The 62,830-nt window shown below is 44.9% G+C and overlaps 3 protein-coding genes and 3 long non-coding RNA genes across 33 annotated transcripts; 3 read left to right on the plus strand and 3 right to left on the minus strand.

Annotated features, from left to right (window-relative positions):
* Positions 1-854: 854 nt before the first annotated feature.
* LOC144981379 (uncharacterized) lies at positions 855-1,848 on the minus strand. Its single transcript, XR_013647047.1, has 2 exons — positions 1,731-1,848; positions 855-1,031 (listed from the first exon to the last, which is right to left on the minus strand). It is a non-coding gene; the product is annotated as an uncharacterized LOC144981379 (long non-coding RNA).
* LOC144981378 (uncharacterized) lies at positions 1,415-2,784 on the plus strand. Its single transcript, XR_013647046.1, has 3 exons — positions 1,415-1,508; positions 1,886-1,947; positions 2,589-2,784. It is a non-coding gene; the product is annotated as an uncharacterized LOC144981378 (long non-coding RNA).
* A 3,645-nt stretch (positions 2,785-6,429) lies between these two features.
* Positions 6,430-23,362, plus strand: sidt2 (SID1 transmembrane family, member 2). Of its 11 annotated transcripts, none has more exons than XM_078929343.1 (27): positions 6,430-6,689; positions 6,973-7,227; positions 7,301-7,422; positions 8,710-8,874; positions 8,993-9,038; positions 12,257-12,358; positions 13,962-14,045; positions 14,141-14,306; positions 16,403-16,496; positions 17,055-17,113; positions 17,284-17,310; positions 18,194-18,232; positions 18,398-18,625; positions 18,887-19,002; positions 19,309-19,382; positions 19,551-19,617; positions 19,709-19,782; positions 19,863-19,986; positions 20,052-20,169; positions 21,058-21,194; positions 21,264-21,372; positions 21,853-21,929; positions 22,011-22,057; positions 22,130-22,235; positions 22,301-22,411; positions 22,485-22,598; positions 22,678-23,362. In XM_078929343.1, the coding sequence occupies exons 2-27, from the start codon at positions 6,988-6,990 to the stop codon at positions 22,738-22,740; spliced, it is 2,709 nt and encodes a 902-aa protein (XP_078785469.1). In that variant the 5' UTR covers positions 6,430-6,689; positions 6,973-6,987; the 3' UTR covers positions 22,741-23,362. The 11 variants fall into 11 exon arrangements, 9 of the variants coding, with proteins under 9 accessions (XP_078785469.1, XP_078785470.1, XP_023817214.1 ...); XM_023961446.2 differs by having other exon boundaries at positions 6,442-7,227; positions 18,398-18,475; positions 18,563-18,625; XM_078929344.1 differs by lacking the exon at positions 17,284-17,310 and having other exon boundaries at positions 18,398-18,475.
* On the minus strand, positions 14,399-16,403 carry LOC110016274 (uncharacterized). The gene is made up of 2 exons (XR_002291599.3): positions 16,223-16,403; positions 14,399-14,920 (listed from the first exon to the last, which is right to left on the minus strand). It is a non-coding gene; the product is annotated as an uncharacterized LOC110016274 (long non-coding RNA).
* Positions 23,363-25,440: 2,078 nt separating the features above from the next.
* On the minus strand, positions 25,441-46,801 carry cep164 (centrosomal protein 164). 11 transcript variants are annotated; one of them, XM_078929334.1, is made up of 28 exons: positions 46,637-46,801; positions 45,468-45,569; positions 45,011-45,122; positions 41,385-41,610; positions 41,111-41,275; positions 40,905-41,024; positions 40,746-40,826; positions 40,527-40,631; positions 38,093-38,929; positions 37,597-37,650; positions 37,356-37,498; positions 33,699-34,160; positions 33,487-33,606; positions 32,041-32,236; positions 31,701-31,778; positions 31,482-31,604; positions 31,208-31,351; positions 31,026-31,109; positions 30,894-30,962; positions 30,564-30,823; positions 30,145-30,312; positions 28,832-29,009; positions 28,651-28,758; positions 27,951-28,053; positions 27,130-27,489; positions 26,993-27,059; positions 26,834-26,920; positions 25,441-25,920 (listed from the first exon to the last, which is right to left on the minus strand). In XM_078929334.1, the coding sequence occupies exons 2-28, from the start codon at positions 45,538-45,540 to the stop codon at positions 25,824-25,826; spliced, it is 4,620 nt and encodes a 1,539-aa protein (XP_078785460.1). In that variant the 5' UTR covers positions 45,541-45,569; positions 46,637-46,801; the 3' UTR covers positions 25,441-25,823. The 11 variants fall into 11 exon arrangements, with proteins under 11 accessions (XP_078785460.1, XP_078785463.1, XP_020564212.1 ...); XM_078929337.1 differs by having other exon boundaries at positions 37,374-37,489; positions 45,468-45,545; positions 46,637-46,787; XM_020708553.3 differs by having other exon boundaries at positions 37,356-37,489; positions 45,468-45,545; positions 46,637-46,787.
* Positions 46,008-60,274, plus strand: LOC101169721 (uncharacterized). 8 transcript variants are annotated; one of them, XM_023961456.2, is made up of 6 exons: positions 46,008-46,105; positions 57,923-58,058; positions 58,131-58,331; positions 58,918-58,963; positions 59,047-59,191; positions 59,323-60,274. In XM_023961456.2, exons 3-6 carry the CDS (start codon positions 58,161-58,163, stop codon positions 59,930-59,932), a joined length of 972 nt encoding a protein of 323 aa, XP_023817224.1. In that variant the 5' UTR covers positions 46,008-46,105; positions 57,923-58,058; positions 58,131-58,160; the 3' UTR covers positions 59,933-60,274. The 8 variants fall into 8 exon arrangements, with proteins under 8 accessions (XP_023817224.1, XP_078785476.1, XP_078785474.1 ...); XM_078929350.1 differs by having other exon boundaries at positions 46,047-46,105; positions 57,883-58,058; XM_078929348.1 differs by having other exon boundaries at positions 46,054-46,105; positions 58,128-58,331.
* The last annotated feature ends 2,556 nt before the right edge of the window (positions 60,275-62,830 follow it).

Raw genomic sequence — 62,830 nt, forward strand, 5'->3', positions numbered from 1 at the left:
TATAGTGTAACTACTGGGTACTTTCAGGGTACTTACATGGTACTTTTTATGGAATTTACTGGGTACTTACAGTGTGTTTACATGGTACTTTACTGGGTACTTACATGGTACTTTTTGTGTCTACTCTGTACTTACATTGTACTTACTGTGTATTTATATGGTACTATTTGGTTCATACCTATGTGGTACATACTGGGTATTTATAATATTCTTACTGGGTATTTACATGTTGTGCAAAGGTGTCTTTTATGGTACTTACCACATGTAAGAACAAGGTAAGTACAAATAAAGTACCTTGACCTTTAGGTCTGCACTCGCTGCACGTTTCATGGTATTTACCATCAATTTACCACAGAAACTACCCCTTAAGTACAGTGAAACTGTAACTGTAAAAGAAAGTCAGCCCTATTTCCACTCAACTACATGGTACTTTCATTACTAAATACTGGGTATGTTCACTTGAATAGTACTTGGTACTTACCCCTTAAGTACACTGAAACTGTAACTGTAAAAGAAAGTCAGCCCTATTTCCACTCAACTACATGGTACTTTCATTACTAAATACCGGGTATGTTCACTTGAATAGTACTTGGTACTTACCCCTTAAGTACAATGAAACTGTACTGTAAAAGAAAGTCAGACCTATTTCCACTCTATTACATGGTACTTTCAGTAGTAAATGCCACTTATTACCTTCCCGTACAGTGTACATGAACACACTTGGTCTTCTGACCTCACCACATGAGACAATGCTAACCTGTTGGTAAGGGTAAAGTAACTACATTGTAAAAACATATTCTGGCCTGATTACTTCTTGTAACATGAGGCAAGTTTAAAGAGAAACAAGACAGCAGTGAAAACAACAATCTTTAATATGATACATGTCTGCAGCATACAAAGTGTCATCACAATGAAATAGGTTTTAAGTACAAAACAGTACAAAGGAGAATTCTAAAAAACACATTATTGGCCTGAGGGTCGTGCTTTTTGTCCAGTTTGGTAAAGGTGCAGGACTTCTTCAGGGTTTGTAACTGCAAGAAAATTCACAATATGAGCTCAAGTGAACATAAAAAGCATAACGACTTTGATGAAATACAAAATAAATTTTACTTATTTAATCATTTCTGTAATGAGTTTGATAAATCTCTATGAATTTTTTTATCGCTTTGACTGTAATGCTTGAAATTAATCAAGTACTATCCTCATTTAAAAACATGATAATAAATTATTCAAAACTTAACTTTTTTTAAATATTGTTCTAAAAATGAACTTTTTAAAATATATATTATATAATGTCAGGAAAATATGTAAAACAACAAGGCTAAATAATTAGTTTTAATACTAAAAACACCCCGAGTGTGTGTTTTTGTTAAGTATGGCAGGGGAAGTAAAGTTGCAAATTCCCAGCGCACTTGAATGCAGCACAACTACCCCCAAAGTGAACGTGCAGATTAATCCGGAGAACCTCGAGGCGCGCGCAACAGTTTGAATTTCTCTTCATCTGGCAGGTAAACCAGTGGTTTTTTTTTTTTAAATATTGGATAAATTACATGTAAATATTTAAACTGATCAAACTTTATAAAGAAGCTAACCTCGTGATTTCAAGCCGCTATCTCTGTGTTTGAAACGTGACTTAAGAGCCTGTCTACCTTGCTGCAATAATTTCAGTTATTTCATGTATACATTTTCAAAGTTTCTAATGAAAATCTACAAACATTTTTGTTACTTACCAGGAGAGAGGCAACTGTAAAACAAGCACGTAGCCTAAATGATAAAGTCTGTTGTTCTGTGGTCGTTTGACTGAGCGCACGTCTTTCTGGGAAAATCAAAGAAAGGCGTTTATTTAAAATAATGATGACGTACTTCCGTCTTTTTACCGCTTTAGATCAGCTGTGGTGAAGAAGACATCCCAGACGAATCCGTGAAGCCACAGGAGAGTAAGCTAAAGTAAGCTAAATCCACCAAGTGGACATATTATTTACATTAATGAAGTTTAAATGCCGTTTCCCCATTTTCTTTTCTTTCGCCGTTTTTATTTTATTTTTATTTATTTATTTATTTTCAAATATGATAGAGACAACAATACCACCCAACAGTGAATGTAAATGTTTGAAAATTAAAACATATTTTTGTGAATAACTGTGTTGAATTTGAAATTGCCTATTTATTTATTTTTTCCTTTTCTTTTACACTGCAATGTTTTTCATGCTAATGCAAATTGTAGGTGCGAATAATATTTATAAAGAATAAATACACACAGCAATTGCCAATTAAAACATTGCTTTTGTCATTCTTTGTCTAAACAAATTTGATTTTTTTATGGCAATTTTGATTTTTTTTCTTTGATTTCTTTTTTGTTGTTCTTGTTTATGTAACTAAAATATAAAGTTGTGAATAATTTATTGTCATGTTCATAAATGAGGATAATTGATTAATTTCAAGCATTACAGTCAAAGCTATAAAGAATTCACAGAAATTTATCAAACTCATTACAGAAATGATTGAATAAGTACAATTTATTTTGTATTTTATCAAAGTCGTTATGTTTTTTATGTTCACTTGAGCTCATATTGTGAATTTTCTTGCAGTTACAAACCCTGAAGAAGTCCTGCACCGTTACCAAACTCTGCTGAAAGAATTTTGATGGACAAAAAGCAGGACCCTCAGGCCAATAATGTGTTTTTTGGAATTCTCCTTTGTACTGTTTTGTACTTAAAACATATTTCATTGTGATGACACTTTGTATGCTGCAGACATGTATCATATTAAAGATTGTTGTTTTCACTGCTGTCTTGTTTCTCTTTAAACTTGCCTCATGTTACAAGAAGTAATCAGGCCAGAATATGTTTTTACAATGTAGTTACTTTACCCTTACCAACAGGTTAGCATTGTCTCATGTGGTGAGGACAGAAGACCAAGTGTGTATGTACACTGTACGGGATGGTAATACGTGTACATACCCAGCATTTACTACTGAAAGTACCATGTAATAGAGTAGAAATAGGTCTGACTTTCTTTTACAGTTACAGTTTCAGTGTACTTAAGGGGTAAGTACCAAGTACTATTCAAGTGAACATACCCAGTATTTAGTAATGAAAGTACCATGTAGTTGAGTGGAAATAGGGCTGACTTTCTTTTACAGTTACAGTTTCACTGTACTTAAGGGGTAGTTTCTGTGGTAAATTCATGGTAAATACCATGAAACGTGCAGCGAGTGCAGACCTAAAGGTCAAGGTACTTTATTTGTACTTACCTTGTTCTTACATGTGGTAAGTACCATAAAAGACACCTTTGCACAACATGTAAATACCCAGTAAGAATATTATAAATACCCAGTATGTACCACATAGGTATGAACCAAATAGTACCATATAAATACACAGTAAGTACCATGTAAGTACAGAGTAGACACAAAAAGTACCATGTAAGTACCCAGTAAAGTCCCATAGAAAGTACCATGTAAACACACTGTAAGTACCCAGTAAATTCCATAAAAAAGTACCATGTAAGTACCCTGAAAGTACCCAGTAGTTACACTATAAGTACCATGTAAATACCACTTAAGTACACTGTAAGTACTTTACTGTAAAAGAAAGCGTTACCGTTAGATCAAAGTAAAAGGTTTATCTTTCCAACATCCATATGGGGTCTTATCACCCTCTCACTGTAGAAAAAGTATTATCTGAGCTTCTTCATCCACTAAATCATCTTCAAATGGACACGCCATGCTGCTTCACCTCTCTGAAAACAAACTAACCTTCAACTAAACCTGCTCCAGACCAGGTTATGTTCAGAGCATGAGTTGCTATAGCAACCTGACATACCCTGAAACATACCTCCATTTCTGGATCCGAAAGCTGAGGTTATCAACTTCCTTAGCCTCAAACTTACCGTGGGAGCTAGTGTAACCAACTTCCTGGATCTTTTATTTTGGGAGAGGTGTGTCCCTCCCGGGTTACCCTAGAGATCAGGGGGAGTGGCAAGTTCAGAGAGTTTTTGTAAATAGGGGGAGAAGAAGAAGAATAAAGGGGTGGTGAGCGCATCCACTAAATGGCGGACCTGTTGTCCCGTGTCGTTTATGACCACAGAGTGAATGATTATTGAACCTCCCCCATCGCTCGGTTACACTGGTGGCAGCGGCTGGAGATTGCTTTCAGTGCAGCGAGGGTTAATGCAGCAGAGGCGCAGGAGAAACAGAAACTGTATCATGATGAAGACTCTCACCACAAGGGCTTTACAGAGGGTGCTCTGGTCTGGCTTAATAACCCAACAGAGGGCCGCACAAAACCCAGCACCGCACTGGAAAGGTCCCTATCGTGTGGATCAGGTTCTGGCTTCAGGTGCAGAGGCCGCTTTGACATATCGCATTGTCAACCCCCTGGATCTGTCGGAGCGGGCCCAGGTTGTTCATCATGACAGGTTAAAACGTTACACTCTTCCCCTGCCTGCTGGTTCCCCAAACGACAGTATGTCCACCCCGCCATCATCCTCTCCTTCGGCGGGTACTTCATTGGACCCCCCAGATAATGGTGATCCACCCCAACAGGGTCAGAGGGACGCGTTTGGGACAGCCCCTGCACACTCCCGCAGTGGTGCGTGCTCCAACACGTTATCAGGACTTTATTAGGATGTAACAATACAGGGTTATGTCACAGTGAAATTTTTGTTGGTGTTGTGAGGAGACTGTCAAATGTTGTTGTTGTGTTTTCCTTCCTTGAAAGATTCTGTTGAATAATATGCTGTTGGTTGGCAGGCAATGTTGTATTATTATTCAGACTTTTTTATTTTTTCCCTCTCCCTCCTGTGGTGGGAAATTTGCCTGTGGGTTCTGTAAACTCATGTTGTTCCTGTTTGGATGACTTTTGTTGGCGCCATATAGGGTCTCAAATGTTTATTTCTTAATTCATTTATTTTATTTTATTTTTTTTGCAATCCCCGGCCTGTTGCATTTCCTGTAGAAATTGTAGAAATGAGGACATTTCTTTTGAAAGGGTGGACGTATGTAACCAACTTCCTGGATCTTTTATTTTGGGAGAGGTGTGTCCCTCCCGGGTTACCCTAGAGATCAGGGGGAGTGGCAAGTTCAGAGAGTTTTTGTAAATAGGGGGAGAAGAAGAAGAATAAAGGGGTGGTGAGCGCATCCACTAAATGGCGGACCTGTTGTCCCGTGTCGTTTATGACCACAGAGTGAATGATTATTGAACCTCCCCCATCGCTCGGTTACACTAGCACAGGGGTCGGGAACCTTTTTGGCCAAGAGAGCCATAAATGCCACATATTTTGAAATGTAATTTCGAAAGAGCCATACAATAATGTAGTGTCCCTTCCCCACACTGAGGCACGGAGACTTAACCTCTTTTAAAGTTCTTTATTCTGGTTACTGCAGACCGCAGCAAACGCCGTACAATTAATTCAGCAACTCCTGAATCTATCCCGCTGAGACGAGAGCGCTTCTCCCAACTTTATAGTCCCTCACTGCCGCGTCAGCCCTCCCATTTCCCTTATTCGGCCCATAGCTGAACCCCATTGGTCCAAACTACCTAACAACAGGCTGAGCGACAGAACTGAGAGCCAATCAGATCTCTGCTTGACGCGTTCAATGAACTCCAGAACTTTTAACGCGGCTCAACAGCCATCCAACTCAGTCCGCGACAATTTGTTTAAAACTAAATATACAAGTGAATGTGTGCATTTGATTTAATTTCAACATTTTTAAAGTACAATAAGTCTGTGGATTCTTTTTAATAACATTGTTATGCTTTTGCTAATAAATGATGAGTATTTCTCGTAGTAGTTTTGCTGATGGTCTAGTCTGGTTGATACGTGGTGAGTTTCTGCTTCGTTCAGGCGTTGAGACTTTAAACGTGATCTTAGGTCTGAATGTTCTGTAGATGTGAGACAGACTGCTCACATGCAGACATGGAGCCAAACGCACACTCACAATGCAGTGAGTTTGGACAGTGGGTTTTACGTTTTTACAATCCCTGCGCGATTCACCTGCTGCCTGTCCCCACAACCCCTCACCCCCACCCTCTGCTTTCTCCCTCACACATCCCCGTCTCCGCATCTGCGCGCTCTTTCTCAGAGACGGGAGCGCGCAGTTTTAGGCACGTCAATTCACAGGTTTCCAGCTGGTACAAACTCTGTGAAATAATAGATAATAGTAAACTGATAATGCTGGCGCAGATTTCTCTCTCTAAGCACCGCTACTACTGCGCGCCTCTGGCATCGCATCGCACCCGAGAAGGACTGGTCTAATGAAAAAAAAAGTATAAGTAAAGATTTGTCTGCGAGCCACATGTGACCATCAAAAGAGCCATATATGGCTCGTGAGCCATAGGTTCCCGACCCCTGCACTAGCATAACCTGCTTTCTGGAATACCCCCCTGTTTAGAACCCCCCCCCCCCCCCTGCAGCAGTCATGCGTGCGGAGATGACGTCATGACGCTGTCCGGACGTTTTGTTTACTGTCTGGATGTGGAGGAGGGGGCGCTAACACCACGGATTTTCAATCAGTACACGTCTTTGGGGGAAAGAAACACTTCCGTAGTTGAGTGCTATCTTCACCTTTGACGTTTCTTTTTGTCATTTTGACTGCGTTTGTGACGGTGGGCCAGTTAGCACGTGCGCGCGAGGTACGCGCTGACCTGTATGCTAATGTTGACATCGCTAGAACAACAAGCTAGGAGGTAGGTTTCCTCACTTTCACATCAGGGAGTTTAGTGGTGTTTTTCCCTGTTTCCTCCGAGAGTTGAAGGCGGTAGGTGTGCGGTTAGAACGAATAAGAATGTAAACACTGCGCTGCCTCAGCTCTCGTCAATCAGCGTCCAGCTGCTGTTTAGTTAGTGTCGAGGCTCGTTTGATTTAACCACCTGACTGTCCGGCTAACTGTTGCTTCATGGGGTGGAGTCCTTTATTGGGATCGCCATGCTGGCTAGATTAACGTCAGGTATCGGTTCTCGGTGGAAACAGACGGCGGCAGACAAAATGGTGCTCAGGAGTTGCTGGAAGTCTCGCCACAAAAGCAGTCGGAGGACCGTAAACCCGGGACTGGCCGCGCTGCTCTGCTTCTGCGCGACCCAGTTCGTCTGCGCCGCGGGTCAGGTGGATGAAGCCAAGAAGTACGTGATCCAAAAAGACGCCGAGTTCGATGTGACCTACAATGGCACGGTGACCCACGACAACCAGACCATCTACGCCTTCAACCACACCATCTCGAGAAACAAGGTGAGTGCGGGGCTTCGGGGCGGGGGTCCACGCGTCGCCCCGCGCGGTGTCACCGTCTCTCCTCGTTTGACAGACGGAGGGGGTGCGCGTGACCGTGGACGTGCTGCAGCAGAGCCTGGAGAGTCCCATTCTGTTTGTGGTGCGGCAGAAGCAGGCTGTCATGTCCTTCCAGGTCCCTCTCAACCTCCGAGGACTGTGAGTTTGGCCTCTTTAAGCACATCTCATCCTCACACAGACCCTGACCTCAGTTCAACCCCACCGGGTTGAATATCCAGACATTTTCCTTTAAAAAAAATCTATTGTTAGGCTATCAACAAATGAAGTCGGTTTAGCTCGTGCTGGTTTGCGGCGCCTTCCGTCCGTGAAACTAGGGTTCAACTCTGGGCTGCTCCCTGTTCCCTTCTCTACCCCTGTGCCGGTTCCAAGCCTGGTTTGAGAAGGTTGCATCAGGAAGGGCATCCGGCGTAAAACATTGCCAAGTTTACCATGCGACTTGTTCGCTGTGGCGACCCCTGATGGGAGAAGCCGAAAGAGGAAGAAGTTAGGCTATCAACAAATATTTCACACAACAATTTCACTTGAGCAGAAATATAACTTCCAATAATCAATATGATAAATTCTTAAAATATAAAATAATTTATTAAAGACTTCTTATGGTTCAAAGAAGAGAATAAATTCATCTTGATAAAACGCTATTGTATTTTTAAAGTAGATATTGAGAAGAGGAATTTTGATTAACAATTTTATAAAAACTATGTCCAAAATGGCAAGTTTGTATTATTTATTTCCCCCCCAAAATGGCGTGATTCTAATGACTTTTGTTGTGATTTTCCACCTTCATTAAGTGCTTTTACAGTAACTAGTTAGTTTTGGTCATATTCTGCCGTTATTCCACATGCTCAGTGTGTTCAGGGCTTTGCTCAAGGACACTTTGACACTATGGCAGGCAAAATGGGAACAGACCCTTCAACCCTCCAATCAGAGGTTGGCCGCTGTACCTCAGCACCACAGCCAGCCCTTACCTAACATCTACTGCAGTAGATGTTGTGTAAACGCTGCTTGTGTCTGTCATAAACCTGCATGGAAGGTGATGACCAACCTCTGCCTTTTTAATCAGCATTTTCAATTTCTCTGTCCTGAAATCCTCCTGAGTGCTTAGTGGTTAAACAATTCTACGTTTTTGTGATGAGGTGAAGTGAAACATGACTTTACTTATTATTTGGACTTTTCAGCAGGTTCTCAGTAGTCTGATCTCTGTTTCATGTACTCGTGGCTGCGGTTGCGCAATAACAGGCACTTTGTGAGCCGGATCACTGATGAACTTTGGGCTTTCGTTTCCTCTTCTGAAATCTTCTGGATTAAAGCAAACAGTCTTACTGGAATAGTGCTGCCTCAAAACTTCCCATCTTCCACTGAAACCTTAAAATACTGTTTCCACAAAAGTACTAGAACAGTGGGACGTTTTGCTGTGTGTTTGTCCAGATATCAGAGGCAGTACCCGTACAAACATGTGGGCCGAACACTGTGCCAGCCTCCGACCCGAGCTGCTTCAGAAACCCAGTACTTCTTTGTGGACGTGTCCACCTTGTCCAGCCAGGGTACAAACTACCAGCTGCGAGTCAGCCGTGTGGAGAGCTTCACCCTGCAGTGAGTGACCAAGCAGCGGCAGACTGCTGCTTTTATGGCCAGCGTGATGCGGGGAACGTCTGTTGGAGTCAGCAGAACTCCTGCTACACTTTGACACCACCTTTCCTCCTCGTTACAGAACAGACAAGAGGTTCACCTTCAGTGCATCACCATCACAACCTCAGGTAAACATTCCCACCTGGTTTGAAATGTGTCCACTGTCAAAGAAAAGGCAAACACTTCCTGACAAGTCTGGATTTCTTTATTTAACCGTAAAATGAGTCCAGATCCGTTTGTCACTGTTTATTGGTTTTCATTCACAACACATTTTAGGAGCAAACCCTTTTTTTCTTCTTCAATAAAATCAATCTTTGCATCCAAAATGTTGGCCCCCTGTGTTTTGTGGGGGTGTCAGGTTCTTCTTGGAGGTTTATAGCGTTTGCTCTTTTAAAGCTTTGAAGACCCACTCCAATGAAAATGGAGGTTCTGCTGTTTTTAGCATCTTTTTGTGTCATTTGTCTGACAATGGAGGATATAGATAAAGACGTTTAAGCTTAAAATTGTCTTTCTGACTATTTCATTATTCAAATCATAGCGGATTAGCAGCAGACTGAAAAATGCTTTATCTGAGATGTAGAAAAAGTGCTGGAGGGGCCACAAGTTTCCTGCTCCACTCTGTTCTGATTCAATCATCAGTAGACGTCTAGATCCATGAACGGCTTTGTTTTCCGGGTCTCTGGAGTTTTAGCGCCAGTTTACAAAGAATTGTTTTTCTTGAATTACAATAAAAAACATAAAAGTTGTCTGTTTATCGGAGCCTAGCTTAAAGATGACGGATGTGGAGCGTTTGGTGAAGCTTTATTTCCAGGTAGGTTTTAAAACCAAAGGAATTCTGAACCTTTTGGTGAATTAAAAGTCTGATCATTAGGTGTCGGTCAAACGGAGTTTAAAATGTGAAATAAGGAGCTCAGAGACGCGTTTGGGGGAAGACGAGCGCTGCTTTATCCTCCTTTTTTACTCACAAACCCAGAAGTCCATCCTGACGTCATGAACCTGTCTCGCACAGAAGAAACACCAAAGCGGAAGGAAAAGTGTTCCATACGCCCCCTCCTCCAGGCGAAATGTCCTGTTTCAACACAAAGCAACAACGATGAGAATAATCTGTTAAACCGGCATATGAACCTTGAAAATGCCAAAAAGGGCTCCGCCGCAGACAGAAGCGTCTCACAGACGTAAGGATCTGGTCTCTGGTGGAGGAAGAAAGGAAACCGATGTCTTCAACGGCTGCAGAGATCCTGCAAGCCCCCCATCAATGAAGAAAACATTAACAGACCCAAATCAAACAGGAGCATCCAAATAATTTACCAATAAACATTCAGCTCACCCGTCACTCGCTGCTCACTTTGACTTCAACCTCGTAAAGTTGTGACTTTAAATCTTGTCATTTGACTTTTTTATTGATGTTTTTGGTGACCCTGAATTTCTGTGGGAGGATCTAAACTGCTATTTGTGTTGCAGCGCTGGTGTTCTGTTGGGGGTTCTGTCCTCTAAGCTTCCTGACACTGACAGCAGAGTTGATGCAGTGGCTGCATCGTCCCACATCCTGTGGCTGGAAACCAGCAGCACTTTTCTCAGCCAGAATGCAGTTTATCAGACTCATATTTACTTTAGGTCACCGTCACAAAGATCGTTGTTGGAGTAGTTTGTTGTTAAAGGACGACTAGCTACATTTTCCAAATATATTGTTTGAGCTCTACATTTAACAGGTGTGGAGAGAATTGTTGGGTCTGATGTAATTCTATGATTTTCCTAAAGTATTCTATAATTATTTAGACTGTTAAAAAATCTTTTTTATTTTTTTCCCTTTTAAAAGTTTTTCACTATTTGCTTTCACCCTGGTGAAAACTTTAGACTAATCCGTTTGCATTAATAGCTATAGAACCAAATCACAATACGGGTTTGTCTTGAGGGAAAAAAACACTGACAAATGCTAAACTAAGCTAAATTGTGATTTTTACTATCCAGTTGTGAAGAAATCAAGATTCCTTTGTTTAAATTCAGTCCAGACCATTTCAAAAAAGCAGGAATGTCTGAAGTCCTTTTGACATGAGCAGCAGATTAAATGGAAGATTTCTTTCCTTTTGATCACAGTAAAGGTTGACTGGAGAAAGGCTTCCTCTCAAAGAAGAGGAAGACACTTCAGCAGAACCAATCAGTGTTGGTTCTGCAATGACCCGTTGGGTTCTGAGTTTATGGACCGTTTTTTGACTCATCGTTCAAACTAATGAGCTTCTGAGTGGTGGGCAGGCTGTGGGCCTGGGACAACCCCCGTCACCCAGAACTGAGAGCTGTTTTCATGCTCCCCACTAGCCTACAGCCCCTTTGCACCCCAGAAATGGCGAGCAATATTGGAGCCGTCCATCCATCCAGTTCTGATCCAGATTCCAGCTCAGACCAGGAAAACAGAGACGTTCATGGATGTGTTTGTCTGACAGATGATCAGAATGGAGTGGAGCGGGAAGCTTTAAGCCCCGCCCAGAGTAATTTCTAAGCAACAAATAGAATCTTTTTCAAACTGCATTTTTTCATCTGCTCCTGATTCACATCAATCAGAATGCAAGTTTTGGCTCATTTTGTTTATCCTGAATGCCACCAAACATGTTAACAACAGCAAAAACACTATTTTTATCGACGACACACAAACAGGAGCCTGATGGCTGGAAGCTCCCTTTCTCGTCACATTTCAGTCAAGTAAGAAAATGTTTTGATGTTTTACAGGTGGTTAAACTTTGTGTTAAGGTTTTTTTATTTAATTTTGTAGAGCCTGGCTGCTTCTCACCTTCTGAACCCTCACAGTAGCAGGAAGTGTGCACTTAGTTCCTGCTTGGCTGCCTTTGTTTAGTGTTTGCCTAAGATGTCATGAGGTTGTGTCACAGCCTTTTTCATCTGACACTGTGTGTACAGTAAGAACAGAAGCAGAACAGGATTTTCACAATAACCTGCTGAGTAAACCTTACATGGTTTCTCACTGCTGGGTTCTGTTTTTCAGCAGTCTGTTAGTTTCACTGCTGGATATGTTCTCTCAGAAAACAAGACAATCCAACATGGAAAACAGAACCAGAGAGCTTAACAGATTAATTAGATGTCAGAGTGTAGAGTTAGTTTGTTTTATGTTGCAGAGGCGGGTGGGAACGTAGTATTAGAGAGGAATATGTCAAACTTTGTGTTGTCCATCCAAATGGAAATGACATGTTTTCAGGATGTTCATGATGTCAACACAGATATCAATTTAGATGCTTCAAATTCGGCGTCTTGACAAACTGGATCTAGCATTTTTTTGTTCAAACCAACCTCCTAAAGATGTTTTCAGGAAACTCTGGTCTCCCTTTGTTCTCTCTTCCAGTACTTTAAGTATGTCTTCCCAGACGGAGTGGACACCGTCATCGTCAAAGTCGACTCCGACATGAACTTCCCCTGCTCCGTTATGTCCATTCAGGATATTCAGGTACGGCAAAGACCGAGGTGGAGGGCTGCATAGAGGATGTAGGAAAGAACCTCAAGCATTCAGTCGCTCAGTCCAGTTCCATTTACAGTCGTTTGTTTTGTGAAATGAAACCCCTGGACTAAGTAGTGCAAACCCTTTCTGAGTATTTATTTCTCTTGATACGGGTCTGCTATGAATACATGAGGGGGGGTCTGGAACAGCTGTGAACATTCATGGACGGCTGACTGCAGGTCTGCCGATCGTGTGACTTATGTCAAGTTTTCTACTGACCTTTCCACAATCTGCTCATGTTGTTTTCATAGAACAGCAGATCCTGTTTTTGTTCATGCTCATGTTATGTCCTCTTTACCTTCTTTAAATGATTCAGAGAATTGGAAATCACTTAAATGTTGGCTTTGTTCCCCAACATTTGTTTCTTGGTACTGACAGCTGACTCTCCTCTTTTTCATAAATGTGATCTTGGTTTGATGAAAGCTTTTGGCTCATAAATATCAATGGTGGTTTTTTCAATGGTTTTAACTTTGAATCAGTCTTACCTTTTTAGCATTATTTCATTCTTTTTTTGTCTGTAATTCTTTAACTTTTTTAAAGCTAATTTAGCCTTTAACACGTGTATTATCTGTTTCCATATTAATTGGCTTTTCTTAATATTTTTGGTGTGTTGGATATTTATTAGCATCTAGCTTGGATTTTTAAATTAATTCCAAGTGACTAAAAATTACATTTTTCAGCAAATATTGCATCTACAGGTCCACGCGTTTTTCAATGAACATGTCTTTTTTGTGTGTTGAACACTGTTCCCCCGTGGATTTGCGTTTCATTAATCGCAGTTTCACGTAGTCGCTGATTTTTGACTCCTCCAGATCATCACAAAACTTCAGACAACGAACGCATGACGCTTGTATGAGACTTTCATGAATTCAGTTCCACTGAACAGCCGGTTCCAGTGGTTCCTGAATCGCTGGGACCCAAGTTTGTGCCCCTGAACGGAGAAATGACATCAGCTGACTCAGAAGCTGCCTTAAATGATCCTGATACGCTGAGGAAGACGATCACAAAGAAGAATGATCATGAATGAATCAATGAATGATTGAATGGATGGATGATTGGATGGATGGATGGATGGATGGATGGATGGATGGATGGATGGATGGATGACTGAATGAATCAGGCTGTTCTGGAAGAAGTGACGCTCAAATGGTACTTCAGGACCTCTGACACTTAACTGAAGGAGGAATCACGGACCCCTGGTTTTAAGGCACAGCGACGCTCCTATTGTGTGTTATAAAGTATGCTACAGCCTATTGATCTGAATAAAAACAATTCTATGTAAATGTTTTACAAAGCATCAGAAATGTTTCAGAAGGGTTTTGATGAGGAATGATCGGTGACGGACATTCTTCAGGCGCTGGGGTGGGTGGGTTGGTGGGGTTATTCTTCATATTGGTGGATTTGGCCTATTTGCGGGTGTCTCTGGTCCCTGACCCTCGTGAATATGGGGGGGGGGGTACTGTATTTGTTTTGTAGCTAACCTCAGCCTGATTGACAGGGATAACCTCTTTCAGCTCTGGAGTTGTCATCTTTGTCTTTCTTGTCTGCGTAGTGTCCTGTCTATGATCTGGACAACAACGTGGCCTTCATTGGAATGTACCAGACCATGACTAAAAAAGGTGCCATCACCGTGCAGGTACTCTTCACACCAGGCCAAAGCAGATGTTTTCTAAAAGGAATTAGAAGTTGTGTGAAACAAACCTTCTGCTTTTGTTTCACGCTGTAATCCAGAGAAAAGATTTTCCCAGCAACAGCTTCTATGTGGTGGTGGTGGTGAAGACGGAGGATGAGGCGTGCGGCGGTCCGTTGCGGCTGTACCCTCTACGACCCGATGAGCTGATCGATGCTGGGAATCGCAGCAAAGTGCTGGATGTGTTGGTCTCCAGAGCCATCAGCTGTGAGTCGCTTTTCTGTAAACGTTTCAGCAGACGCTAAACCTTAAACCTCAAACTTTGGTGGGAAAGAAATGGATCTAAACATGAGAGCCAATCAGTTTGACACAGCAGAGCTGACTACTGAACACCTTTATGTTTCTACAAATCTGCTCTGCATCTTTATTATGCATCATTTTTATTTCACCTTTATTTATTCAGATTAAGAAAAACAGGTATTTTCAACTGTGGCCTGGCAAAAGGAGCTACAGGAGACAGAAAGAACCAGGATAAAACAGCAATTATCAAAATAATTAAACTCATTAAATCATTAGAATCTTAAAAGCAACATTTTCTTTAAAATGATCATTAAGATTCTTTTTGGAAATAATTGTTTTGTGAATGACTCCAGTCTCTGGGTGCTGCAGACTGAAAGGATAAAGAATCCAACGAGGAGTTTGGTTGGATGGATGGATGGATGGATGGATGGATGAATCCATCATGAACCGCTGAATGTCACATCCAGTGTAGTTCAGTTCAGTGCAGAGCAGAGGCTGCAGTGGGGGGGTTGCAGGGAGCATTTGTTCAGCTCAAATGGGAAAGCAGGTTCTGTTTTTCCAGCAAATGTTCTTTAGCTGATCTGTGAAGGACATCACCGTGATCAAACAAAGGAGCGGCTGGGTATGGGTCATTATTTAGAAAAATACTAACTTTACCCAATAAAAGGCAAAACCAAACTAATCTCAACACTAACAGTCTTAAGATTATGTTAGGAAAAACCCTTCAGATTTGCTCTGAAGGTGACTGAATCTTTCTTTAAAAATGTGTTTGTGGCCTGAAGAGATGAACTTCAGCTTCTGTCAAATAAGGGTCAACTCAGCATTTTAAGAGAGTTTCAGTTTAAAACCTGACAGTTAAAGACAACACAGGATGTTGACAGTTGTGTAGGTGTTGTGTAAAGACAGCTAAACCAGTTCACTTCCATCCCAGGAAGAAAAAACCACAACCTTTTATCATTTATGGATGGTTGTAAATATGAAATAACCGTTTTGGGCACGGTGCCTTTTTTTAACCGTCTTTGTGCTCCTGAGGTTTTGTTCCGTTGTTCTGTTTGCCCTCAGAGTTTTTCTGGTTTTGTTGGTCATATTTCTGTAAAGTTACTCCTCGCTGCTGTACAACAGTAGACGTCCCAAACACAAAACCTGACTGTAGCTCTCCTGATTTCTTCAGGATCTACAGGATATCTAAAGGAAAAACGCTGGGATTGTCGCCTCCATCAAACTGTCCCCCTCCCATCATCTTCTGATCCATTTCCTGATTGTGGTCTTTAGAATATGATGCTGCTGTTTGAGCCTAAAGCAAAACCTGTGGTTTTCTAGGACACAGTTTCTGCAGAGCAGCAGGAGTTCATCAGAAATACCCTATGGCTTGTTGGCGGGGCAGTTGGCACAGAGTTTCCTTGGCCCTCTTCCCCTCTCTGTTGCTGAGAGCTGTCTGTTTACATGCTGTCCCGCTAGCGGGGAGCGTGTGGTCCGCCCAGCGCATTTTCTACGTCACAAATACGATCTTCTTCAAACTGCAAGGCCAAATGTCAGAAAAAATCTACTAGAACTTCTTATAAACACCATTTTTGTTCATCCCAGCGGATCTTTAAGTAGAAGTACGGAAACTAGGCAGACCTTCCAAGGTCACGTGTTTATTGGTATGTGACCCAGTGATGTATAAAAGACCAGACTGATGGGAAAATGCGTTCTGACCATTACCCCATTTGCCCCTCCATCAGACTATGATGCTGGTGGGGTAAAAAGCCCAAAAGGATCATCTGTGATCCGGTTATGGTATTTATATGGTTTTGAGGAATCTGAGTAACACACTGCATTTATCAGAGTCATTCCTCATTATTTTATCAGTCTTTGTAAATAAAACACCTGGAAATACTCACAGCAAATGGGCGTGGCGGTCACAGTGGGAGTGGCAGAAAGCACGGACCAGGAGAGCCGACTGTCCTGTTTAGAGCCCTGAGCTCCTCCTCCTTCCTGACATGTGATGATTGCAGGAGTCTGAAGGCTTCCAGCTATCAGACGCTGGATCACTGCGCTCATGCGTGCACGTTTCTCCACAGCTGACACCTATGTGATGGGCGTGCTGTTCTGCCTGGGCATCTTCCTCTCCCTCTACCTGCTGACCCTGCTGGTGGCCTGTGTGGAAAACAAGCGGTAAGTGTCAAACGCCTTCTCCTTCGTTCTGTGGGCTGTGGACACATTCATTATCACCTCCTTCTTATCTGTGCGAGATGGCGAGTCACTCCATGTAACTGAAACCCTGCGAGTGCAGATGAAGGCCAAGCCTGTGGGGATTGTGTTGTGAAGCACTTGGAGGTGACAGATCTGCAAGTTGGCGTTTGAGCCGAGAAAGCAAAATCCACTTTAACCTCACATAACGGGGGGGGGGGGGTTATCCCTCCAGCAGACAATGCTTCATCGCTGCATGTTTTTGGTTTTGTCTCCTATGGGGCTAAAAAGGTGTTTTAATGTTTAAACGAAGGTTTAACAAAAGTTTGGGGGCCCAAATATCCTGTTTGTAAAAAAAAAATACAGCTTCGGTTTTATTTTACCTGAGACCACATGTCCAAATGCACAAGTAGAGGCTGGAATGGTAATGAAGCCCACTGAGACGACTATTGTGGTAAATATTGGGCTTTATAAATCCAAATGAATAGAATATGAATTAGCTTCATCTGCTGGAGTTCATGCTCATCCCTCTGTTTGGTGCAGAATGAACCGGAGGAGGGAACTGTTGCAGATTCCTGCGGATCTGTCGCCTGCAGAGAAAGGTAACCCAGCAACCCATGATGATGATGATGGTGGTGATGATGATGAACATGTTCCAGAGAGAGAACCTGCAGGCTGCGGAGATGACATCTGCACATGTTCCTGTTGATCTCTGTAATGTAGATTTATGTGTTGATGTCCCCCCCCCCCCCCATGCTGATGCATGGTTCAGCCTCTCTTCTTGGAAAGAGCGGAGACGGTACAGCAACACTTTTTCTTCTCTCGTGCATTTTTAGGCCGTCCTTCACCCCTTTGGTTGCCTGCTTAGACTTAGATTACCCATAATTCCCTGTTTTTAGAGGCTTTAAAGTCCCACTCTGATCATCGTTTGAAGAGTACTCAGAGGTCTCTGAAGTGTAACGATGATGCCGTTTTTGACCCCAATAAAATAAGGACATAGTTTCTGCAGAGCGGCAGGAGTTCCTTAGATATCCACGTCTGAGATGTGGGCGGGACTGTTGTCATGGAGCAAACCCCCCCATTTCTCCCCATTGCTTGCAGCCCGCCAGGTGTATTTCCTACGCAACATATTGAATCTGTTGAATCTGTTTCAAACGTGGTTTTTTCATCTGCTCCTGATGTACAACGATTTGAAAAAAGACATTATCAGAAATGTGATTGAAGCTTAATTTCCTTCAGATATGTCCTCACCATCTTCATCAGAGAGGGGCTTTAAAAACTCTAAAGAACCATTAGGAGGAGAACGCTTTTCGTTTCCTGCTCTGCTTTGTGGTTGTTTTTTTGATGACCCTGACTCATCGGCTGCCTTTGATGCACAGCCAGTGGCGGCTTTTAAACGCAACGATGTGTAATTCTACTGCACAACATAACAGCTCAGCAGAATTCATTTAGACAGCTCTGCCTGCTGCTGCTGTGCCTCCTCGGCTCGATGCTGCCCCCTGGTGTGCGGTAGCTGCCACGGCTTGTCTGGCGGCCGCAGGGCTCGCCGTGTTTCCTCTGTCACTGTTTCTGTGAGCCATTGATTCTCTCAGATGTGTTTTAGTGTCGTGAAGACACAAAAAAGCTTTCAGACACCAGCTGTGCAGATGTGGTTTGTTTAACGGATGTGTTTTTGTCTTCAGGGAAGACTCCAGCCTCGCCGTATGAGTATGGCTCCTTTGGTGGGTTTTGCGCCGATTCTTTCATGTTTTTTTGAGTGAAGACAGAACAAACTGACCGGTTTAATGTGAAACACAACCGTGTCCGATAACAGAAGAACCTAACAAGTCAGTCATTAAGACAGACACCATGAACTTTATTGAACCGACCGGTTTAATGTTTTGCAGCCGACACCGGGAGCACGCTGGGTTCAGAGCCGGTCACGGACAGCGTCGCCTCCACCGACAACAACTACGGATACATGGGTATGCGGGTGAACCCCCCGGTCTCCCCGGCCTGCGGTTCTCCGCGAGCGCCGGCCGTCCCTCACTGCTTCTCTGTTTGTTCACTAGGACAGGAACCCTTCAAACGTCGGCCAATCCTCAATCACCTTCACCACATAGCCGTCCGCATCGGTGACGCACGGCCGCGCCCTTCCTCCAATCAGATTCAGTCTCCACCAATCAGCTCACTCTTGATCCGCACGCTAATAAAGCATGAAGGCTCCGAAATTTAAAATGATCGAAGTCGATGAATCAAGCTCAAATAGAAAGTCGTTAGAGATCAGAGATTGGTCCGATTTGCTGTGAACTTGGTCAAATCCCGTCTACAGCCCCCTTTAGGTGTGGCGGGGGTCTCCCAGCTGAAAGCTCCTTCTGCTCCTCTCCTCTCCTCAGAGAGATCTCTGGACAGCATCGCACGAAGCAGACAGGAGTCCCTGAGCTCCGTGGAGGAGGAGGACTACGACACTTTAGACGACATCGACTCGGACAAGAACATCGTTCGCACCAAGGTCTGTTTCCTTCAGCCAAATGCATTTGCCGTAACACAATAAGTGACTTTTTTAAGTTTGAAGTCTTTGTTAAAGTGGTCTTTTTCCTAGGACATAGTTTCTGCAGGGCAGCAGGAGTTTATTAGAAATTCCCCTCTCAGTCGAGGGTTTAGGCTGACATGGAGCAATCCCGCCCCCTCCTGTGTTTTTTATCTACTGTATGTCCTCCACCGTTGGAAAAATGCCACAAGATCATGGTGGGGGTGGGTCTTTCATGAAGAGGGAGTTCAGGTGTGACGCCTCATGAATGATGTTTTCTCTGTCCAGAAGTACCTGTCTGTGGCTGACCTGTCCCGCAAAGACAAGAGGGTCCTCAGCAAGAAATACCAGATCTACTTCTGGTGAGGCCGCCTTCCAAAGCCACACATCCAAATGATTGCTGTGTTTTTAGGAGTTCCTCCGTTTTCTCTGCTGTTTCAGTGTAGGAGGAGGGAAACATTCTCTCAGTAGGATGCAGCAGCGTAAACCAAACCTTGTATGTTTCATGAATATTTACATGTTCTCTGTAGGAACATCGCCACTATTGCCGTGTTTTATGCTCTGCCGGTCATCCAGCTGGTCATCACCTATCAGACGGTACATTTTCTGCAGATATGAGGCTAAAAATGTGTCCCACCTGCTGATGGAACAGTGGTATCAGTCAGCTCTGTGGATTCTTGCTCTCCAGGCTGTTAACATCACAGGAAACCAGGACCTCTGCTACTATAACTTCCTGTGTGCCCATCCGCTGGGGGCTTTAAGGTGCGCTGCTCTCTTGTCATGGCTGTTCATGCTGCGGCTAAGGCAGTTCACTCTGACTTCTCTTCTGCCGTCCTGCACAGCGCCTTCAACAACATCTTCAGTAACCTTGGTTACGTGATGCTGGGACTCCTCTTCCTCCTCATTGTGCTGCAGAGGGAGATCGTCCACAAGCAGGCTCTAGATCGCAACGACCTCAACGCGCTGGTGAGCATCAAACTGCAGCAGACGGCGGATCCGAGTTCTTGGTTTAATCTGCTTCGTCTTCTCAGGAGTGCGGCATCCCCAAACACTTTGGACTGTACTATGCTATGGGAACTGCTCTGATGATGGAGGGCCTGCTCAGCGCCTGCTACCATGTTTGCCCCAACTACACCAACTTCCAGTTTGGTAAGTTTAGAATGGCAGCAATCCAAGAGCCACGAGGAACATAGACTGAAGACCAGGGCTGAGGATTGGTGGATTCATTCATTCATTCATTCATTCATTCATTCATTCATTCATTCATTCATTCATTCATTTGAATTTGCTTTTTTGGATGATTTCATTTTGGTGAAAGTGCAGATAGAAGCAAGAAAAGAGGAGCTAACTCTAGCTCACGTGCCCCCCCACCCTGTAACTTCTGCTAGATTCCTCCGTGTAGCTTCAGTTTGAGCTGGTGAAGCAGCAGAACATGAGGATTTGAACAGAACAGAACTGCAGGCTGAACCTGACAGATGAACAGAAGGTTGACTAAGGAGGCCGTTCAGCGCCTCAGAGGAACATTAGCCGTGTTTATGTAGCTTCAGACTCCGTCCAAGAAGCAGCAGAGAAGCAGCTGTGAGCCTTAAGAAGAAAACATGTTGAAAAAAGCTTCCAGACACTAAAGAGATGAGAACAGACAGACAGAACTCACCAGAAAAACAAAGACCGGTCCACTAAAGGCCTGAAAACTCCTCAGAGGCAGGACTTCTCTATTGACAAAGAGGCTTTGGCTCTGCACGGTGGTGCAGGATGTTCTGGATCTCCTATTTTTAGGAAATGTTTTCCTTCATTAGCGACTGAAGCAGAATTGAGTGCAGCATAGCCTTCATTCTTTTTTCGGGAAACTTCTTGAACTGGGTTAAGTGTTGAGTGCGTGTATTCAAACAGAGAAGTAGAAGTTAAAGTTATAAAAGCTTGATAATTGACCTTTCATGTGTTTTTGTTTGAGTTCATTCATTTGATGAATGGACCTCTTAGAAACAAAATGTGGGTTTGGACCTGCGTGTGCTGAACGTTTCCCCCTCCATCTTGCAGACACGTCCTTCATGTACATGATCGCTGGACTCTGTATGTTGAAGCTGTATCAGAAGAGGCATCCGGACATCAACGCCAGTGCTTACACCGCCTACGCCTGTCTGGCCGCCGTCATCTTCTTCTCCGTGATCGGAGTGGTACGCACACGCAAAGACCCACACACAGACCTTCACGCACACGCCAAACGCAGCTCTCTGCCTGTCCAGGTCTTTGGGAGAGGAAACACCGTCTTCTGGATCGTTTTCTCTGTCATCCACATACTGGCGACCCTCCTGCTCAGCACGCAGCTCTACTACATGGGCCGATGGAGGCTGGGTGAGACCCCCGCAGGAACCAAACGCATGCATGCCTCACAATCCACACGTGTGGCCAAAAGTCTCATTAAGGACAGAAAAATATCCACGCTGTTCTGATGATAACTTGGATGATTTATAAAAAATCAATGAAACCGTTCAGACGCACTGCATTGTGGGATGTATTTGCCTAGCCCAGTGAGCGTCGTAGCACTCTAGTTTTATTTCTTGGGGAGTAGATTCTGGGATGGTAGATTCAGAGTCGCCAACCAGATGGCGAGCGCGGCATACGAGGGATTGGGACAACCGCGGAGCTTTTGGAACAGTTTTCCAGCTTAGTGAGGGAGCTAACGCTCTCATTGAATCTTCATTTAGAGGTTTTTGTAAAAGGTTAGTGTCTAGAAAATTTACGTTTTTAGTTTAGTGTATTTTCAAATCAAAAACTCCTTTTGTGAAGGCGTTTCTGCTTTTAAGTGTGTGTGTTTTTCCGTGTGTGCATCAGACTCGGGCATCCTGCGCAGGATCGTGTACGTCATCTACACGGATTGCATCAGACAGTGCAGCGGTCCCATGTACATTGTGAGTAAAGACCATCAGGTTCCTTTGGGATGCTGCCAGCAGCCGTTTTGAAATCCCGCCTGTGTGACCCGTGTCTTTCAGGACCGCATGGTTCTGCTGGTGATGGGAAACATAGTCAACTGGTCTCTGTGAGTGAACAGCAGCTGGCATGGACTCGTGCGGAGCACCTTTTCCAAACGTTGTGTGTTTTTTGGCTGCAGGGCGGCGTACGGCCTCATCCAGAGACCGAATGACTTTGCTTCCTACCTGCTGGCCATCGCCATCTGCAACCTGCTGCTCTACTTTGCCTTTTACATCATCATGAAGGTCTGTGGCGCCGTGAGGTTGAAGAACAACAAAGGCAGATTGTGTGATGAATTTTGCATTTGCAGCTGCGCAGTGGGGAGCGGATCAAGTGTCTGCCTCTGGTGTGCATCCTCTTCACGGCGGTGGTGTGGGGCTTCGCTCTGTACTTTTTCTTTCAGGGTCTCAGCACCTGGCAGGTCAGTGTCACGCAGATCCACGCAGACGGCGTCCTGAGTTCTTGGTGTTGATTATCCGCATTCCTCCTGACAGAAAACGCCGGCAGAGTCCCGTGAGCATAACCGGAATTGCATCCTGCTGTCGTTTTTTGACGACCACGACATTTGGCACTTCCTGTCGTCCATCGCCATGTTTGGATCCTTCCTGGTACGAGCATCCATGTGGAGCAGAACCGAGCTTTCATGCTTGCGTGTCGTGAATGATCGATTCTCCTGTTCTCCTCCAGGTCCTCCTGACCATGGACGACGACCTGGACAGCGTCCAGAGAGACAAGATCTTCGTCTTCTAGACGTGTCTGGTCCTCTGCCGTCCTCTCTGCCTTAGCCACTTTTGCCCTATCGGTTGTCTCTTGACTGCATCTCCTCCGTGTTTCAAAGCACAGCCAGTGGCCTGACGGTGAACACAGAGCTCCGCCTCTCGTAGGCAGCCAGGGGAGGGGCCGACCCCCCGGACTGCCTTCTTTGGACACTTTTTGTGCCAACGGTGAGCGGATGGCTGTGGAAGTGTGTCCTGGACCATACTGCTGTAATGGATGCTGACCTGCTGCTGGGGACAAAGATCCAGTTTAACCCGTCCATGTTTCCCTAACGGAGGAGCATTTTGTACTTCCTGTGTGTGTGTGTGTGTGGGGGGGGGTGTGTGTGTGTGGGGGGGGGGGGGGTGTGTGTGTGGGGGGGGGGGGGTGTGCATGAATCCTGTCCAGTTTGTCCTGTGGCCTTCAGTTTTGAAGTCATGTTCGTCATACTGTGCTGGTTTTTTCCTCCTGATTGGAGAACATTGATGATTGTACTTCTTGACTGCCCTCGTGTACCACAAAGAACGTACTGTTCTTGCACTTTTCTGCATTCAAATGAGCGTACTGTCAGATGTTGTAATGAGCGGTTACTGAATAAAGTCTGCTTTTCTGAGGAGCCATGTTTCTACGTCCCAAACGGTCTGCGGATGAACACGGGAATGTCGGCCTGCAGGACTAACGCACAAAACCGTCGAACGCCGTAAATGGCGTTTACTTGTATAGCGCTTTTCTACCTACAAGGCCCAAAGCGCTTTACAGTCACAGACCCATTCATTCGCTGGTGGCAACTTCGCTGCCGAACGCTGGCGGGAGGTTGGCGCCAGGCAAAGTGGGGTTCAGTGTCTTGCCCAAGGACACTTTGACTCATGGGTGTGCAAGGTAAGAATCGAACCTGCAATCTTACGATCATGGGTCGACCGCCCTGCTGCTGCACCACATCCGCCTGACCATTTTGTATGGTTGTAAAAGCTTGCATAGCTGTGCGTAAACACGAGTTTTAAACGTGGGATCCTGAAACGCGCGTACATGCACACGTACCAAGCCTGTTCATTGGATTGGTGGCTGGAGCGCGTAGCAGAGGCCGGTCTGAACGTCGCCAAACAACCAAATGGAGTCACTTCAGCCGCCATTTTTTCAAGAAACGATCACTGCCGCGTTGAAACCAGACGACGTCGGTGAGCAGCGATTGGTCCGAGTCATTGTTTCTATGGCAACCAGTCTCTCCAATCAGGAGTGTTGACGGCCGTCAATCAAATGTTTCAAACTTTCGAGGGGGGCGGCCAGCAGGCACCACCTATTTCTATTATAGCATCTGATTGGTCAAATTATACCTTGAATAAAGAAAAAAAAAAAAGAGGTTTATCAAGAACGTGTGTCAGCAGAAAGGTACTTCCTGTTGGGAACACAGGACGGGATAGGGGCTGGGAGGTAGAGGTTTCAGTGCGGTTCTCATAAACCGTCAATAAATGAAAACAATGAGGCCAAGGTGGAGTTCAGGATTTGACACGGGTCAATACCTAGAATTAACCCTTGAGCTATCTTAGATGACCCCCCCCCTTCCATTGAGGTGTTCTCCCTACCATGACAAAGGTGGATAAAGGTGGAAAGATTTCATGTAATCCATGGACACCAGTGAAGATCACAAATCATTGAAGAAAAAAGGTTCAGAGCACTGTCTAGTGGGTCTAGATCAGTATTTTTCAACCTTTTTTGAGCCACGGCACACTTTAAACCTTGACAAAAATCCCTCTGCACACCAGCATCCAAAAATTAAAAAAGGAGAAACTCATTGTCTGTATTAATCTACAGCTCCTCCTCAATCTCACATGCATGTTTGTGATAATTATTGTGGCAGGAAAAGCTGGAAGCTGCAGCTGTTTTTTCTAAAAGATGTAATAAAAGTTAAGTTAGAAGATTTAAAAACTGGTTGATGTGTGTTTGTTGTGGTTTCAAGACGTTTAACTGGGAAGACTTGTGCGCTGAGACGCTGTCACTTAACCCAATACATCATGGGAGATGTAGTGCAAAAAAACTGCTGCTGATGGCAGACAGACTCTCGTCTCTGAGCTTCATTGTTTTGTTCACTTGTTCCACGGTCTGACACCGGATTCTGTGGAAAGCTACACCGCTAAAGACGAGCTTTAGCTGGTATTTTTGTTGGAACTGAGAGACTTTATGAACAGAATCAGAACAAGGAAGTGAGGACTTTAACAACTTCTGATTGGTCAGACTGATGCGGCTAAATTGTGGTACCGTCATTCTTAGTAACCCTTGTGCTATCCTAGGCACTTTACCATTGGGAGTTGGGTCATCTAGACCCACTAAACAGTGCTCTGAACCTTTTTTCTTCAATGATTTGTGATCTTCACTGGTGTACATGGATTACATGAAATCTTTCCACCTTTATCCACCTTTGTCATGGTAGGGAGAACACGTCAATGGAAGGGGGGGGGTCATCTAAGATAGCACAAGGGTTAAAATGTCTTTAATAGAATCAAATAAACACAAAGAAAAAAGTATTTTATGATCCCAATGACTCCCAATGTCAAAGTGCCTAGGATAGCACAAGGGTTACACGGGTTTTAAACAGGTTTTACAGTGCAGGGGTTAGAAGCCACCCAGTGGTTAGTTGGTGAACTGACCTGTCGCGCCATTCGTTTCTTTGTAAACTCGCTTCAAACAGGAAGTGTAGACTAATTCTCAGAGACTTTATGAACAGGATTCATAGAAAAATACATTTTACAGACACATGCACTGAAGTACAAGTCTCAAAGTCAGCAGCTCAATATTACTGTCATGTAAACAATACGAGTAAAAACCATTAAAAAACTGTTTGGCCTAACCGTGACTGCATCAATGCTGTCTAAAAAGGTCACACAAGTGCATTATAAAAACATCTGTAACCTGACGTGACACAGACTTCCACCCAGACTAGTCTGGTCACAGGAAGGCGATGGTCCGACCCGTTTTTAGAGACATGGTCCCGACCGTGTGCTGGAGCTCCGTCAGAGGCCCTGAGAGCCTCATGAGGAGACACCGACCCCCGAGCCGCGCCTGCACAGTACCGCACACTGTGCCTAATAGCGATAGACCCGGACCTGGTTGTTGTCGTCCAGGCCCAGCTGGACCAGGCCGCTCTTGGAGGACGGAGCTGCGTATCGAGTGAACAGAGGTCTGAGAGCAGAGTCAGGACCAGAACCAACATTTGGGTTTTCTTCCAGCTGGATCCAAACGCTGGCTCGGAGAACCAGCATTTGGAATAAATAGCATACAAGGTTTAAATGATAGTCTGGGTGAATACTCCATTCTGATTGGCTGCTGGGTGTGGAATAGAAAGTCCTAAAAAAGAAGTTCCGGTCACATAGTCACTGCTGGCCCAAACGCATGGCAGTCTTCCAATTCTTACCATTTTGAAACAAATGAAAAAACACACAGGCTGTCATACTAAGACAGAAGAAAAGACATCTGTCCCCCGTGTCTCTATGGTGGATCTCTGTCAAACATCAACAGCAATGGGGACTTTAGTTTGGTTGGTTTTCTGTCTTATTGCTTGGCGCAGAGTAAACACATAACTAATTTTCTTCTTACTTAATCAAGTATATTAATGAAGTATATTCTTTTGTTTGATGAAACACATGTAATGATCAGAGTTAAAGGTGGATATTTTCAAGCAATAAAAAATAGAGGACATTTGTTTCTTTGAAACAAGTTTTAGCTTCCTTCATCATCTGGACAAAAACCAGTGCTAAGTCGTGAACTTCCTGTCTGAAATGACGCTTTGGACCCCTGAACATGTATAGCAGAGCCAGGGGCAGCTGAGTAATGCCTCATCGTCTGCTTCCTCGGAAAAACCATTTCAGTGCTAAAAAGAACGAGATTCCAGTACTAATAATTGATTTGGTACCATTTGTTTTGGAAGTGACCATGCTTTAAGCGGGATAAAGCGCCTCGAGGTGAACGTTATCAGAAATGAATGGGCTTTGCATTTCTGCCCATTCATTTCTGATACTGGAACCCTTGTTCACCTTCTCCCTGCAGGAGAAGCCTGTAGCTGACCCATGTGCTTCTGTACATGTTAGAAGGATACATGCTGTTGTCCTGCTTGCGCAGCTTCAACCACCTCTTATTGCTGTCAATCAAGCCCTGGAGCTTCTGGCCGTCCAGCTCCACGGCTCTGCACACACAGACACACACGCTGAAGACAGGCGTGTGTTTACCACAACCACACGCTTTGAGATGCAGTCACCTTGTGGGTGTGTATGGTGGGTACCCGGAGGAGGCTCTGGTGGTGCCGGACCCCATCGGTTCACCTCCTGTAGGACAGAGCAGCAGCTCAGCATCCACATCCACACACAGCAGGAGCTGCTGCTTTCCGGAACGTACCTGAGAACTTGGGGATCCATCGGCTGTGGGTGAGATCCTCGGAGGGCCGCAGGCCGCCAGACATAGGGGTGCTGAAGAGAGGGGCGGGTGTGGAGCCGCCCTGAGGGGTCCAGTTCCAGAGTGGATCTGGGAGGCTCACAGCAGGAGGCGGGGCTAAGGAGCTGGAGGTTGGTGCTAGCGTGTGAGGGATGAACGAGGGCGGAGAGGGGTGAGGGTGGGGCGTAGGGAATGCGGCGTAGGGGGCGGCGCTCTGACTCTGAGCCAGTGAACCCAGCGCGTTCAGGACGGTGTTGAGCTGGCCTGAGATCTGCTGCAGGGACTCGGCTAATTCCTGGACTTTGGCTGGGACGGTGGGATGTCCTGAGGAGAGGAGGAGAGGGAAAAAATGCAGAGTGAACCAGAAAACCCTAAATTTCCTTCAGGTTTTTGACAAAACCCTTTATTTCTATCTACAACATTCAGCCTTTTAGCATGTTTAAGTCTGTGTCTTAGCGGTTTTATTGTTCCTCTGACCGCAGCACGGACCAGATTCTTCTTTCTTGCTGTGTGTTTGAGCACACATTTCACCGGCGCCACATCCTCAAAAACTCTTCAAAATAGTACCTGATGAAAAGGACTTTTCCTTTGGCGTAGTGAAGTTTGTTTTATGAACACTTCCTAATATGGAATCAAACTGGATTTGCTTTAGGACTCAAAGTTCCAGCCACTTCAACACTTGAGCATTCCCGGCAGAAAAAGAGGAAAACATTGAGTTTCTTTATCTTTTCATGGTGAAGATGCTCTCTGGAGGAAAAGTACAGCCAACGACGGCAGGAGGTCACCTGTCCCGTCCAGCGGCTCCACGCTGCTGCTGAGGTCCGACTCCGTCACATCGAAGGTGACCTTCCTCTCTCCAGGTCCGCGAGACAAGTCCTCCAGCACCAGCTGATGACAGGAAACACAGAAGCTCAGAATCCTGGACGAGAACATCTGTGCTAACTAGGGCTGCGAAGGACACACATACGTGTCGACTAGTCGTTGGAGCTCTGGGACGAAGAGCAGCGTCCACTCGTAACCACTGATATGATCAAGATCATGTTGGTAAAAAGCTCTAAACCGATCAGGAAGGAAATAATCCATTTTTGGACTAACTTTATCAGTTTCTCCTCCTGCTGTGTCTCTAACGTTTTATTCTGTACATGTGATGCAAACAAAAAGAGCTTTTGCTATGTTACAGTTACAGTGAGGGATGTGTGTTGTGTTCACAAACACGTGATAACATTGGTTTTCACAACACTACAAACAATACAGGAATACATTCAAATGACTCACTAAACGTCCAAAATTCCAACTTCTTTTTTTTAAGCTGTTTTATTGCTTAAAAAACTAAAAGTGCCATTCAGATTCTGATAAAAGGGGATTTCATTTAGGGTTTGAAATGCTTCAAATATCTCTGTAAATATGGGATGTATTCCTCTAGGTCAAAGAGTTGGAGTGCTCCGTACGCCCTTCGAACATGCTGACTCATTCAGACTCTCTGACCTCCTCACTCATGGAGGTCTCCAGCTGCTGGAGCTGCTCCTCCTTCCTGCGCAGCAGCGCGTTTCCTGTCTGGACCGTGCGCTGCAGCTCTGCCACCGCCCGGGCCTCCTGAGCGGAACAGGAGGGAACTCTTTAGGCCTTCGTTTACAGTCAGCCACAGCCACACCGCCCCTCTCCGTACCTGCTGAAGGGTTCTCATCACCTCCTCGGTGACCCCCGGAAGGCGGTGGGCCTGAGACGAGCTGGCCTGGGCCGCCTGCAGAGCTGCCTGCCGCTCCTGCAGCCGGCTGCTCTCCTTCTCCAGGAAGAGTTTGGTCTTTTGGATGGACGCTCCGTGAGAGGAGATGTACTGCCGAACCCTTTTAGAGACAAACCCACGTGAAGGTTTGAGAAACTGTGACAACACCTCATCAACATCATCATCATTTCATTCAGTTTCTTTTCAAACTAAGCAGTGTTTAAGGCAAAAGATAAGCTTTTCATCTGGTTCCAGTTGGCTCATCCGTGCTCCTGTTCCTGACCGAGTACCTGGTCTCTACTGCTGCTCCTACACCTGACTGTGGTTCCTGTCTCCGGCTCGTCTCCGGCTCGTCTCTGCTCCTGCTCCTACACCTGACTGTGGTTCCTGTCTCTGGCTCATCTCTGCTCTGTACCTGACCGTGTGCCTCGTCTCTGCTCCTGCTCCTACACCTGGCTGTGGTTCCTGTCTCTGGCTCATCTCTGCTCTGTACCTGACCGTGTGCCTCGTCTCTGCTCCTGCTCCTACACCTGACTGTGGTTCCTGTCTCTGGCTCATCTCTGCTCTGTACCTGACCGTGTGCCTCGTCTCTGCTCCTGCTCCTACACCTGACTGTGGTTCCTGTCTCCGGCTCGTCTCGGGACTCCAGCCGTCCTCCAACTTCAACTGGATGAAGATCATTTGCTGGACTTTAAACATGTAGTTGTAGATTTAGATAAGTTAATTCTCTCTAAGAGTTCTGGTACACCGCCTGTCCTTCCTGGGGGAGGATCCCTCCTTCAGGTGGACACCCCTGAGGTTTCTTTGTTTTTTCCGGAATCCGTTTTTTTAGGAGTTTTTCCTTACCGTGAAGGGGGGTCTAAGGGCAGGGATGTCCAGTTTAGTTTAGTCTGTTTAGTTAAAGTTTTATTTTTATCCTATTGAATTCTATGCATTTATGATCCTTTTTGATTGTATGTTTACTTTACAATTACCGGTACAAAGCCCACTGAGACGACTGTTGCTGTGAATTTGGGCTATACAAATAAAATTAAATTGAATTGAATCTTAGTGATATAATTTCGTCCCTTCAGTCAACATTTTAGAAAGGTTTTAATCTGTCCTGAACTGAAATAAAAAGACTTTTTGTTTCATAACATTTGAAAGAACATAGTGAAGATAGAACAGCTCTGTTCAGGTGTTAAACATCTCCTTCATCTAGATCATTCTGTAAAGATGTTGTTGATTAAAGCCCGAGTCTGTCATGCTGTCCGTACTCGACCATGCTGCTGCTGCTGCTGTCAGGCACAGGAGAGGGGACCTGAGGGTCCTCAGATCCCACCGTCTGGTCACTAGAGGGAGCTGTTGCCTCCTTTTTGCTCGGTTCTGGTTTAGGAGGAGCTTCCAGCTTTTCCAGCTCACTAAAAGGAAAAACCCTGTAAAGCCTTTAAGACATAAAAGAATCATTTTGCTTTATTGTGTGATTCTCAACCACACAACTCTTTAACCCCTTGATGCCTCGCGATGCAAATACGCATTAAACCACTACTGCTCCAAACTTAACTTCTTGTAGCATCTACTCAAAAGCAAAAACACCAATGATGAGCTTGCCCTGAATAAATTCAGGAATCAAGGGGTTAATTATTTCTCTTTTAGGGAAGGAGAGCAAAGATGATTCAGTTTTGTAAATCAGCACCTGACTCTGTGACCCAGGCGGTTGCATCTGTCCTCCAGCAGCGCCACCTTGCCCTCCAGCCGCTCCTTGTCCTCCTTGGCTCTCCTGCTCTCCTCCCTGGCTTTGTCTCTTTCCTCCTTCAGCTTGTCCTCCTCCTCCCTGCCTCGATTTCTCTCCTCTCGGAGTCTGTGGATGAGCTCCCGGGCCTGGGCCGTCTGCTCCTCCCCCCTCTGCTGCTCCTCTCTCAGCTGGTCGCGCTCGCGGATCAGACGCGGTAAAGTCTGAGCAGAACAGGTGAGGCAACACGGATGGGCGAATGTCGTTTGGAATTTTACGGGGGAAAGTTAGTACCTTGACCTGGCGATCCACTTCCTCTTCCTCTTCCTCCAGCTGTCTTCTCCTCCTCTTCAGATCTGCTGCCTGACAGGAGAGAGGGTGAGGAGGGGCTTCTACGCTGAGCAGACGTGAACCTCCCACACATACTTTAGTCTGCAGCAGGACCTCCTGGCTTTTCAGCTCCCTCTCTCTCTGCTCCAAACGATCTGATAGTTCTCGCACTTCAGACTCCTGAACGAAAAGAAAGATGAACATAACCAGGGTTCTGTTTTCTGAAGGGAAAAGACGCCGATGAAGGGTTTGCCAATGATGCCAGCGCCCCCTCTGACCTTGCGCGAGTTTGCCAGCTGAATCTTTTGCATCTGCGTATCGAGCTGCAGCCGGAGCTTCTCCAGCTGGACGGCGTGGGAGGTCTGGAGATGCTCCCTGTTCTCCTGCAGCGTGGACTGCATGGTGTCACGCAGGGCGTTCTCCTGCGGCGAGCGCAGAGAAGCGTCGTCAGTGACGAGGCAAACGCCACCCGACAACCTTCAGTGGCTTCCAAAGGTTTTCTGCTCCCTAATTCCCCCACCCTTCATTTGGATGGGAAAGGTGCAGTCTGACCTCGTCTAGATATTTCTCTCGGATGCGGTTCATCTCCCTCCGGTGTTCGTCCCTGAGCTGCTCCAGCTTCCTCTCGTGATCACGCTGCACCTCATCTCGCACTTCCTGGAGCACATCGGCCAGCTGGGCGGCAGCAGAGAAAGCCCGTGAATCAGAGGAAATGCGGCTGGAGCTGGAGAACGGGCTGAGGTTAGCAGAAGAACAGGGATGCTCTCAGACCTCTCGGTGGTACTCTGCCAGCTGCTGTTCGGGCCTTGGACTCATCATCAGCGTCCTCCTCCGCTCCGTGCTGTTCAGCTTTACAGAAAAGACATCGTCACCAGAGTCTAATCACCATCGGTGTCCCTCAGGTTCACTTGAACCAAGAACCGTTGTAATAGCATCAACAGAAACGTGTCCTTTCTGCACCAAAAGCTTCAACTCTTAGCAAAAGAACTCCTTTTTCTAACAGAGAATGAACTCCTCAGCTCCTCTGCAGTTGATCAAACACCTGAACGTTTGGGTTCAGTTTCAGCCTAGAGTAAAGAAGAATCTGACTCCCAGCCTCACACTCATTCACCTCCTGTTGTACAGCTTTCATTTTCTGCTCCGCCTCCCTGCGGAGTCTGGACTTCTCTGCCTGCAGCTCCTCCTCTGCCTCCACCTTCAAACGCTCCATGTCCTGCTTCTTCCGAGCCTCCAGCTCCTCACGTGCTGCAGCTCGTTCGTCCTCCAGAGCAGCGCGCAGCTCCTTCAGCATGGCCTCCCTCTCCTCCCTGAGCACACCAGAGTTATGAGGGCTTAGGGTGGGGGTGGGCAGACCTCCACATGGCTTGATTCCTCACCCACTACAACCCACCAGAAGCCACAGTCTCACTTCACCGTTCGTAAAAATAAGAGGTAGGGCGGTCGACCTCTGATGGGAACGTTCCAGGTTCAACTCCTACCTTGCCCCCCCATGTGTCGAAGTGTCCTTGGGCAAGACACTGAACCCCACCCTGCCTCTGGTGGAAGGTTGGCGCCAGTGTTCGGCTGTGGAGCCGCCATCAGAGTGTGAATCCGTTTGTGACTGTAAGGCGCTGTGAGCCTTAAAGCGCTAAACTATTCAACGCCATTTAGTATTTATCTTATTATTATGATAAATATAAATGATCTGTTGTTTTTTATGCATAAAAACATTGTTTTTGTTTCTAAACATGAAATATTTCATTACTTTAAACAGAGGGTCACATGAATTCTCAAAATAAAAGACACCATGAATCTCATCAGATCATTTCAATGTGGCTAATGTAGTAGTAGGTAGTGTGATGTCATCAGCCATTAAAAAATACCTTACATGGTTTATTTTATTGCTGTTGGAGCATCTCAACCAGAAATGTGCAAATTAACAAATTAAAATTAAATCAGTGCCAAATAAGTGCCTCTTACCATTTTTTGGACCATCTGGCGTTTCTAAAATCCTTGAATTTTGAGTAATAACAGACAATAATGATAATAATAACCATAAAATCTGGTGCTCCTTAAGGATGAATTCTGCTAACTGACCTTGATTTACGTTTCTGTGGTACACGGCGCTCAAAAATGTGTCAAGATCTTCCGCTTAGGTAAACTCCAAAACTGCGCGGGCTGATGGGTTGTTTGACCCTAACGGCCACCATAGTCAGGAGCCTGGCGGAGCGAAACGGGCTGCTACTGTTTGTGAACGACTTGAATAAAGTTTCCCTCATCTGCTTTCTGTCATTTGATGCACTTCATGGTACGAAAACACACGCAACTTTAAAAAAGGGGGGGTTAAAGTGAAATCCTTTATTTGTGGCCCCGGCGGAGCCTCAGGGTGCAGACCCTGGATTCGGGGGTCTTTGGGGACTTATCGTGGAAGCCGAGTTTGCACGTCAAGGGTGGCATCTTTGTGACTTGCCACGATAATCCCTTCTGAAATCAGGGATTTGGAGCATAACAGAGGCGTGTTTAAACCTCTGGGCGTGTTTGGTTGCTGCATGCGTGCGGCGAAACGTCTGAGTCTCACCTGAGTTTCTGTTGCTGCTCCTCCCCGTCCTCCCTGAGCTCCCCCAACATTCGGCTGGTCTCCTCTCTCAGCCTCGCCTCCTCCTCTCTCCTGTGGGACAGGAGCTGCTGCTGCAGAGTCCTGGGCACAAAAACACCCAGAGTGAGCTTTTTCTGGACAGAGAACGGTGGAGTCTGACCTGAATGGACGTAACAGCAGCCATCACCGCATACCTCAACCTTTCCTCACTTTCTACCCTCAGCTTCCTCTCTTCTGTCTGCTCTTCTCTGGCTAGCTCCTCCTTTAGGAGATGCACCCTCTTCTCCTCTTCCTTCAACATGGGCTCCTTCTCAGCCTCCCTCCTTCCCCTCTCAGACTCTTTCCTCTCTCTAAAACTTGTCTCTCTGTTCTCCGCCATCTTGCAGTCTTCTTTCTTTCCCATGCTGGTTTTCTCCTTGCTAATCCTTGGCTCCTCTTCTTCGCGGCTCTCTTGTTTTTTGAAAGTGCTCTCCTCTACATTCCGGGCCGGTCGGCCTCGAGATGTTTCGGGCCTCTGCAGGAGGCTGTGGGCTTTCTGCGGATGGGGGACATGGGGCTCGGACAGGGAGGACTGAGACGGAGTTGGGCTGGCCTGATGGAGAACGAGTCGGTCAACGTTCTGGAGGGGAGGCTCTTGGTCTCTGCTCAAAATGTGCCTAAACAGAAGCAAAACTGTTACAAAGACAGCAGAACCTTCAGCATTTTTCAAAAGCACAGCAATTAGAAAATGTAAATATAAAATAACAGAATGATGTAAACAAAACGGAGCAGAGCATGGTGTAAAGTAAATGTTCCAGCTGAGAAATGTTAAACTTTGTAGAAGTTCTTCCACATTTCCTTTAGCCTCTAGAACAGCTGTAATGGAAGAAGCAAAGTATTGAAAAAAGAGGACTTTCAAAAAATTCAGCTGGAAGAACAAATGAGCTAAATCGCAACTAACAAACAAATCAGGTCTGTCACATGACGTGGGATTTTTGATTTTTAGGCAGTGGCTCTCTAATCTGTAGAAAAAGCACAGAAGATGGTGGTATTCTTTACAATTTTAAGAATTTACAGCAAAACATCAAACAGTTAAGAGAAACTGAAGAAATCTCTGTGTGTCAGGGACATGGCTGAACACTATTTTTAGATGCCATTGGTACCTCGGGTGGCCCAGCATACATCTTCACCATGATTGACTGACTATTAAATTGACTTAGGAATCCACCTGTCAGTCAAAACGACACGCATGTGGACACCAAAAAGAGATCACGGCACAGTCCAGAGGCTCCATCATGGAGGCAGAAAACGGTTTGAAATTTAAATGTTGCTTTTCCTTTCTTTAAAGGGACCCCCCTTGTTTTAGCATGACATCGATAGGAAGAATCTGGGTGCCAAATTGGTTATAAAGTGATATTCCTCCGGTCTAACTGCTTTGAGACCTTTTCGGATTCAAACTCAATTCATCTCAGCGGATAAAACTGTAAATATAAGTAAATGTAGGCTGTGTTTATTCTATTCAACTCCTCCAGAATTTGGGCATTATTAACAAATGTTAAAGACCGCCTCCAAAGAAAATGGGGTTTTTGGTGTTTTCAGCGTTTTGTTGTGGCATTTTTCTGATGATGGAGGACATAAAGAAAATGAATCTCAAAGTTGCATTTGTGAATATTTATGTTTTCAAATCATTGTGAATCAGCAGCAGATGAAAAAAGACAGTTTGAAAATGTTTTCGTTTCGTGGACATTTGTGACGTAAAAATACTGTGGGCGGGGCCACAGTCTCCATGCTCCGTCCCTTTCTGATCATCCACCTGCAGACACATGGATCCAGGAACGTCTCCGTTTCCCTGGTCTGAGCTGGAATCTGGATCAGAACTGGACGGATGGATGGATCTGATGTTGATCACTGTTTTTTTGGCACTGCTAATGTTAGCTTGGGGTAGGAGAGGCTGTAAGCTAGCAGGAGAGCATGTAAACCAGGAGTTCTCAAAGTTTTTGTACCTGAGGGACAAATTAAGAACTCGACATTAGACTGGGGGCCAGTTTTGGTGAAAAAGTGGATGGATAAAGAGAAAAAGTAGTTTTTACCAACTTTAATGACCAAGTGTCATTTGTCCAGTTAACCAGGCCCTCCAGATGTTTGTCCAGAGGTTGCTGCTCAGATCTTCTACTCGTCTCTATTTGTATCTTTTGCTCTGGACAAACAATGTCAGCTCCTTTCAGCATCCATTCTTTTACAAACTCCCCGTCACTGAAGGGCTTGCTTTGCTGGAGCGTTTCCAAAGCTACAACGTAGCTACTAGCTTCAGTCACAGCTTCACTGGATTTAGACATTTTAGTGAACATTATCTGCTGTGCAGCACAGCCTGGTTGTAGTTGTTGGAGCTTATTGCTGCGCTCCTCACCGGTAAATTTGTCATAGATTTTATGATTTGTTACATAATGATGATTTATATTGATTTCTTTAAGCGATGCATTTACCTGCTTGTAAATCAGACACAACACTTTATTCATGAGGTACGACACAGTAAGCATTTGACCACCTAGCTAGAAAACGCCTTTTCTCCTCTCCAACACAACCTTTTCCTCAAAGGAACCTGATCTGGATCTCTTTTATTGAGGGCCACAAAAATTCTTCCCGCGGGTCGCCATCGGCCCCCAGGCCACACTTTGAGAACCTCTGGTGTAAACCATTGACGGTGTATAAGAACTGGACTGAGTGACCCCTCCCCCCTGGGAGCACAGATCAATCCTCAAATAAAGCAGGTGGCCTCGCGGTGAACGTTTGAAGCATTTAACAGATTCTCCTGAATCCACCTTCAATGGTGGGGGCGTGGTTTTCTAACATGCTCATTCCTGATTGGAGAGTGGTTGCATTAGAAATGTAGACTTGTGTTTGTCCACACTGGAGGGCGGCGTTCTTCCTGGGCTGCATTTGAAGGCTGCTGGCGTCACGGCGCCACCACAAGTGCTGTCCAAACTCAACGACTCCTTCAAAAGCGGCCAACGAATACGGCCTTCTTTTCCCCGATTTTAAGGATTGGTCTGGTGTATCCGTCTATGCTGTCCATATCCCAAGATGCATTGCGGCCGAACCCGGAGATTTTCTGACAGTGATGGCGGACTGTAAAGCGAGACCTGGAGTTGGAAATACTGACACAGTTTTATATTTACACCTCCAAGATGAAAAGTTGGATCAAATAAGCTAGGAACACTTTGAGCTCCATTCCTGATTCACTACTGCTCTCTGTTCGGGACTCACGGTTGCTAGGCGACAGGACATTCACCGATGTAACGGCTGGAGTTATCTAAAGGCTAGACTTGTCCAAATTCACAGCTGCTACCATCCGACCTACCCGCTCAACGAAGGACCCGACCAACGTCGCCCGGGAAGGCGGCGGCCTCCAACGGCCTCAGATCGACATTTCAATCAAGGAATACTGAGGACATCTGGTTCCAACATGGCGACAGACGTACTTAACATGGTTGGAACCAAAAGCAAGGCGGTTTGTACGGGTGACGTCACACACAGTCCGTCCAGTTCTGTTATACAGTCAATGGTGAAAACAGACAGCTCTCAGTTATGGGCGATGGGAGGTGGGCGCGGGCTTGCTCCGCATCAATGGTCCCTCCCACAACTCAACTTTTCAATGAACTCCTGCCGCTCTGCAGAAACTATGTCCTAGAGAACGACACAGGTTTTGGGATTTTGGCTAAAAAACAGCAGCATCATCATTAAAAGACCACTGAGAACACTTTGAAAACAGATCCAAAGATGGTCAGAGGGGGTATCAAGGAAGAGTTTACTGGGAATAACAGAACACAGAACTTTGCTTTCATGGTGAAAGTGCTCTCTATCTCCACAGAGACCTGAAAACAACAGAATACCGGCTGTCGGCCTGGAGCGCTGTTCTTCCTCTGCCCTCTTCTTCTCCCGTTCCCCCTCTCTCCTCTCTGTCCAGTGGGCTCATGGTTCCAGACAGGTCGCTGATGTCCAGAACCTTCTGTGACAGCTTTTAGTCACAACATTTCAACCGGTTTAAAATTTACACTGTCAAAGAGTTGAATGTATGGCTCAGTAGTACAGTCCAGGTGTGAGTAATCAGATTACCTTGATATCCAATGAGGAATGAGCCTCCTCAATGATTTTACTGGCCTCAGACTCCTGCATTGACACACATGTGAATTCACTCAGTGCTAAGAAGGTTTTCTAACATAAAAACGATGAAACGTGGGAAACGAGAGAGAGCTACACAGTCTCAGAAGCTGAGTGCATTCATAAACACAACCAAGACCATGCAGTGTGTGGACTGCACAAGCACAAAACCAAGCCTTCTGCAGCGCCAGTGCAAGCTCTGGAAGGGGGGCACGAGGGGGGATGTTGCTGCTCAGTCTGCTCAAACTCCAACCTCCACTCTAAAAAAATCATCAGGAAATGGTCCCATCCAGTCCTCAGAGGCTCAGATTGTTCCTCTTCATTCCAATTCCCTCCACACTAAGTTTGCTTGCTGCTGGCAGCCCCTAAAAAGCTGGAGTTGGACTCTGGCAGCTGCATGCAGCTCATGAGCATCAAGCGGGAAGACAAACACAGAGACACTGAGCCCTACCTCCACCGGAAGCGAGGACCTCCGTGTCTCCACGTCACCACGGCTCTTTTGGTTCAAGCTTTTCTGCCCTAGACCAGCCGGTGGAGGGGGGGGAGGCCCTGCACTAAAAAGCTCAACAGCTTCCTCCTCGCTCTCTGAGGCTCCTTTGGGATGGCGTTCCCCTAATTCCTCTTCTATTTCCACATCCTCCTGTAGGGTTTCTTCTCCTCCACATCGTCCCTGAAAAACCTCATCCCGCCCAACCTCCTCCTGCTCTCTGCTGTTAACCATCACTACCTCCTCTTTCTCACTGGAAGTCCTCCTCCTGGTCTCACTCCTCTCACTTCCTATTTCTTTATGGCTTTGCAGGAATTTCTCCACCAGCTCCTCGCTGCTTCCCACAGATTTGTCCTCTTCCTTGGTAACCTTCTCCCTGGCCTTCTGGCCTCTGGGTTCACTGCTAACACTCTTCTCTCCTTCATCACTCCCCCGTCTGCTGCCCCTGCCATTAGCTTTTTCTCTCCTCTCCCATCTTCGTCCATCACTTTCCTCATCTTTGTCAATACAGCAGGCGTCTTCAATCTCACTGCTCTTTCCTTCCTCCTGGCCTTTACTTCCACTCTGATCTCTTTCTTTCTCCTCCTCTTCCCCGGAGGCAGCCTTCTCGTCTGTCTCCCCTCTGCCCTCTCGCTCTTTCGGATCCTTCCTTTCCCCCTCTCCTTCTTTTTCCTCATCTCCCTGTCTCAATGCTCCCTCCTGGTCCTGCTCCGCCTCACTGGACTCCTCTGCTGCCTCCTCTTCCGACTGCTCAGCAACACGTTTGGCCCCCCGTTCACTGTCCCGCCCTTTTTTGGAGTCCTTGACGAAAGAAAGTTATGGAAAAGAAGGAGTCCGTCCATCCAGAACAGGCACAGAGGAAGGCGTGCAGAGACAAAAAAAAGGGATGAAGAGGGTCATGAAAAAAAAGACTATGACCATGAACAGCAAGGGGGGGGGGGGGGGGGGGGGTCCTAGCAGGCTATAACTAACAGATCATGCACCTGAAATAAAAATATAAGGTTAGTGCGAATGCATAACAAAATGAATAAGTGGTAGCGCAGTTATTGGTGCTTCTTCTGTCCTTTTCCAGCCAAACTCCGGCAGAGGTGTTCAGTGAGGGCTGCTGCTCTCAATTCAGGAAAGAAAGGAGAAACTAAAAGAAGAAAAACGAGGTCAGGGACAAACGAGCCGGGGCGCGTGGTTGGGACGGCGACGACACATGCAAGAAGGCGTGAGGGACCGGAGAACAGCGGGACAAAGAGGAAGACGTGAGCCCATTGGAGCCGTCCCAGCAGCACAGAGGAGGAGACGGTTGAAGAGCACAGACAGAGAAGAAGCACCAACACGAGGTTTAGAGAGCACAGCTACACCAGACTATGACCAACAGCAGAGTTCTGAGCTTCTCCTGTCCTCAGACACGGCTGTGTTTGCGCACATACCTGACGGACGTCGAAACATGTCATGTATGTGCACAAACACAGCCGTGTCTGAGGACAGGAGAAGCTCAGAAATCCAGACACTATGAACGTTATGGAACTATGATGTACATCAACCATGGCAGAGACACAGAATCCTCCTTTAACCACGTTTTCTGATCAGGACCCAGATAAGAGACACAATGTTGTTCAGCAAATCACTGTGATTGCAGGAGGTTTTGATCAGAAAAAGTAACTGAGAAGAATGTTTGGATTAAAATGAAACATTTGGAGCCAAGAGCACCACTTTAACTTTATCAGAAAGTTACATAATAAGCACAAAGCGCTGTTCATAACCAGAAATGGCTCTATTGCAAGTTTGCAACCATTAAAGCCCCACTCTGGTTGTGGCATTTTTCTGATGATGGAGGACACATATGAAGAACCTTAAGCTCAAAATTGCATTTTTGAGTGTTGTTTGTTCAAATCAATGTGAATCAGGAGCAGATGAAATGATGCTGTTTGTAAAAGCCTGTAGCTGGGAGGTAGAAGCTACACTCAGAGGGTCACCGTCTCCCAGCTCCGCCCCTTTCTGATCCTCCACCTGCAGACACACAGATCTGTTTTCCTGCTCTGAGCTGGAATCTGGACCACAACTGGACGGCTGGATAGATCTGATGATGCTCGTTGTGAGGGGCTGAAAGCCAGTGGGATTCTGTAAACAGATGGGTGACTGGAAGTGGGGGCGGGCCTGCTCCGCACCAATGGTCCCGCCCACAACTCAGAGGGGAATTTTGAAATCCTGCCGCTTTGCAGAAACTAAGTTCTAGAAAACAACTCAGGTTTTTTGTATTCTGGCATAAATAAACGACCAATGGGAACACTTTAAAAATAGATCAAAGGATGGTCAGAGTCTGGCGTTGAATGAATTGGCGTTTCGTTTTCGAGGGCCCATCCAGAGGCAAGTGGACTCATTTGTGTGTGTTCATTGGGGGATTTACCTGCTGGGAGGGCAGTTCAGGGCTGTGGTCTCCAGACTGGACCAGGTCCTGCAGCTCTGGCTCCGTCCTCTCTTCAGCTGGAGCCGCAGCGCTGCCTTCACTGTCCTGACAACAACAAAAAACAAACCAAAACATGCTAATGGAGGCCCAAAGCTTTCTTTATCAGTATCAGGAAACACAATAAAGAAAACTAAAGCTGTAAAAAGTAAAACGGTCTACCTCGTACTGCAGACCTCCTCCGAGAGAAGCCAGGTCCAGATGGAGGTTCTTTAGTGGATTGTCTGATTCACACTGACTCAGCTGTGACAAAGACGGAACAAAGATGGAGTCCAGGTTTGTAAGGAACTTTGATTTTTAATAGCAAAAAACGGAACGCACCTCTTTTTGTGAGAGCTTGTCTTTGTCGTCGTCTTCATCATCTAAACCAGAAAAAGCAGGAGACAACCTCTCCTCCTGTCTGCTGCCTAACATGCTGGACAAGCCAAAGCTTTGAGGCCCCTGGAACAAAGGAACATGAGAACAGAGCACACAGCTTGTAAAGAGAAGGAAAACTCAGGAGACTAATATTCCGTCCATTTCCTTACCCGGACGGCGGTCTTGAGGGGTTCCAGCCCCCCAGAGCTGCCGAGGGACCCTTGGAGTGAAGCGGCAGATCCAAAGGGGCGGCTTACGCCAGGGCCTTCCAGACCTCTCAGGGGGGCCAAGCCCACGAGTGGGGGTACTAGTGGTCCCAAAGATGAGCTCAGGCTCTACATGGTACAGAAAATGAAATAAGCCCCAAAACAAAAACTAGAATTCAAGTTCAGGAAGCCTGTTTTTAATGAGAAACTGTCATTTGGATAAGTGATGATCACCAACCCCCAAAGTTTTCAGTGGTGCGTTCTTCTTCTTTTCCTTTTTCTCCTTCTTCTCTTTCTTCTTCTTTTTCTCCTTCTTGGTACCCAGACCCTCGGCGGCGGCCGTGAGCGGGCCCCGCCCACGCTCCTGGATCACCAGCTGGCGGTAGTGTTCATCGCAGGGATGGTCCCACGTGGACTGACCCGTGGAGAAGTTGAAATAGTAGATGTCCCCCGTGACATCCTGGCTTTAGAGGAGGAGGGAAGATGGAAAGTGGGGGTCACTTCAGCATCACAGGAGAGACCAGAAAGAAGGGACAGTCCATAACTTCAAATCCAAATCAATGTAATCGTGTTTCTCTTTGTATTTCAAGAATTCAAGAATTCAATTCAAGAATTCAAGAAGAACTTTATTAATCCCCGAAGGGAAATTTAGTTGCAGTAGCAGCACTAAGGAAAAAGGGGGGGGGGGGGGGGTAAAGACAAACACAGACACAGAAAATACAGAGAGTAGAACAGGACAAAAATTGAGTAAAATACAATTTGAAAAGTGTAGTCTGTGACTAGAATTTTCATGTACATCCGAGTCTGCCAGATGAGTTGTGGAGTCTAATGGCTGATGGCAGGAATGACTTCCTGTATCGTTCTCTGGCACAGCGAGGGTGTATGATCCTGCCACTGAAACTGCTTCTCAGGTTGTCCACCTCCCTGAAGAGGGGATGGGAGGGATTGTCCATGATGGTCCCCAGTTTAGCCAGTAGTCTGTCCCCAACCACCTCTTCCAGCTTGGCAGGCTTGAGGCCAATGACAGACCCTGCTTTCCTAATGAGTTTGTTCAGTCTGTTGGCGTCCTTTGCTTTGATGCCAGCACCCCAGCACACTGCAGCAAAGAAGATGGTGCTTGCCATGACAGACTTGTAGAACATGTAGAGCATCCTGCTGCAAACATTGAAGGACCTGAGTCTCCTCAGGAAGTAAAGTCTGCTCGTGCCCTTCTTGTAGACGGCCTCAGTGTTTGTGGACCAGTCCAGTTTATCGTCTAGATGTACTCCCAGGAACTTGTAGGACGAGACAACTTCCACATCCGTCCCACCGATACAGACTGGGGGGGGGCGAAGACTTTCTCCTGCTAAAATCTATCACCATCTCTTTAGTCTTGGCCACATTTAGCTGCAGGTAATTTTCCCCAGACCACCTGACGAAGCGCTCCACGAGGCTCCTGTACTCCTCCTCCCGTCCATCTTTCACACACCCGACTACAGCTGTGTCATCAGAGTACTTCTGGAGGTGGCAGAGCTCAGAGTGGTACTGGAAGTCAGCTGTGTATGTGGTGAATAGGAAGGGGGACAGCACGGTTCCCTGAGGGGCTCCAGTGTTGCTTGTCAGGGTGTCAGACACACAGCTCTGCAGTCTCACAAACTGAGGTCGGCCTGTCAGGTAGTCCTCAATCCATGAGACCAGGGGGGGAACCACCTGCATCTTCTCTAACTTCTCCCTCATCAGTCTCGGCTGGATGGTATTGAAGGCTGAAGAAAAGTCAAAGAACATGATCCTCACTGTGGTGTTAGGCTTTTCCAGGGAGGAGTATGCTCTCTGCAGCAGGTATAGCAGTGCATCCTCCACTCCCGCCTTGGGTTGGTATGCAAACTGCAGTGGGTCTTGGAGAGGGCTCACCAGGGGTCTGAGATGTGACAGCACCAGCCGCTCCATGACCTTCATAACATGGGAGGTCAGTGCTATAGGCCTGTAGTCACTAGGCGACTCTGGATGGTTTTTCTTTGGCACAGGGAGGAGGCAGGAAGTCTTCCACAGCACTGGGATCCTCTGAAGGTTAAGGCTCAGGTTGTACAGATGCTGAAGTACACCACATAGCTGGCTGGAACAGTTTTTGAGTACCCGGGGACTGATGCCATCAGGTTCAGCAGCCTTACGCTGGTTGAGCCTCTCCAGCTCCCTCCTCACCTGAGTGGATGTGATGAGAAGGCCATTTTGGGAGGAGGGGGTGGTGGAGCCTGTTTTTGGGTCTGTGAAGGATGTCAGCTGTGGGGAGGGGGGTGGGGATTTCAGAGGTGCTAATGATGATGATGGCCCTGGAAGATGAGTGGAAGGTGTCCAGTGGTCGTTCAGAGGATAAATGGGTGGATTAATGAGGGAGGGGGAGCTGGTGTCAGACCTGTTTAAAAACTGGTTTGAATGCCGTGCAGGGCAGCTGGGGGAGGGAGGTGGGGGAAGCTGATGTGTTAATGGCCCTGGAAGGTGGGAGGAAGACCGTTGATCACTCAGAAGAGGAGTAAGGGGACAGCTGGGGGAGGGGGAGCTGGAATCAAACCTATTGAAGAAATTGTTCAGCTCGTTGGCTCGATCCACATTTCCTTCGGCTGCAGGTTTTCCCTTCCTCTGAAGGCCGGTGATTGCTCTCATCCCACTCCACACATCCCTGGTCTGGTTTCTCTGTAGTCTCTCCTCCAGCTTCCTTCCGTAGGCGTCTTTACACTCCTTCAGGCTGCGTTTCAGCTCCTTCTGAACTCTAGTGAGCTCCACGCGGTCCCCAGCCATGAAGGCCCTTTTGTTTTCATTTAGAAGGGCCTTCAGTTCACGTGTAACCCAGGGTTTGTTGTTCGGGTAACATCGCACCCTCTTGGACGGGATGGAGTTTTCCGTACAGAATTTGATGTAGTCCGAGACACAGTCTGTTAGTCCATCCAGATCGTCACCATGACTTTCATACAGAACAGACCAGTCTGTGGTTTCCAGGGCATCCTGCAGGCTTTCCGTGGCACCGTCAGACCACTTTGTAATATTCCTCACAGTGACTTGTTTCTGTTTGACCACCGGTATGTATGATGGGGAGAGCAGGACCAGGTTGTGGTCAGACTTGCCCAGTGGGGGAAGTGCAGTGGATGTGTATGCGTTGGTGACATTAGCATACAGTAAGTCCAAAGTCTTTTTGTCCCTTGTTGTGCACTGGATGTATTGATGGAATGTGGGAAGAGTGGAGGAGAGGCAGGCATGGTTAAAATCCCCTGTGATGAAGAAGAAGGCACCAGGGTGTTTAGTATGCAGGTTGGCAGTGACTGAGTGGATGACGTCACAGGCCGCGTCTGCTTTGCCGGTCGGAGGAATATAGACGTTGATGGCGATCACGTTTGTAAATTCCCTTGGCAAGTAGTATGGGCGAAGTCCGATGGCAAGGAGCTCCACATCGGGATTGCACACACGTTCCTTGACGTGGATGTGCTCCGGTTTGCACCACCTTTTGTTTACGAGTAAAGCAACCCCCCCTCCTTTCTTCTTGCCGCTCGCGGTGGTGTCTCGGTCCGCTCGCACTGTATGAAAGCCCGTGATCGTCACGTTTGCGTCCGGTGTCAGTTCGTGAAGCCACGTTTCAGTGAAACACATGACACTGGCCTCTCGATACTCCCGCTGGGTCCGTACGAGAGCCCCCAGTTCATCCATCTTATTAGTATTTGCTTGCTTTCCAGGTACATTGCAGCTATCTTCCATAAAGGTTTTGCTTTTTTCCACAAGCCAACCTTCACGAGATCCAAAGACAACAATGCAGTGATGCAGGTAGCATGCTGGCATCTGACAGGCTGCAACAACACAAATGCACACAACTGCTGCTCTGCAGCCTCCTTCCTCACTCACCAAGGTTTCCACTCCGGAGGTAAAGGAGCCTTGATGCCCTCCTTGGCCAGCCACAGCAGCTCTGGCTCCTTGTCAGGGTCGATGCCGATCTCTCTGGCGTACTCTTGAATCTCTGATGGCATGAGGAGAAGATGTGGGGAAAGAACAGAGGGGAGCAGACAATTATGAGAATTCTGGTCTTCAATTCTGCTCCTTTCCAATCATGAAAATGTTCAATAATGTACAACAAACATGTAAACATATTTGAAAATCAATAATTTTCATGAAAGGAACAACTAAATAGATGAACATAGAAAAAACAAATGAAAAACCTTAGGCCCTGTTTATCTCTCAGTTCTAACTCAAAGAGTTAAACGGAGAATGAAGCACTAAAAATTAATCTTAAGAAATGATTCTATAGCCATGCATTAGTGTGTACCATAATGACTGTTGTAGTTTCAGGTGTCACTGAACATACCTTTATCGGAGGGAATAAAGCTTTCATCGTATTCCTCTTCCAGGATCAGCTGGTCTCCTATGACAGCCGTCATGGTTACTGTACAGACAAATTGGGTGGATCCTAAACAAACATGGACTGCTCATTATAACAACACAAAAAGAAACGAGGATTCTGCTTGGTTTGCTGTGACACTTTTAGGTCCCGTCTTCCTTGAAAAGCAGATCTTATCTCAATGGGACCTCCTGGTAAAATAAAGGTTAAATAAAAAAAGACATAAACATGGATAGGATGTTTGTTACCAGATTTAAAATTATCATGCAATTATGGGATGAGCAGTAGAGCTCAGTAAAGTTTAGTGTTTATTGAGTTAAATGATAAAAGTTTAACAGGAAATATTGGATAGTTAACAATTTATTCATCCAATGACGTCATAAAATAAAAACCCGAGTAAACGTAGACGGACTCTTCAGGGCCTCCTTTTGCTAATCACGCACTGCTGTGGGACTGATCCTATTCAACCAGCCTCTTCATCAATGTAACGCTACAGCAGAGCGCATGCGCACAGGTCTGAATCAGGGGCTTGATTTGGCGCATGCTCAGAGGAGCTGCTGATCGCGCGACTGATTGGCGGCACCCGTGTAATCCAGCGGTCTAAGGTAAAAGTCAACAACTGTTTGGAAGAGAAAAAAATGAAATAAATAAATAAGATTAAAAAAAGATCGAACACATTTTGTTAAACACGGCCCACATTCTCCGTCCTGCTGCTCGTCCCACGCATGCGTGTACTTCACAATTCATCTGATCAACAGGCTTCAGAGAAGTCTTGTTCCGGGAAAGAAGTAACCTACTAGTTTAGGTTATGTGCTACGATTCTATTATAATCCCATACAGCCAGATTGTCTTTCATCTAATGAGATTAGGAAATGATCTAAAGTCGTTGGACAAAGCAAACAACTCAGAAAAAACACTCCTGTCGGACAAACTGCATGTTTTAATTCAAACTGGTGTGAAACTGTTTTTGCACGATGTAGCTATGCGGTTTGTGGAGAGGGAGGATAACAAAAGATGACAGATTACACGCCAGAATCCCATCTTGACGACAGATTTATGGTCAAACCTGAGGTTAGCATGCCGTTAGCTTAGCAGGCTAAACACCCGAAGACGAGCTAATTCGTGAACCGATTTACCTCCCGAACTGTAACCAGTTTCTCATTGGCCCCTTCGGAAGTGGCGACTAGGCTTCAACGCCTCAATCATTGCTCGGATACACCAGAATAAGACGCAGAAGTGGACGGAAACATCGTCTCTAAGGACGCTCCTGTCGTTTCCCCGTGACAAGAAAGGACAGCTCTGAGTGGCTGGAACGTGAGGCGTTTAGGAACAGTCGGAAGTTTGTACTTTAACATCTAAACCCACTTCTACCCGGGTTTCCCTGCACGGTTCTACTTCAGAGCCACAAAAAACAAAAAAGCTCCAAGTTGAGTTTCGTATATGATTAAAAACATGTAAAACTAAATATTTTTACCTTGCCATTTTATTTGTTTTACATAAAGCTTGTTTCTGAAGTACTAAATAAACTGGATTTGAAGCCATCAGTACCACAGGAGGTTCAACAGCTTCATGTCAAATATGACCTTTTTAACAATCAATGTATTTTGGGATATTAAAATGACTGTAATCAAAATTGTTATCTTAAAGTTAACAATTTAACTCTTGAACATATGTTTAACTCTTACACATTTAAACTCATCACAGACATGTTTGATCTTTTTTTTTTTTTTTTTTTTGCTGTAGCCTACAAACATTTAACCATTTTAACAGAAATGTCACAGTAACCGTCAGGTGTGATGTGCTATAAAAGGGTTTCAGCTGAAATGAAAGGAAAGGCGTAGAAAACTGAGAGCAGCCATGTTTTTCAGCCTAGAGACACTGAAGAAAAGACTGGAGGCAGAGCTGGAGGTAGCAGAGATGAAGATGCTGAGGTTCTCTTTGGGAGAGACCAGGTGGATCAGGAATGAGGACCACACGTTAGAGGTTTTGGAGATGACAGACTGAGACGGTTCTGACATGTCCAGAGGAGAGACAGTGAATCTATTGGTGGAAGGATGCTGAGTCTGGAGCTGCCATGTAAGAAGAAGACCAAAGAGGAGGTTTCTGGATGCAGGGAAGGAAGACATGAAGGTAGCTGCTGTTAGAGGAGAGCATGCAGAAGACAGGGTTAGATGGAGGAAGCTGAATGGCTGTGATGACCCCTGAAGGGAAAGGCCGAAAGCAAAAGAAGAAGATCAGACAAACAAAAGTATAAAAGTATTACAGGAATTGCATTCAGTTATTTAAATTCATATTTTTCTGAAATATATCAACTTGATTCTGCGATAATAAGCCTTTGTCAAAAAGGAAAATCAGTTGTGGTGTACCATAGGGCTCTCTGCTGGGTGAAATCATCTTTTACATCAATTCTTTTACCATTAGCTATCTTTATATGCAGCACAGCATACATTCCCCTTATGCTCATGAAAGGGTTAGGGCTACTGCAATTTTCTAAATAATGTCAAGTTTATCTCACTAGTTTTATCACGCATGGGACAGTTTTTTGTGTCCCATGTGTGACAACTTTATTATGAAAAAACTCCAAGTTTGCTTTCTTTTAATTTCTTTATTTCTTATTTTATTGCAGAAATCACCTTTGCAACAACTCTTGTTTTTGAATTTGCAGGAGGCCTCTGTATTTTAAGATTTCTTTACTTTTTTGGTTTTTCTATACACAAACCTTATAAAAGATTCATAAAAATAACTATGAATATCTCAAATTTTAAGAAAATTCCAGGATGCGGTTCCTAGAGCTGAAACACATGAAACCTAACAGCTGACAGTAAAGTTTTATGTTTTTAAATAGTTTTATTCTAACAACTAACGTTGATTTTTTTCACTCTTTTTTGTCATAAATCTTTCAGGGACAAGCAGTTCTGATCCACAGTGTCACTTTCTTTCCCTTTTTTCCCCCAAAGATCAACAGTTTCCTAAATGTTCCACAGCAACAACAATGTAAAAGCAGCCTCAACAACCCTGACAAGTGAAACAGCATTTCTGAATCTGGAAAGGAAAAAGGGTTTCAATGATTTAGTTTTAATTTTGTTCTTCCTGGAGAAGTGTGTTTAGGGGCCCCTCCTCTTTGCTCACACTTGCATCAGTTCCTGTTGCCAAATGGTAAATTTGTTCAGGTTTAAAGATTGTGGATTTCTTCATAATGTATGTAACTCCAATTTTCCAGTAAATGGTCTCTGTAACTCTAGCTTTTTCCGACTTTAACCACAAGAGGGGGCAGAAGAGGACTCCTAAAATTATGAACCCAATGACAAGCAGGGTTTTTTTTCAGCTTTTTTACAAATGTCACATGGAGGCTGCTGGAAAAGTGATGTGACCTTTGAACCTCACCCAGTGCCTGATCAATTCCTCGTTATCTGGTCCCAGTTGGAGTTAGTGAGATAAAACTTGACATTAATGGATGATCACAATATGAAACCACTTTGCCTTGCAGCTGTTGCCTGTTTGCATAACTTTATTATTTAGTGACGTATAGATTTAGCTTGATTACCAATAACCTGAAGTAGCAGTTTAATGCAAGACATTATAAACCAAGACTTTTCGTCTTTTGCAAAGGTTCTTTAGTTCATAGAGGCGTGCAGACATCTGAGCACAGATCTCTTAAGTCATAAGAATCAGGTTGAGATGTGGACTTTGAGTCCAATTCCTGACTCTTTTCAGCAGAGGACTAGCTGCTGTGCTCAGGATCATTGTCCTGTTATATCATCACCCGACAGCGGGACGGAAGAGTTCATGGTCAACCTGTTGATTTGGCGCCAAGATGATTCTGAAGCCCAAAATTATCTTTGATCTTTCTGTGCTTCAATGGATAAATCTGAAGTGCTAAACCTTCAACGTTTTATTGGATCTCTGCTGAAACATCATGGGGTGATGTTTCACTTTGACCTCTTCACCTTCAGGTCCTTTGTCCTCCCTATACTCAATTTCTAAAGCTAAATGTTAAACAAATGGAAGAAAAGACGTAGCAGACTGTGAGGAAAGAAAGAAAAACAAACACAAACTCAAATATCAATTTCCAACAGGAAAAATTTAAGCGACACAACAGTTTTTCAAGACAAAAACATAGTTTAAATTCAGAAAAAATCAGTGACTGCATACTTTGACTCTTTACACATTACCACAGCGTTTGCTCCTGTTTCTGCCCAACTAATATTGATTATTGTTCATGTAGAGATTTAATCGTTTAAAGTCTGGTAATTGTCATTACTAGTTTCATGGCAAAATAAAAGCAGGTTCACCTTCTTATTTACATGAATGCAATTTCCAAATGACATTACAGATTTTGGAAACTTGTCCTCATCTATTTACATGAATGAGTGATTTTATTGTGGGTGGTTTGCCTCCCTATCAGGGTGAATGGCCTCTGCTTCTTGGGAAATGTTTCCAAATTACAAACAGGCCTTGAAACCTCCACGATCAACGCCTACGCGCTGGACGACAAAACACACAACACTAGTGTAACACAGCATTGGGCAAGGACCTCGCTGAATGTCATCTCACGATTATCAAAAATATCTGTGTTCATGTCTCGTTTTTGTGCGGGCCTGGATCCAGGTAAGGGCAAGGAGGGGCAATGCCCCCCCAAACGTGATGCCATGCAAACGATCCAAATGTCAAAAATATTTAAAGAAGACCAGAGCGCCCTCTTCTCTCTGGCTCTCACTCAAAGTAGCTGCTGGTGCTGATTGGTGGATGCAAGCGAGGGCGTGGCCTTTCGCTTCACTCCCGCTCCTCACTCAGTCCCTCGCAGTCCCAGCAGAACTCAGCCGCCGTTCTGAGTTTTCGTCTGCTGTTCGTTGCTGAAATGATTTGATCACTTGTTATTTCAACTCATTCTTTTCCTCTATCTATCGCTTTCTTTGTTCTGGTTTGGCCTAAACTGACAAAAGAGTTTACTATGTGCAGGTTTCTGGTTGCTAAAGCTATTGCTAGCAGTAGCAGCAAAGCTGCCGGTGTTGGGGCAGCAGCGACGGCAGCAGAGACAGACTCGTCGGGCGGTGAATCCCCATGCTCAGCCCAGTACACCTAGCTTGTCTAGTGTCCCAAGCACAGCCGGTCCCAGTGGCTTCCAGCCCTGCGGTGGCCGCTGCAGATGATGCAGATTTAGGCATGAACACTTTAGCACCGTCACAGCCCACAGCTCTGCTTTTCCCCATAAGAACGAACGCTCATTCAGCCCAGGCTGGTATCGCGGAAGACCATGGCTGGAATAATCAGCAAAGCATTATGCATCAGTCTATGATGGAGCTTCTGTCATGTGACCAGGTGCCTTGTGGAGAATCAGGAGGCTGTTATGAGTATCCTGTCAGAGGTCACAGAGGTCACAGAGGACAGAGCTTCTGCTGGAGACATCTGCACAGAGGCATCAGGGATACTGATGATGGATGATTACTGATGATGTTAAGGAGGCATCATTTCTTTAAACAGGAACGTTTCTTCTAAAAGTTCTGGGTTCCTTGAGGTCTGCGAATGCCCTGCTGCAGGCTCATTCTGTTGACCTGTGCTGTGCTTCAGAAATAGTCCGTGCATCTCTGCAGGCTCTAGAGCAGATGAGGGATGAAGAGAGTGAGACATTAGCCAGCATGTCTGCACCAGCTGCTAAAAGAAAGAGAACAATGAGCTCAGTGCTCACTGTTATGTCCACTGTGGGCCGTGCAGAAGACTCCTCCTGAAGAGAGCTCTTCTCAGCATTTTGGACAAAGCCATTAGAGAGATGGAGACAATGTTCTCCTAAAGCAATATTGACCTCATAAGAGCAGTTCATTGTCTTCATCCTCAATCTCCCTCTTTTCTGGATGTTGTCCTCTGCAGAGAATGACAGGAAGTGACGGTGACAAACTTTCCAACAAGATTCGTGTCACAAAAATAATGATGGAGTTCGAAAAGACTGATGCTGACAGCAATGTGGATTTGTAGACCTCGCCACTTTATGCAAATATCTACATGGGTGTGAGAATGCCTTTCCTCAGCTCCACCGTATGTACCGTATTTTCACGACCATTATGGTCGTATATATGGGTTATAGGGTGCCTTCTCAGTTATAGATAATTTTTGGTATTTGACACCTACAGTGGAGGACAAAATTGTTGGTACCCCTCAGTTAAAGAAAGAAAGTCCACAATGCTCACTGAAATGACTTGAAAAGTTCAAAAGCAACAATAAATTAAAATTTATTGAAAATTAAATAATCAAAATCAGCCATTACTTTAGAGTTGTTCATTAACAGAATTATTTAAAAAAACAAACTAATGAAATAGGCCTGGACAACAATGATTGACGGCTGTCTTCTCCAAATGGCATGTTTCAGCTCCTTCCACTGATGTTCAATGGGATTCAGATCTGGGCTCATAGAAGGCCTCTTCAGAATAGTCCAACGCTTTTCTCTCAGCCATTCTTGGGGTTTTCTGGCTGAGTGTTTTGGATGGTTGTCCTGTTGGAAGACCCATGACCTGAGACTGAGACCAAGCTTTCTGACACTAGGCAGCACATTTCTACCCAGAATGCCTTGATCATCTGGAGATTTCATTTGACCTTCACAACTTCCAGACACCCTGTGGCAGATGCAGCAAAGCAGCCCCAAAACAGAACTGAGCCTCCTCCATGTTTCACAGTAGGTACAGTGTTCTTTTGGTTGAATGCTTCATTTTTGAGTCTACCAACATAGAGTTGATGTGCCTTACCAAAAAGCTCCAGTTTTGTCTCCTCTGTCCAAAGGACATTTTCCCAGAAGCTTTGTGGCTTGTCAACATGCATTTTTGCAAATTCCAGTCTGGCTTTTTGATGATTTCCTTTCAACAGTGGTGTCCTCCTTGGTCGTCTCCCATGAAGTCCACTCTGGCTCAAACAACCATGAATAGTGCGATCTGACACTGATGTACCTTGATCTAGGAGTTCACCTTTAATGTCTTTGGAGGTTGTTCTGGGCTCTTTGGATACAGTTCCAACTATCCGTCTCCTCCATTTGTCATCAGTTTTCCTTTTCCATTGTCCAGGGAGGTTGGCTACTGTCCCGTGGGTCTTAAACCTCTGAATAATATGTGCCACTTTGGTCACAGGAACGTCAAGCTGCTTAGAGATGGTTTTATAGCCTTTACCTTTACCATGTTTGTCTATCATTTTGTTTCTAATGTCCTGGGACAATTCTCTCCTTGGCTTTCTGTTGTCCATCTTCAGTGTGGTTCACACCTTTTCACCAAACAGCAACGTGACTATTTGTCTCCCTTTAAATAGGCAGACTGACTGATTATGGGTTTGAAAACAGCTGTGATGTCAATGAAAGGACATACCTGAGTTCATCATGACCCCCTGGACAATTAGTTCTCAGTCTTTTATGGAGGTCCCATCATTTTTGTCCAGCCCTATTTCATTAGTTTTTTTTTTTTTAAATAATTCTGTTTATCAACAACTCTAAAGTAATGGCTGATTTTGATTATTTAATTTTCAATAAATTTTAATTTGTTGTTAGTTTTGAACGTTTCAAGTCATTTCAGTGAGCATTGTAGACTTTCTTTAAGTGAGGGCTACCAACAATTTTGTCCTCCACTGTACAAAAGGCACAGTGGGTTTTAGGGCGCAGCCACGTTAACACATAGCGAGGAAAACATACCTGCTAGTGTGTGCTTATAAAAGGCAGCGGGATAAAAACTAAGTTGGATCATCTGCATCGTGTCAAAGCTCTTTCTCTACTTTCTCTCCAGTACCCCCCTCTGCTGAACCGTGCTGCATGAAAGAAAACAAAATGTAGTTATTTTAGCTCATGAGAAGGTTATAGCAAGAAAACTGGATATGGACTCGATTGTTAGGACTTTTGCACACAAAAACTAAAGCTGTAATGACTGATAGAAGCCATGCTGTGTGTTCAGAACTAAATAAACTAAAGGGACAAAAAAAATAAGAAAAAAAAACCTCAAAAGAATAAATAGCTAAACAGACAAACTTTCAAATAAGTAAATTAAAAAGTGACAAAATACATAAAAATAGATGAAATAGACAAAAAAATAAATAAACCAAAGATAAACATAAAAATATAAAATAAATAAATAAAAGTGACATAAAGTATGTAATAAATAAATAAATAAACAAATGAATAAATAAGATCTTACTAAATAAAAGACAGAACAGAGATGGATAAACAGACACACTGGCTTAAAATAAATAAATAAATAAATAAATAAGTCACTCCCTGGCTCCCTCTGTCCCTACCTCCCTCACACACTCCCTCACCCCCTCCCTCACTTACTACCTCACTTACTCCCTCACCCCCTCCCTCACTTACTACCTCACTCACTCATCCACTCACTCACTCAATAAAAAAAGTTTCTGAGACAGTTCTTGTGTTCTACGTAAAAAAGAACGTGCGTTCTAATGGACCAGATCCATCCAGGTTAGACTTTGATCAATCAGGGACTCAGATTTTGTAGCAATGTACTGATGACACCCCATTTAATTATTTGAAGCGCCAACCGTTTGAAAATTGGTCATGGAGGAAAAACTAATAAATGCGATTTGTTACCAGCTGGAATTCTTTGACACCAAGTCTTTCATATATCAGATTGGAGCTGTGAAAGAAAAAGCCTGGAACTAGATTCACCAGATTTGCACCGCTTTGACATTTCACACCAAGACTCTTTCAACTCTGAGTACATGCACTCTTACGGCTAAAGGCGCGTTAAAAAACACGCTTTTAGCGTGCTCCTGAATGTGCGTCACATACCAGGAACACAGCATTACACTGCATTCCAAATGATCATGAAAAGAAAATACTGTTATGTATGGAGGTTTGTTCAATAACATTTAATATAAACTCTAATGATTAGTGACTTGAAAATTATGCTGACTGTCATTTGCAGTGAGGATTTAGAAAAATCATTGAAAAATGAGAATGTTGGAACCAGCTGTATAGCCACACAATGTTCTAACTGATCCCACAGTGAACATCATTTTTGGGTTTTGGCCCCAATAAGTGAAAAAAGACTGTACACAGTACGCCACTGTGTGTAACACACAAATGAGGTGTGTCTGTCACCACAGTACAATTACCTCCCTATCTCAAAAACCTGTCAAGTGAAACAGACACTGTGTTTACTACATCCCTAACTTATTGGGTGGGAGCAGTGTATGTGTTCACTTTTATAAATTGCAAGAACTAGTCCACTGTTTAGATTTAAGACAATTGCTGAAACAAAATAAACAAATAAAATAAAAAAGAGGAGAGAATGCACACAATCACCGGTCGTGCCCTGATTGCTCTTTGATTACGTGAGCATTTGCATGTGCATGTGAAGGATTGGGATTATGTAAAACATAGTCTTATATGTTGTTTTAGCTGTGCTCTCTTCAGATGATCTGAGTTCAGGGTGGATTTTCTTCCATTGCTGTCAAGCCGCATGGCCCTCAGGGCGGTGCAACCCACAGTGACTCTCCGCCTGCAGGGCTTCACCCCAAAATGTTTCCAGTCAAGCAGAAATGACCTCTGCAGGTGTTGCGTTGCAAAACCACATCGCCACAGTGGTTGGGATTGGGGTGAAGTGGTCCAAAGTGGAGCGTGTGGACCCGAGAGAAATGAGCATGATGGACACAAAGCAGCTCGCAGCTGAGAAAACCTCCCCTGCTAGTGTGAGAGCAGCGCTCCATCATGAGGGCAGCTGGAACAGTGACACGACCTTTGAACCTCAGCCTGATTAAGAGGTAGATTGTTGATTAAATAGTTATCAGCTCCAGGCTGTTACTTGACATGTACAGAAACTGTGGTTCTAAATCACTAAATAAAATGTGTTTTACTTTACCTTTTGGTATCTGATGACTGTTTGTAAAAGGATTGGATCCTTCTGACTTGATCAAGGCCTGAATGTATGCCTCTTTAACCATTTCAGCGTCTTCATCAAACCTTCATCAGTCATGTCCCCCTTTCAGCCCTTATCGTTTGTTTGTTTGTTTGTTTGTTTAAAATCATCATTTTTTCCTTGCTTCTGCAAGACAGAACATTTGCAGCAGTTTTTTAACCAAGAGCAGCCACGGTGACAGCAGTAATCTGTGGACACGATGCCGTGTGGCTGCTGTATCAATGCACCGCCAGACAGGCCGTCCCAAAGGTCGCCGTCCCAGATAAGAATCTTTCCTCTGACAACGTCTGTTTCGTTCTTGGTCAGCAGCTCTGAGCGGTTCTCTGTCAAACAGCCTTATCTCTTCCGTCGGGGCAAAAGCCACGTCCAACGATGCAATATGCTAAAATTCAATCTATCTTTAACTATTGTCGATGGCTGGATTGAGAATCTGGGATTGAGGATTATTCACTGGATCAGTTACGTTTTCATTTCAGTCCCAAACCACAGATTGGAAACTTTTAAACTGGTTGCTTTACCAGCAGACAGCTGTTCGATTAAATGAATGTTTTAGGGAAGCTGCTCATTGGCCTTTTTTTTTGTTGGGGGTGGAGGTAGGTGGAGGGGGAGTACTTACAATTTTCTTATATACTAATGAAAATATTTATGCACAAGGAAAAACTCTCCAGACTGAAAGAAAAAAAGTCCTCTCACTTGAAAGACGGCACCTTCTGCAGACGTTTCTTGATGTTTCCAATGATTTGACTCAACCAGCAATCCCTTTTTTACATTTGTATCATTTGCTTCCTTTGAGCTAGTGTGAATGTGACAGACTCAGGTCACTTGAATGGATACATTATAGGGAGCTAGTGTGTAGCTTTTAGATGAGTATGAATAAACTAACAACATACGAAGCTTTAAAAGTTTATGTACAATAAATTTGGGAAATCTGTGCATGCAATATTTCACCTCTGGATGCCACTTTAGCTCCAAAGCTACATTAATTTAGCTTCTACTTGACAGCAAAAACATAAGTTATCATTTTTTCATAGCTGGAAATAAATGTAGGGGTTAACAACAGTCTTTTTTATTTCGTAAAATTCAAAGAAAATCCTAGATGAATTCAAATGTCTAAACCTCATTCAAGTCAAACACCAAATGCTTTAAGGATTAACTGTAGTTTGTGTCTCATTTGTATTACGTCTGGTTTTTCTGAAGCAGTGAGTTCAAATCCACATTTTCCTCTTCAATAATGGTGTTTGAAAGAGTCATTTTGATTAAAAAAAACCTGATTAACTTGATGACCTACATGTATTGCATTGCATAATGTACGCAGTGGACATGTTGCAACTGAGCGTAGTAGGAGCTTCCAGTGCTAACCTGTGTAGTCAAGAGTTAATCGCATAGAACCGGTCATATTTGTTTTATTTTTCTGTTCACTCGATTGACAGTTTAAAGTGAGCATTAAATAGTGCATAATATGTGACTTTTGACGTGAGCCTAGATTTAATGCTGATAAAAAAGTTGTTTTTTTTCTGATGGAGATTTCTTTATTGCTGGTCTTCAAATATAAAATTCTCACCAATGTTGGTTAAAATGTAATTATTTCTGTTCTATGTTTACAAATGGAAACAAGAATCCCATTCTGTTTTTAAAAACGTCATCTGCAGGATGAGTCTTCATGATCATGTGTTGCACTAACATTGTTAATTGAGGAGTTTTATGGATTTTTTAAGCTGCCCTTTTTTTCCTTTAACATTTTCAGTTTGATTTATGTTGTCCTGATGCTCACTTTTCATTCAAGTTCTATAAATTACCTCAGAATAACATAGCCACACAAATTCTGCTGCCTGGCTTCCAGTTAGGAATTACTTGGCTAAAACAAGCTTCAACAATGAAGAACATTGAGAACCACTGAACTCGTTTAATGTGCAACACAGACAGTCAAAGGTAAGAGTGGAGATCGGATCTGTGATCAGTGCAGGTCTTCTAATCACATGAAGCCGTGGCGCCAAAGTCCAGCAGTGATTGGGCAACAGACAACAGGACAGCACACACCAGCCTTTGACCTATCAGTCATGGAAAAAGCACACACATCTGTGATTAATTCATGTATCCACCAACAAGACCTGTTTGACACTTTGTAAAAGGCTGCGTTCCATTGCACAACGTTGCCCATGAGAGCGTGTGGGCGAGTGTTTGTCCTCCACCATGAGGTGACTTTCTGTTTAGTGCTAACGCGTTCAGATAGCTGATTGCATCAGGTTGTTCTGTTTGCTGCCGGCTTGTTTGTCTCTACAGATCTTTGGAAGGGTGACAGCAGCACAAAAAAAGAGAAAAAAAAGGAAAACGTGGCTCTTTTGTAAACAAAAAAATTGACAAAATACTTCAACTGAGGCAAAAACAACCTTTTCTGGACTAAAACATATTGCATTTCCATTGTTTTTTTGTATCATAAGGAAACCCATTGTTTTAAACATGAACACATTGTCTGTCCATCACTTCAGCTCTCAAACACAACTTTTCTCATTTTCATCACCATGCAAGTCTTCATTTTCCTGCTGGCTCCATGACCGATGAGAATCATCTCCATTGAAACCAAGAAGACAAAAGAGTCGCTCAGGCCTTTTCAAGCCTTCTCAGCAGAGGACTGAATGCAAAACACTGTCAATGTTTGACCCTGGTAATGTACAGAGTATGCTGCACATCTGCGGATAAGTGCTTTGACGTGTTTGATGACTGATCTCCTCAGCAGGCGACCATTGAACCCCCCCCCCCCCCCCCGATGTCCCCGCTGAGGGAGACGGCTGGAGGGGTGAGGTCCAGCTCCACATGGACATGCAGCCCTCGCAGCTCCGCTCCTCCTACCCTTCTGCACATGGACTCAAGCCTCCACCGGCCCTATAAAAAGTCTGCCCCTGCTGGGGTTGCTCAGTCTCACCACCAACTCCACCAGGTAAGACAAGCTGCTTCAAACTGCACCTTCCAGGCTGGGAGAACAATTTCAACTACAGGAGTCAATGTTCAGGTTGCCAGAGTTGCAAAGTAATGCTTGAATAGTTGAGATTTATTTTATTTTGAAAGAAAAAGACACTTTATGGTAACATTTAGATTAAAAGAAACGTCTGAGATTTATTAGAACTCAGGGAAATTACAGCCAAAGGCAACATTACAGTTGTCGTTTACATTTTAAAATGTTTCTGCCTCAAAGACTTGCTGTATCTTCATGAATTTCTGGTGCTGCACAGCGCTTTAAAGCCTGAAACAGGATTGGGAACCATTGCCGATCCTTTTTCGCTAATCTGTTTCCACTAACCCTGCCCCATTCCAGATTCTTCCAGTAAAAATGTATATATTATGAGCAAACTTTTTTCAGTACTTTAGCATGGAAAATGTTAACTTTTCAGACTCTTCATTTCAGCTGTTTGGGGACATTTGAGCTTTAATTTAAAAAAAAAAACATTTTCTTTTTTACTTTTTAACATGTTTTTGAGCTGAAAATGTTACATGGCTAACACGTTTTTGTTTTTGCGTCCTTCCAGACCACCACCATGAAATTCTTGGCCCTTGCTCTTTTGCTGGTCGTCGGTGAGTTGTGTTTATTCAAAATGCAATGAGGAAGGGGGAAAAAGAGGAATTCGGCATTTTGACCCTTTTAAATTTCCTTCCAGGCTCCCAGGCCGCTTCCCTGCAGGCTGATGCCCCCTCTCAGCTGGCCCAGATCCGGTCCGCTGCAGATGTCTACATGACTCAGGTGAAGCAGGGTTTGATCAAAGCCCTGGATCAGCTGGATGACACTCCATACCAGGAGCTCAAGTAAGCCTAACTCCACGTTTCCACTCCAACCCACTCACTGGAGCTGGACATAGGTGGTCAGTTGATTGAACTTGTATGTGATAACTTAGCTGAAGTGGATGTGCTTCCTCCCATTGTTTGACCTCCTCCAGGACCACTCTGACTCAGCGTGTGGAGGACCTGCACACCAACATCAAGGCCCTGCAGGCCCAGGTCTCCCCCATGACTGACAGCGTTGTCACCACCATTTCTGATGCCACCGCCGAATTCCGTAACTCCATCTCACAAGACATCGAGGCCCTGAGAGCTGATCTTGCACCCAAACGTGAGAAGCTGAGAGAGGTCCTTGAAAAGCACATGGAGGAGTACCGAGTCCAGTTGGAGCCCATCGTCAAAGAGTACCAAGCCAGGCACACCGCCGAAATGGAAGCTCTGAGAGTCAAGATGGAGCCCGTGGTGGCAGAGCTGCGTCAGAAGATGGCCGCCAATGTGGAGGAGACCAAGGCCGCCCTGATGCCCATTGTGGAGTCTGTGCGCGCTAAGCTTGTTGAGCGTCTGGAGCAGCTGAGGCAGTTGGCTGTTCCATATGTTGAGGAATACAAAGAGCAGATGAAGAACTTTTACAGCCAGGCACAGTCCATCACAGCTGAAGATATTGAAAACTTGAAGGCAAAGATCACACCTCTTTCTGAGGAAATCAAGCTAAAGTTTGGAGAGATCTTTGGGGCCATCTCAGCAACCTTCAACAAGAACAAGAACTAGATCCTCCCTGTTCCTTAGACTAACCCTGCCTTACTGCCTGTCCTTGACACAGTCCACCTTAATTTCCATTCTTTCTTCGCTCACAAGCAGGCCCAAAGTAAGCTCGTGCCTCCCTGACGACCACACGGCAGGACTTTCCCTCTTGCACACAATAACATACTTCAAAGGCACGAGCCCAAGCAAGCGCACGCACAGAGATGCGCACGTGTCCCGCATTCACATGCTTCGTTCCTCACAACTGCTAACATTTTGTGCTTGAATTGTGTGTGAATTACTGCAGGCATTGACATCTCTGTGTAATGATGAACACAGCTCAATAAACATCTGTATGTTTATACTCTACTGCTTTGTGAAGTTCTTCTCATCTGGGCCTCCGAGTGCGACACGGACAGCGGACTGTGCCACGCTGCAGCCAAACGATCAGGTTGTTAAACCCAGACACGTTAACACTGACCGGCACCCACAGAGCTCTGAACAGAGAAAATAGGAGCAGATGGGAAATCTCGACTGAAGTTTACCACCTCAACAACATTTGGAGATGGCTGGTTTGGAGGGGCAAAGTCATAGAAGCAAAGAACATTTCTTTGTTTTTTTATTCACCTGCAAATCCAAAAAATGCATCTAGTAACGCAGAAATTTGAGTTCTAGATAAATGCTTTGCTGATCCAGGGGGAAATTACGTGGTAGTCTATTGGTCCATCAGATCACACACACACACCAGATTAAAGCATTTATTAAAATGATTCAGTAAAAAGTGTCAAGAGATAACAATTAACCCAATAAAAAGTTGGACATTCAGTGTGCATCTCTCTTTGGAGCCAAGTTTTACTTGCAAGCAAGGAGCAGACAGACAATGGTTGCATTCCATCTGAACACTGAATATTCACAATCAGTTGTCCTGTTTTGGACGCACACATGCAGGAGTTCAGCCTCTCCTCACAGCTGCATGTCTGCGGCTTCATGTTCCCAGGAGGTGGAGTCAGAGCTGAGGTTAAGCTGCTGCACGTGTCTGTGCATGCGGGCGTCCTTTCATAAAAACACAGAAATAGTGTCTAACAATTCTATCAACTAAAAGACTGAAACAAACAAAATGATGATGATGCGAGTGTAACCGCTCGCTTTCTGCGTTGTGCTGGTTAATATTATGGTGTGACACAGTGTTACCTCCTGGAGAGAAGCCTCCCTTTAGTCTGGTAACAAACAAACAGAAAACAATACACTGTGATCCCGCCCACTCCAGCTCCTATACAACCAAAACACACCAAAATTTAAACTTTAACAGTGAATCCCCAAAATAACTCTCCTAAGACATCGATCCCTTTTAATCATCACATCACAAGTTAGAAACAAATATTGCTGTAGCTATACTACTAAAAATTAACACCCAAAAAGGGCAATAAACAATAGGATGGATTGGGATAGAATTATTTTAGGATGACGGTACCCACCTCTCTGACAGGAGGTCATACCAAAGGGGTGGGGAACAGTAGCCTTTGGAATATATAGGGGGGGCAAAAGAAGAAGAAGGAAGAAAGGGCCATGACTTGGAGTGTAATGCAGCAGTTTGTTAGAGATCTCTCAGGGATGGTAACAACAGATTTTGTGCTATTATAAAATAAGATAAAGGCTGTCCCGGTTACACGAGGGGAAAAAATGCCAAGAAATGTGTTAAAAAAACAACAAAGAACACAATTTTCATTGGAGTGGGTTTTTAACAACAACATGTAAAAAGGTTTTGTACAAAAACAATCTGCTTTTTTACCCACCTACAGGGATCACTATAGGAACTGCAACCCTTTGGAAATTCAAGGGTGGGGGTTTGGCTAATCCGATGCTGAACAACAGAGCTATTTCAAAATGAGGCCAGAAGGTAACAGTTATATAACAAAAACAGATTAAAGCCATAAGAGGTCACAAGTAGCTTTATTAGAGTCCTGCTGTCTGCACTGAGACTTAAACATATTAACAAACAAAGATATGAGCAGAGAAGTCCTCATTGATCGTTGAGATCCCTGAGGGAAATACCTGGATCAATGCAGTCAGTTCTGCTCCAGACTGGACTTCAACTCCACACGAGGCAAACGTTTCCACCTGTGGGACTGGGAACTGTGATTAATGATGTGAGCAGAGAACAGGGAGGCCCTGTGGGCAAACTTCAGCACTGGGCCCGAGCTTTTCTATATTGGATCCCTCAGGCAGAACTCTTCAGCACCGTTTCATTGTGAGGCCACATGCGGCAGCACACAGACAAACCAACACACGCCTGCAATGTGCCATGTCCCCACATTTACCACATTCCAAATCCTCATGGTTTGGATGATCGCTCACAGCAACGAAAACAAGAACACGTCTGGTTAGAGCATCCAAAACAGTGTTTGATAAACACACCGAGATGCTGCTGTTTTCTAGAAATGCCGTGTCTGGACTTGACAAATAAATGACTGTCCAATTAGTAACGTGCTGAAAATCTACTCTTACAAAGAGGTCAATGAATAATAAACGCAGTTTACGGCTGTCCTCGTCTGTCCACACCAGGTAACACCGAGCTGATGGGAGTTATTAATTCTTGTACATTTAAGGCTTGGGGCTAGCTTCAGGACCGCTCTGTGTGCGTGAACACGTTTGAGCCTTCACCAGTCTGGGGGCCAAATGCAATGCAAGAGCGTGCAGCCTTGACTGGTGGGTGTCAGTGGCGCTGCGGGTGTTGTAATGGATGAGGCCAGCGTGGAAGTCCCCAGTGATTGCTTCCAGGGGTATAAATCCAGCTTTTTTGGGCCCCGAAACACTTAGAGAGCACATTTTCCATTGTGCCAGCACAGAATGAAGAGTAAACTGTCCATTTTATGTTCATCTTCAGGTCATTAAAACAATCTACTTTTAAAGTGAACCAAAAAAATT

The sequence above is a fragment of the Oryzias latipes genome, chromosome 13, assembly GCF_053564925.1.
Source record: "Oryzias latipes strain Hd-rR chromosome 13, Olatipes_Hd-rR_3.1".
NCBI lineage: Eukaryota > Metazoa > Chordata > Actinopteri > Beloniformes > Adrianichthyidae > Oryzias > Oryzias latipes.

Bases quoted from the DNA above. Each gene is read 5' to 3' on its own strand.
- cep164 (XM_078929334.1), bottom strand. From the start codon at position 45,540: ATGACGGCTGTCATAGGAGACCAGCTGATCCTGGAAGAGGAATACGAT. The intron at 41,025-41,110 runs GTAAGGAAATGG...CCTTTGTTCCAG, and splicing joins CCCTCAAGACCGCCGTCCGG to GGGCCTCAAAGCTTTGGCTT. The intron at 28,054-28,650 runs GTCAGAGAGTCT...TCCTGTCATCAG, and splicing joins AGACCTCCATGAGTGAGGAG to CTGGTGCTGGAGGACTTGTC.
- LOC101169721 (XM_023961454.2), top strand. From the start codon at position 58,161: ATGTCCCCGCTGAGGGAGACGGCTGGAGGGGTGAGGTCCAGCTCCACA. The intron at 58,404-58,917 runs GTTGCCAGAGTT...GCGTCCTTCCAG, and splicing joins CTACAGGAGTCAATGTTCAG to ACCACCACCATGAAATTCTT. The intron at 58,964-59,046 runs GTGAGTTGTGTT...ATTTCCTTCCAG, and splicing joins TGCTCTTTTGCTGGTCGTCG to GCTCCCAGGCCGCTTCCCTG.
- sidt2 (XM_078929341.1), top strand. From the start codon at position 6,928: ATGCTGGCTAGATTAACGTCAGGTATCGGTTCTCGGTGGAAACAGACG. The intron at 7,423-8,709 runs GTGAGTTTGGCC...GTGTTTGTCCAG, and splicing joins CCTCTCAACCTCCGAGGACT to ATATCAGAGGCAGTACCCGT. The intron at 22,236-22,300 runs GTCTGTGGCGCC...TTGCATTTGCAG, and splicing joins CCTTTTACATCATCATGAAG to CTGCGCAGTGGGGAGCGGAT.